The sequence below is a fragment of the Vigna umbellata genome, chromosome 1 (assembly GCF_029865625.1).
Source record: "Vigna umbellata cultivar VRB3 chromosome 1, Vumbellata_1.0, whole genome shotgun sequence".
Classification (NCBI taxonomy): domain Eukaryota; kingdom Viridiplantae; phylum Streptophyta; class Magnoliopsida; order Fabales; family Fabaceae; genus Vigna; species Vigna umbellata.
In genome coordinates this window covers 25,076,863-25,148,951 of record NC_142165.1, presented here as the reverse complement: position 1 = coordinate 25,148,951, position 72,089 = coordinate 25,076,863, and the positions used below count along the sequence as shown (strand labels likewise).

At 35.1% G+C, this 72,089-nt stretch overlaps 5 protein-coding genes and 5 pseudogenes across 7 annotated transcripts; 5 read left to right on the top strand and 5 right to left on the bottom strand.

Annotated features, from left to right (window-relative positions):
- Positions 1-2,053: 2,053 nt before the first annotated feature.
- Positions 2,054-4,410, top strand: LOC148204994 (rust resistance kinase Lr10-like). The gene is made up of 2 exons (XM_088101684.1): positions 2,054-2,892; positions 3,066-4,410. The coding sequence occupies exons 1-2, from the start codon at positions 2,079-2,081 to the stop codon at positions 4,154-4,156; spliced, it is 1,905 nt and encodes a 634-aa protein (XP_087957810.1). The 5' UTR covers positions 2,054-2,078; the 3' UTR covers positions 4,157-4,410.
- Positions 4,411-11,493: 7,083 nt separating this feature from the next.
- On the bottom strand, positions 11,494-17,636 carry LOC148204993 (uncharacterized). Its single transcript, XM_088101670.1, has 5 exons — positions 17,291-17,636; positions 14,827-15,063; positions 14,659-14,706; positions 12,851-13,290; positions 11,494-12,769 (listed from the first exon to the last, which is right to left on the bottom strand). The coding sequence occupies exons 2-5, from the start codon at positions 14,866-14,868 to the stop codon at positions 12,697-12,699; spliced, it is 603 nt and encodes a 200-aa protein (XP_087957796.1). The 5' UTR covers positions 14,869-15,063; positions 17,291-17,636; the 3' UTR covers positions 11,494-12,696.
- Positions 17,637-18,758: 1,122 nt separating this feature from the next.
- Positions 18,759-21,795, top strand: LOC148204992 (pentatricopeptide repeat-containing protein At3g02330, mitochondrial pseudogene; annotated as a pseudogene).
- Positions 21,510-24,832, top strand: LOC148204991 (pentatricopeptide repeat-containing protein GUN1, chloroplastic-like). Its single transcript, XM_088097702.1, is given in 7 exon segments — positions 21,510-21,602; positions 21,706-22,031; positions 23,672-23,794; positions 23,865-23,990; positions 23,992-24,079; positions 24,275-24,459; positions 24,545-24,832. Coding segments are annotated over 7 exon segments (1,209 nt in total). The 3' UTR covers positions 24,813-24,832.
- A 566-nt stretch (positions 24,833-25,398) lies between these two features.
- LOC148204990 (pentatricopeptide repeat-containing protein At3g29290-like) lies at positions 25,399-34,162 on the bottom strand. Its single transcript, XM_088101676.1, has 3 exons — positions 33,683-34,162; positions 26,558-28,457; positions 25,399-25,956 (listed from the first exon to the last, which is right to left on the bottom strand). Exons 1-3 carry the CDS (start codon positions 34,006-34,008, stop codon positions 25,789-25,791), a joined length of 2,394 nt encoding a protein of 797 aa, XP_087957802.1. The 5' UTR covers positions 34,009-34,162; the 3' UTR covers positions 25,399-25,788.
- Positions 34,163-35,008: 846 nt separating this feature from the next.
- LOC148204989 (putative UPF0481 protein At3g02645 pseudogene) lies at positions 35,009-36,119 on the top strand (annotated as a pseudogene).
- A 617-nt stretch (positions 36,120-36,736) lies between these two features.
- On the bottom strand, positions 36,737-38,710 carry LOC148204988 (amino acid transporter AVT6A-like; annotated as a pseudogene). Its single transcript, XR_015782891.1, has 3 exons — positions 38,288-38,710; positions 37,644-38,134; positions 36,737-37,198 (listed from the first exon to the last, which is right to left on the bottom strand). The product of XR_015782891.1 is annotated as an amino acid transporter AVT6A-like (transcript).
- An 89-nt stretch (positions 38,711-38,799) lies between these two features.
- On the bottom strand, positions 38,800-41,834 carry LOC148204987 (pentatricopeptide repeat-containing protein At3g02330, mitochondrial pseudogene; annotated as a pseudogene).
- A 4,224-nt stretch (positions 41,835-46,058) lies between these two features.
- On the top strand, positions 46,059-48,466 carry LOC148204986 (rust resistance kinase Lr10-like). The gene is made up of 2 exons (XM_088101643.1): positions 46,059-46,915; positions 47,093-48,466. Exons 1-2 carry the CDS (start codon positions 46,102-46,104, stop codon positions 48,181-48,183), a joined length of 1,905 nt encoding a protein of 634 aa, XP_087957769.1. The 5' UTR covers positions 46,059-46,101; the 3' UTR covers positions 48,184-48,466.
- A 4,873-nt stretch (positions 48,467-53,339) lies between these two features.
- On the bottom strand, positions 53,340-66,399 carry LOC124841666 (LEAF RUST 10 DISEASE-RESISTANCE LOCUS RECEPTOR-LIKE PROTEIN KINASE-like 2.4; annotated as a pseudogene). Its single transcript, XR_015782873.1, has 5 exons — positions 65,605-66,399; positions 65,487-65,516; positions 63,167-63,199; positions 55,422-55,445; positions 53,340-54,712 (listed from the first exon to the last, which is right to left on the bottom strand). The product of XR_015782873.1 is annotated as an LEAF RUST 10 DISEASE-RESISTANCE LOCUS RECEPTOR-LIKE PROTEIN KINASE-like 2.4 (transcript).
- Between the last annotated feature and the right edge of the window lie 5,690 nt (positions 66,400-72,089).

Genomic DNA, 72,089 nt, shown 5'->3' with positions numbered 1-72,089 from the left:
CTCCTGCCATCCACAATGTTAGTCCTCAACAATATGTCCAAAACCGGCACATAGACCAGAACCTCCTGCCCCTCTCACCACATAATTCATCCTTCTCAACTAGAGACTCAATGACTATTAGAGTATCAGGATAACCTCCAACTTCAGGACCCTCAACATCAACATATACACATACCATGGCATTACAGAATCTCTCTGCGAGACTCATACCATGCTCACATTCCTCAACTCATATTATACCATTACGAGATCTCCCCATAATACTCATATTATGTTCAGATGCATAAATTCAAATCCAATATAATAATTTACAATCATCACAGAAATCATACAAATTGAATATATCACAAAATAAATTAACAATACTGAAATATCACCATAAATGGTTACTAGAGAAGAATCAAATGTTTGACGAATCAAACTCACCATAAACGTCAGTACATATGACTAGTCACAACTTACTGGATTGGACCAGGGCTGCTCTATGATCAGGGATGAACCAACTCCGGTTTTTAAGATTCCTCTATCCTACCATCACAATTATAATTCATAATTCCATATCTACCATAATAACATGAATCCATCAGACATTTTCATTCCAACGAGATATATTGCATAATAATTTAACAGTACTCAATCTGTACAACAAGATTTCAGTTAAAAACATATCGAGTAGACTTCTAGGAAAGAGAGGTGTGTCACAATGGACAACTTAAGTACCAAGTCTTTCCTTAGCCAAAGTGTTCCTCAACTAGTTTTTAACAAATTTCTTATTTACAGATTCAAAACAATAACATATAATATTAACCCCGAAATTCAATATAGATAGATATACATTAAGCATTAACAATATTCATACAGAATTTCAAGACATGAATAGTAATAAAACAATACTAAATCATAATATAAAAGCTTACAAAGGTTAGCTCCCCTACCTCTATTCCAAACTTCTCTTGCTCCGAATTTGTTTTCCCGAAAAACCCTCCAGAGTCTCTACTCTTCTTGCAACTAAAAATTTCTTCCTAACTCTTTCTTCTCTATTTCTCAAGGTTTCTCACTTGATTCTTGCTCTCTTTGTGCAAAATAGCCTCCCCTCTCATGGCTATTTATAGTCTAAAAATTTTACTATTCATCAGATTTTTAATATTATTTATTATTTTAATATTATTTTATTATATTAATATCTTAATCACCACTTACATAATGGATTTCTCAATAATGCCTTCAAATCTGAATGCTTTCTCCATTATCAATATTTTAAATTTTATTTTACTTTTTTGTTTTTTTAATGTTTTTTTAATTTTTTTTAGACAAAAAGGTAGAAAAGAGTTTGAACCCATTACAAAAATTTTCTAGCAGTTAAGCTACAAAAATTTCTTATTTAACTTTCCACATTTTATAAACTTATTATATTTTCTATTCAAAAAAAATTTATTACTACTAGTAATAAAATTGTTACTATTAAGATAAATATTTTTCATTGTCTTACGAGACTTTCTACCTTTATTACTTTCCTTTATTATGTCTTGTATTTAAACTTCTTACCTTTTCCACAAATAATATTTTATAACTATATAATATATACGAATTTAAAATTTTGATTAAAAATTATTAAAATTCATATTTTATAAATCCTCAGTAAGCACAATATTAGTCATCAATTAAAGATTTGCCAGAGAGAAAAGAAATTTAAAAATGGAGGGGAAATTTTTTTAATTTAGACAACAAACATAAAAGATCAAATTTAAATTAAGAGATTATAACAATATTTAACCATGAAAAATGTATAATAGGTAATATGATAGTTATGTAGAATCAAAATTAGTTTTGAATGTTGATATTTAAAAGCAAATTTAACCTGGTTTATTACTTGTGGGGGAAGAGATAAGGCCTATTTTGCAAAAACTATCATATAAGTTTTTTTTTTGTTAGAGTCAAATTGTACTAACTCATAAGTTAAATATATGCTAATATATTTATGAGTCGCACCTAATTAAGGGACTTTATTTTTCCTTTAAAAAAACTGTTTAAAAGCGCAGACTTTGACTCGTGAGAAATCAGTCGTTTTTATCTTTTCTATGTGGTTTCTGCAACTGATTATGAAGAGGCACTCGGCTTGGTTTGTTAAAAGTAACAGGGAAGAATTAAACATGATGGCAAGTGTGTTGCTCCTCCAACGTCATTCTCTATTGATGAAGTTATCGCTAATACTTATTCTTATCAGAAGTGGCAGCGCTCATAACCACTGCGATGGAGAAAACTTGTCTTGTGGGCCGAACCAACCCCTTATCAGATTTCCCTTCCAACTCGTGAATGAGACGAAGGAGCCATGCAGTTATCCCCGTCTTTGTCTTTCTTGTACTGAAAAACATCAGACCATGCTTCTGCTTCCAACGATCAAACTCCAAGTCGATTACATAAACTACGAATATCAGGAAATTTTATTAACTGACCCGGAAAACTGCTTTTCCAACAAGTTTATGCAAATCATCAATTTTGTTCAGAGTTACCAATTTGAATCACTATATTATGAACCACACAACTTGAGCTTCTTCAACTGTACCTCAGCTGGGCATCGACAACTCCGCTACCGGGAATCATATTCCCAAGATTTGGTCTCCTGTCCGATTTTCATTTCTGATTCTTTAGACAGTGTCCTCGAATTAGATCTAACATCCTGTACCAAGATGTTCGACATCCCTTCGCCAATCCGTTTCACCTACAGGTATCCCTTGTATTGGAGATGGTTCAAATCAAATTGTTCTGAGTGCGAAGCTAAAGGCAAGAGATGTAAATGGAAGACCAACAACGACACAGAAGGAGACATCGAATGTTTTGAATGCACACGAAAAAGAATTCACGTTCCTAAATCTCTTATTTTTGCTACTACAGGTCATATCAGAGACTCTTACACTTTCGCATTTTAATATTGATTTGTTCCTATTTCCTAGAAATTTGAATGCCAACAAGTGAATGGCTTTACAAAGATTTGAAACAAAGACTAAAATAAATAAATAAAGCTTTCTCTTTTCTTTTCTAAATGAAGTCTCCAACCGCTATTGTAGGTTCGATCTTTTTGGGGCTGGTGGTCACTGCTGTCTTTAAGAGCATTGTCTATTTTAGGGAAAAACAAGAAGATCAAGCAAGAGTGGACAAGTTTTTAGAGGACTACAGGGCAGAAAAGCCTGCAAGATTCACCTACGCTGACCTTAAAAGAATCACCAATGGCTTTAAGGAAATGTTAGGAGAAGGAGCTCATGGGGCTGTGTTCAGAGGAAAACTTTCCAGTGAGATACCCGTGGCTGTGAAGATCCTCAACAATACAGAGGGAGAAGGGAACGAGTTCATCAATGAAGTGGGAATTATGGGCAAAATCCATCACATCAACGTGGTGCGTTTGCTTGGCTTCTGTGCAGAAGGACTCCATCGTGCTCTTGTCTACAATTTCTTTCCAAACGGTTCCTTACAAAGCTTCATTTTTCCTCCAGAAGACAAGGACCGTTTCCTTGGCTGGGAGAAGCTTCAACACATTGCTCTTGGTATAGCTAAAGGGATTGAGTATCTTCATCAAGGTTGCAATCATCCCATTATTCACTTTGACATCAATCCTCACAACGTGTTACTTGATGACAACTTCACTCCAAAAATATCTGATTTTGGCTTGGCCAAATTGTGTTCCAAGAATCCCAGTTTGGTGTCCATGACAGCTGCTAGGGGAACCTTGGGATACATTGCACCTGAAGTCTTCTCTAGAAACTTTGGAAACGTGTCTTACAAGTCTGATATTTACAGTTATGGAATGTTGTTGTTAGAAATGGTTGGTGGGAGGAAGAATGTGGACATGTCTTCTCCAGAAGATTTCCATGTTCTGTACCCTGATTGGATCCATAACCTGGTTGATGGAGATGTGCATATCCATGTTGAGGATGAAGATGATTTTAAGATTGCAAAGAAACTGGCAATTATTGGGCTTTGGTGCATTCAGTGGCAGCCAGGGAACCGTCCATCCATAAAATCTGTGATAAACATGCTAGAAACTCAAGAGGAAAACCAGATTGCCGTGCCTCCTAATCCCTTTCACTCGGCAACTTCCACTACAGTTAAGGGACCCATTTCGACAAGACGACCTTTGCATTTGGAAGTGATTGAAGAATGATTTACACCGGCAAATATAATCTTTCAATTTGTACAAAATTTATAGAAGATGAAAGTTTATGAGACATTGAAGCAAACAAGTTATATAACAAAATTAGTAAAATTGAACTCCAGAGCTTGTTTGTAACTTTACTAGGGGTTGCCATGATCTTTCCATTAGTGTTGGTACTTTTAGAGATTCAAGTAGTGACTTTGTTGGTGCTTTTAATATTTTTAATGTTGTTACTAATGCAATTTTTGCTGACGCTCTCACAACAATGATCCGTATTTAACTTTCCCGTTTGAATGATGTAATTCATTATGGTTGGAATGCTACTCACCTATTGTGGTTCAAGCTTTTCATTCCAACTTTAAGGTCGCTTGGAAGATTAAGTAGATGGAATAAATTCAAGTGGATAAATGGTTTTATGGATTTTAAAACTTCTTATAGTTGATAATTAGTTAATGTACCATATTTGATTTTCTTTGGTGAAATTCTTTATCCTTTTGTTTTCAGGAGGTATTTTAGGAATACATTTAGCCTTTCGGAATATGATTGGTGAGTGTTGTTGATATGCCAACGTAGTTGGAAACAACATTCATAGTGATGCAAAACATGTTTTTGTATATAAAAAAATAAAGAACAGTTTGAGAAAAATTTAAGTACTTAATGAAAGAAAATAAATACACAGAACTAAGTATGTAATTGTAACGGAATAGTACTTGAAAAATTTGAACTAAAAATGAAGTTTCTGACGAGAGACACAACAAAACAAACTTCACTAGCCACACCCATCAACATTACAAACTTCGAGAATGATATACAAATATCCTATTTGTTAATTAACCTTTATTTGATAAATATTTTTTACACTATAAATTACGCATATATAATATCTAAAACTATGTCGTTGACGACCCACTTATTACGAGTAATGATGAGTCCCTTCAGCAATTTTCTCTTCACGTAACTTTCATCACAATTTTAAGAAAAACCTCATCTTTTATTTTACTTTTATTATTTTTTGTCGGACTCAACTTTTTGTTTATGTTGGAATGACGTCGAGAAAAACTCCATATATCTTCGCTCGGTAATGTTTCGTCCACACCGATCGGTCATTCGTGTTCCTGTCTCTCCCTCCGACTCCTCCATTATCAGTGTCAAAATGGGAGTGACCTGCAGAAAACACTCCGACGCTCAAGTCAGGATTGATCTCTACAAGCCTAGTGAAAATTAGGAATCCGAGCTTTTACCTTCCTAATCATTTGTTATTTATAGGGTCTCACGGAATCCGAGGACGCTAGTTGTTTTAAACTTGTTCTTTGTCAACCGACCGAGCGGGTATGCCACGGTCAAGGAAATTACCCCACATACTTCTTTTACGTCTACGCCACTATGTTCAAGGACTTGAATGTTCTCCTTCCCTTTTCGGATTTCCAAATGGGTGTTTTGAGGGAGCTTAATGTGGCTCCTACTCAGCTGCATCAGAACGGCTGGGCGTTTACGCAGGCATTTACTGCCATCTGCACTGGTTTAGCCCTATACCCCACTCTCGGGGCCTTTCTTCACTTTTTTCATGTACAACCTCATCCGTCCAAACCTTGGGTTTCCTTCTGGACGATCGCGAATAGACACTTGTTGTCTCTTTTTAACAGTTCCTACAAGGACTTTAAAGGGAACTTTTCCAAGGTCGTTCCTCTGGAAGCTGGGTACTTGAACTTCCGTTTCCCGGACGGCGGGCTAAGTTTCCTTTTTACTGGACCAACAACCCCAAAAAGGTTATTTCCTGGCCCAAAACACGGATGACACCCGAGGAGTTGGACTTAGTAAGTCAATTGGGTCAGCTGCCCCCTAAGGCCTCTTCTCGTGTGCTAATCGATTTCCTTAACAACAAAAATCTTCCTTCTAACGTGTTCGGTAAGTTTCTTTTGACCATCTTTTATTGAGCAACCATTTGGAACTTATCTAAATTTATTTTTGATGTGCAGATTACTTGTCCACTGTGGATCCAACGAACATCAGTATTTTCGCTCTCCTGTTTGCTCAGAGGGGGGGAAGCACGAGGAAATCAGTGGAAGGGAGTTCCTCTCGTGCCCCCCTGTCGCTGCTATCCCCCTAAAATCACCTCCGGTCCGATTGGCACGACAAGCACCACTTCCTCCGCCCGCTGTTGAAGTCCAGTCGGCCAAGTCCATTCGTCCTCTTGCCGACAAGGTTCAACAGTCGGAATTGGTACCCAAGAAGAAGCGTAGTAAGAGGGCTCTACCCGATGGTCCTCCGCTCGCTGGGCCCCTGAGTGCCAACTCCTGGGTGTCAAGGCGCATCCATTTTGATCTTTTTTTCTGAAGAAAAAGATCTAATCAAAGGGATGACCGAGGAGGAAGCCTCTAATATGGCCATGGAGTTATCCGCTCGGTCCACGATGTGTTGGGCTTATGCAGCTCAGAAGAAGGCCGCTGCTTCTTCCGAACTTCAATCTCTTCAAGAGAAGTTTGATGCAGCTGTAAAGGCCAATCAAGAATTGACACTTCGTCTTGTCGGAACAGAAAGGATAGCGGACGAGGACAAGAATAAAGCCAACACTATACTGGCTGAGGCCCGCTCTGCTCAATGTCGGATGCAACAGTCTACCGGTAATCTGAAACTTGAACTTCAAAACTCAACTATCAAATACCAAGAGTTGGTGACCGAGAGGGATAGCCTCCTGACCGATCGGGATTTGCTTCGGGCCAGGATATTGAAGTTAGAGGCGGACAACAAATTTTTGGACGATGAAGTAATGAATGAGCATGTGCTTGGTTTTGATAAGGCACTCGCCCAGTGTAACGTCCTCTTTCAAGTTTCGATAGAAGACCCTCGTCTCGACGTGAGCATGATAGTGGTGGATGGAAAACTAGTTCCAATCCATGTTCCTCCACCCTCACCTCTTGTCGTCCCTGATGCTCCGACTCACGTTGAAGTGATCGAAGAGACCGACGGGGCTGATGCTTGAACTTAGGATTTGTTTAGAATTTTATCGCTTTTCTACCTCTGCTTTGTATATGAACATTTATTTTGAATGAAAACATGTCTATCGTGCATGTCTTTCGTCTATGTATGCTTTATACTTGATTTCACGCTTGACTTGTTGTATGCTTTAAACAACATATGCTCTATTGGTGAGAATTCCCGAAAGAGATCTATCCCTCCCGCTCGGTTTTAGGTCTTAGGGATTTATTAGGAGCATGCCCTAAGACCAAGAAATCTACCTCACCTGCTCGATTTTAGGTCTTAGGAGTTCACTAGGAGCATGCCCTAAGACCAAGGTGAGAGTCCACAACAAAGAGAAAATGAAGAAGTCAACACTTAACTCAGACATTCAGCTAAAAGAAAAAAAATGGTAGTGATTTACTTATTGTAAACATTGATTCATGTGTTTGACCGTGTATAAGGAAAATGTTGATTCACATTTGGAAACTGATTGTAAATGGCAATTTATTGGGTTAATAGTGTAATTGAGTAGAACAAAGTACACTACAGACTTGCAATAAGCATAAAGTACCCTCAAAAACAAGAAAAAAAAATAAAAAATCACAACAAAAGAAATGAAAAAACATGAATAAAACAGGGTAGCCCAACCCCATGGCCAATAAGAAATAATAAACCCCTTAAACAAATGACAATCACAGCCCAAGCATTACCACATAGAAGCTAAAAGCCAATCCACTAACAACTGAATGCACCAAAGGATAATATATTAAAGAGTATCATAGGCTGATCATCATCTTCATATCTTTTTTACCTTGTTTGGAGTTAGGACCACCTTCTAGCCCCAATTCATAGCATTAGTTTAAAGAAAAGGCTTTGAATTCATACCCAACTATAAGATTGAAATACAGAAAGGGAGCAAGATACCAAATAAATGCAATAGTTGTCATACCCTGTCCAGTTGACTGGTGGAACCAACATAGGCATATAAGGAATGACCATATTTTTTGCTTGTAGAAAAATGGAAAATTTCAAAAGAAATACACACACACACAAAATAAGATATTAAGATGCAATCATCAATTGAGAACTGATTGAATTAAATTGTACCTACGCTTTAGCTTTGATACCCAATAAGATAAGCTAATAAACCTCTGAAAATTGATGTCATTCAATCAAAGAGATACGGAGAGAGTCATGTGAGAGATAAAAGGAGCAATTTGTTCATTAACAACCATCTCCCCAATATAGTATGAAATTCTCCCACTGAAAAAACTCTATTCATCTACACCCAAAGACTTGACAATAAAATATGGATTCTACATAACCACTGGCCACACCATAGGCTATGGCGGGGAGAGAAGTATATTTAAAATGATGAAATAAGCTTTGATGTGCCACAAGCATGACTACAACATCAATTAACTCCAGCGTAAGCAGGTAAATTTACTATCACCCACATTGGGCAACAAAATCGATTTAGCAAACTGATAGGCCCATTTAGCAAAACACAAGAGATAATGAAAAGAACAACAGAGCACAATACTGGAGAGATGTCCTTCGATGCGATAAGCAAAGAACTGGGCTTGAAGATCCTTCATCGCGAATTTGGAATTTAGGTTAAGTTTTATATCATTAATCATCCTTTGTCTTTTTGATTGTCACTAAAATATCATTTACATACAACAATAAGTACAACCAATATCCTTTTTCGAGTATGTATATACAATTATCATTGCTACATCTCTTGAAATTCAACTTCATTAAGAAATCATCAATTTTCTTGTACCACTGCTTGGGACTCTGTTTTAAGCCATGCAAGGATTTTTGCAGGGTGCATACCCTATCATCGAGTGTAAATCCTTCCGGTTGGCTCATATAGATTGTTTCCTCCAAATCTCCATGTAGGGAAGTAGTCTTAATGTCCAACTTCTCCATATATAAATCAAACTGGTTTACAATTGACATTAAAATTCTCACTAGGCAGTGTTTTACCACAATTGTAAAAATCTCATTGTTGTCCACACCTTCGACTTGGTTAAACCCTTTTGCCACCAATCTTGACTTGAATCGAGCCTTTTGAACCCCCAAAATCCCACTCTTTTTCTTGAAGATCCATTTGCATCCAATTACCTTCTGGCCTTTAGGTAGCTTTACAAGTCTCCATGTGTTATTCTTTCTGAGTGCTCCAAGTTCTTCTTCCATGGCACACAACCAAAATTTTCTTTGTTCACTCTCAAGTGCCTCTTTGAAGTTTCTTGGTTCATCTTATTCATTTATCTCTTCAGTTGTATGCAAAGCATAGCATATTAAATCAACTTGACCAAACCTTCTCGTTGGTTTGGAGATTATTCTCTCCCTATCGTGGACAAGTTGATAGTCATTGGTGGCTTGATTTAAATCCCTTGGATTCGAAACTGGGTGCTCAATGTCATTTGATGAACTTTCTGGGTCATTATCAAGATCTTGTTGAGCTTTATCAATAAGAGTCTCCATCTCAAATTGTGTTTTCTCCTTCTCAGGTTCCTGATTTAAAGTATTCATCCACATCCTTGTTGCTTCATCAAAAATCAAATCTCTGCTAATTATGAGTTTGGATGGTTATGGATCCATCCTCCACAATTTGTATCCTTTAACTCCTTTTGCATACCCGAGAAACACACATTTCTCAGCTCTAGCTTCCAGCTTGTCTTTCTTTACAAGAGCAAAAGTCAAAGCTTCAAACACCCTTAGCTTTGAGTAGTTTGCAGGTTTACCACTCCAGACTTTCACTTGTGTTTTATTCTCTATTGCAAAAGATGGACTCCTATTTATCATATATATTGTTGTCTTAACAACTTCACCCTATAATACCTTGGGTAATCTAACACTCAAGATCACACACCTAACCTTTTCAAGAATGGTTCTATTCATTCTTTCAGCAAGACTAATTTGTTGTGGGGTTGCAACCACAATTTTATGTCTCTTAATGCCATGTTTAGCATAATAGTTATTAAAAATATCAGAGAAAAATTCAAGACCATTATCAGTCCTTAATACCTTTAACTTGGATCCATGTTGAATTTCAGTTTGAGTATGACAATCTTTAAACTTATGAAATGTTTCTATTTTGTTTCTCAAGATATAAACCCATGCCCTTCTTGAGCAATCATCAATAATACTCAAGAAATAGGATCCTCCTCCATGAGTTTGAGTCTTGGATGGGCCCCATAAATTTGCATGAAAATACTCAAAAGGTTTTGAGTAAGTGTGCTTGCTTACTCCAAATTTCACTCTATGAGCTTTGCCCAAAACACACAGGTCACAAAACTCCAATTTATGAAGTTTATCACCCATCAACACTTGTTGTTTCTCCAATTCGAGTAGCCCCTTCTCACTTATATGGCCCAACCTCAAATGCCATGATTTTGTCTTGTCTTCCATGGATTGGCTTGCAATAGCTACATGAGATATAACCGTGGATCCATCCAATATGTACAAGCCATTAATGTGACTATCTTTGGCAATTACAGAAGCTCCTATGGCCACCTTCATCAACCCATTCTAAACCTTTGTTGAATATCCCATAAGGTCAAAAGCACTTATGGAAATCAGATTCATTTCCAGTTCTGGAACATACCTCATTCCTTGCAGCAACATCTCATGATTATTGAACATTCTAAGTTTAATCACCCAAATGCCTTGCACTTTTCAGGCTTTATCGTTCCCAAGGAGTACTATTCCACACTCCTTCAAAACAAGATTCTCGAAGTAATGTTTGATTGGACACATATGGTATGTGCGTCCAGAATCCATAACCCAACTTTTTTGTGAATCATCGGATGAAGCAACCAAAACTCCAACAGATTCCTAGCACCCAAAGCCTCTGCAACATCAACAATTTCTTTCACCCGAGAGTCATGGACACCTTTCTCAGGACAATGCTTCTTAATGTGGCCTATCTTATGGCGTCTAAAGTATCGAACCTGCTTCTTGGCCTCTTGCTTCGCCTTGCTTGATTTTCCTTCTCCCTTCTTCCCCTTTACTCTCGAGGCTGCAAGTCCAAAACATACTTCTCCCATATTCTTGGAATCTTGAAGTTTCGGAAACTCCTTGGTTTGGATGGAGGTGATGACTTCTTCTAAAGTGATCACTTGATCTTTCCCATACAGTAAGGTATCTTTGAAAGGTTTTAGGCAAAGCATTTAGAAGAATCACAGTTTTATCTTCATCTTCAAGTTTTACCCAATGTTCTCAAGATTATCAATGATCTTATTGAAATCAACAAGTTGTTCCTCGATGGATCTTGACTCCGTCATCTTGAACGAATAATGTTGTTATTTCAAGCATAATCTATGGGCTAAAGATCTAGTCATGTATAATGACTCCAATCTTGTCCATATTTCGATTGCACTTCTTTCTTTTGCAACCTCTTTTACAGTGCCAAGACACAAGATAATGACACTTCTGACCTTATCTATCATGTTCTTCTTCTCCGCTTGTGATAAGACTGGTGACATACTGGTCTCACCCTTCAAGGCTTCATCACAACCTTGCTGGATTAAGATAGTTTTCATTTTGATCTTCCACAACCTAAAATCGTTTGATATATTGAACTCCTCAATATGAAATTTCGTTGCCATTGTTTCTTGGTGAAGGAATATAGAAGTCTTTGTCTCGTTTGATGTCCCCACTAACAGTGCCACTTGTTAAGTCTCACGTACAAACAAGACAAAAAAAAGAAGAGAAGAGAAAGATATTCAGAGAAACTGATTTTTATTCATTAACCAAAAAGAGAATACATCATGTGTATATGTATTAGAAAAATATGCCACTAGGTAAAAACAGAACCGTTAAACCGGTTATGAGGAGAACCCTATATGAAGAGTCAAACTGCAACAAAAAGGATGCTCTTCTTGGCTATGGTTGATTCGAAGGACTACCAATAAAACCAAGAACCGCTGCAATTTATGACGCAATAAAAAATTCAGATACAGCCAGAGAATTCAATAAAAAAAGCTTCATCATTGCCCGTTCCACCAAAGGAAGTTGGAGGAGATGCTGGCAACAATGCTGAGTTCCCCAGTTGTTGTTATGTTATGCCAATAAAGACATGGCTTTCCCCTCAAGTTAAGGTTTTCATGTCATATACATCTAATGAAACCGGTGAAATCAAGAGCATAAATTTTATAGGAAACGGGGAAAGATAATCACGTGGTCTAGGGCTAATCATCAACATTCAGTTGAAACAAAGAAAGAACAGTAATGCAGAGAAGTTGGATCCAGTCTGTTTTCGTGTAGGAAACATGTTACTGTAGCAATACAGAAGTAAATCTAACAATGCAGAACTGTAAAGTGCCTGTTTATGTGGTTACCCTGACAAATTGAACTCACTACCCTGGTTAACGTTAGCATGCTAAAATCAGGTCACATTATTAACCAAACTAGGATTTAAAACATGATCTACTATGTTAAATTACTTTTTCATCTATTACTTCAGAAATTAAACAGAACAATAACTGAACTTTTTCCTAACACCCATACTACCCATCAACCAATCAAATAATCATTAAGAATACAGCCTCAACGTGTAAGCTTTTGTCATGGAGTCATCTTTATGCATGAGTTGCCTTGGGCCTAAAACGATCAATATGGCACAAACCAACCGATCTCACCATTTCACCAAAACTGCAGCAAAAGATAGAAAAAAAGTAAGGCATAACATTAGCAGAACTGACATGAGCACATCAAACGTGATTTGTAACTGACCGGTCAATGCTATTTCTTGCTCTCTCAGGAATTTCTGCTCCGTTACATGCTTTCTCAGAGCGGTCTATACTCTTTCTTGATTTATCTTTCTTGTCAGCTCTTGACTTTTCTTTATGATCTGTGCTTATCCTTGGCTTTTCTTTGAAGTCAAAACTTCGTCTCAAAGTCTCCTTTAGATCCATACCGAGTCTAGGTTTCTCTCTAAAATCTGTGCTACTCCTAGGTCTGTCCAGTTGATCAGGAACCGGTTCAGATCCAGTTTTTTTATACGGTGGCCTCTCAATAACCACAATAAATTTCCTGAGGTGCTTTATATATTCAGGGTAAAGCTCCAGGTCACAATGACTTCCTCCTTTAATCCACAGGGGTTCGTACTTTTGTATGCAATGTTCCCAAAGTTGCTTCCCGAAGGAGCAATCAACTACATTATCAGCTGTTCCCTAAACGATACATATGTCAACACAAAAGAAAAACCATCTTATTATATATAAAATGGCTCGAAAGTTGAAAGTGATAGGTTGATTGCATTTGGCTACTGACAGAACAGTTGACCAATTAAAAAAGTCTAGCACACTATGTTCCCCAACATCAAATTTAACTGGTCAGCTAAGTGTTCATTTAAATAAGGCATATCTCCATTTGATATCCTAGTTGTACACTATGTATGCATATAAACCACGTTGATATGCTTTCTCTCTAACTTAAGGTCACACAACAAAAAAAACACGTCCTAACAGAATTTGAATTGAGCTGTTTTAAAATTGATAAAAAAGTTGAAATGAATGTAAAAACTCGAATACATGAAAAGGCTGTGTAGAATGATATCACTAATGTAGCATGGAATACCTATAATCTATCAGGTTACAAAATCTAAGCCATGGATATTTTCAGAATAATAGTTCCCACATGAAAAATTAAAAACCTTGTTTTAAGTTATTCAAATTACCAAATGTTGACAGATCACTCCAGAATACTCATAAAGATATGAAACTTCATTTTAGATAACAGCTAAGTCGGTTAATAAAAGAAAGAGTGATCTGGAAAGCCTTACAATTTCTCATTGCATTAGGAAATTCGGAAGTTAGTGGACTGTGGTGAACGGTATATAAAGAATTATAGAAACATATCATCGCAAGCACGACAAATTTGGTAGTCAGAATCCACATATCACTAAGGTCTATTATATCAATAAGAACAACCAGAGACATGTATGCGGTGGCAATTAGGGGATTGGTTTGGGAGTGTATTGTAGCAACCTTCATAACTGGCAAGGGAGGAGCGATCTGTCCAACTAGTGAAATGAAACAAGCAAAGGGAAGAGAGGAAGTAGAGGGTAAGAAACTTTCGTCAGCACAGTGACTTCAGCAGCAGTATGATAGACTTTTAGTTCCAGTGTCCTATCCAAGTACTTTGGCATGGTTGACAAACACATAAATGATGTTTAAAAATCTAAATAGAAAGCTTAGACGGACATCCACAGTGACAACTGTCAAGAATTTTTAAGGAACTGAGGGAAACTTAGAATGGCTCTAAACAATGTTAACAGATCAATACAGCTGAATAAGTTTCAGTCAATCTATTATTGATGATGATGTGATGATGAAGCCGTGAGGGTATTTGAAAAGCAAGAAAATGGAAGAGGACCATCAACTCAGATTACAAATGAGTATATTTCATAAACTATGCGAGATCCAAAACCATCAAGGTCCATTCCATGATTACTTCAAATTATTATTCCCATTCCGTTAAGTACAATGACAGATTATATTAAATACTATAACATAGTAGTTTGAACTGAGCAGACTCACATGAATTACCAGAACTGGACATCTGACCAAAGGAATTTTATCAATGTTCTGCACAAAAAATAGAAAAACATCATTAAATTGCAGCAATGGAAATCTATATGTGCGTAAGGCTCAAATTGAACTACGTAACTAACCAATTTATTTAGCAATGATAGGTACAGATAAAACCTTATAAATGTCAAACCAATATGTCCGCTTCACAGGATACATGACTCGGAGACCAGATAAGATGGGACTGTGTAGAATGACAGCCCTAAGGTTTGGTAAACGAGTAGCCAAATCTGTGGTTGGTCCACTACCGACAGATTGGCCATACAGAATAATATCTTCCTCTTACGCCCCATACATTTCTACCAGGCATTTATATGCAGCTTCTATATCTGCATACGTGTTCTGCTCACTAGGCTGTCAAAAAAATATTCTTCAACTCACTCCCATTCCAGCAAAATATTAAGCTACCTCGTGACATTCTAACTCATAAAACATTGAACAATAATAGAATGATATAAAAAGAAATAAGCAAATATAGAAACCTTCGCTCAAAATGACTTGAATGACTTTGTTCGTGTAAATTTTAAGGTAACTGATTACTGGCATATGTGACATCTCAATTATATAATAACTACAATCATATAATATAGACGTCAACATCCAAATAAAGAGAACAGTTAGAGTATGACGTGTAATTAAGTGCGGAATTACAGTCATCCAAATAAGAAGACATAATTTTAAACAAGTAATAAACATATAATATAATTAATTCATGTCATCATGCTTAGTTACGTATAAAAGAACAATTAAAGCATACTCATTAAACCACAACTCACACACTCACACGACTCATCCGGATTTGTATAACTGTCGCACTATTGGTCGTCTTTGCACTTGCATAGTTCAGCTGGCCCTCCCCAACACTAGCAAGGTAAATCTCCCAACCTGTCTTTGTCTAAATTTAAAGACTATAGACAAGGACCTCCCTCTACTCTCACCACTTACATTGTTCTTCTCTACTTGAGTATGAACAATGCTTTGAGTGTAGGGATAGACATACCAGTTCAAAGTTCCCTACAGTTATACAGAACAACAAAAATACCCCACACATCACTTTCATCCATCTCACCCTGAGATGTCCAATTCATACTCAATTTCATCATTTAAATTTGCAGTCATATTATCACAGTAATTTAACATATCTCATGCATTCACATAAATCACATCACAGTATGCATAACAAACTTTTTGCACACTTAATTCAACCCAGAACAAGAGCAAATGAACTTAGAACCGAACACTATTTGCCGAACACTATTAGGTCGAACACAATTTGCCGAACGCTATTAGGACAAACACTATTTGGATGAACACTATTTGGCCGAACACTATTTAGTTGAATACTATTTTGACGAACGCTATGAGATCAAGCACTATTGGGCCGAACGCTAAAACACCGAATACTATATTAGGACGAACACTGTTTGAACGAACGCTATGAGATCATGCTTTATTAGGCTGAACGCTAAAACACCGAACACTATATTAAACCGAACACTATTAGGTCGAACACTATTTGGACGAACGCTGAGATCGAGCACTTATTAGGCTGAACGCTACCTATGACGATCACTACCTGAGAACAAACATCATCGAGACTGAACGCTACTTATGAACGATCATTACCTGAGAACAAACATCATCGAGACTGAACGCTACTTATGAACGATCACTACCTGAGAATAAACATCATCAAGACCGAACGCTACCTATGAACGATCACTATCTGAGAATAAACATCATCAAGACCGAACGCTACCTATGAATAATCACTATCTGAGAACAAACATCATCAAGACCGAACGCTACCTATGAACTATCACTATCTGAGAATAAACATCATCAAGACCGAACGCTACCTATGAACGATCACTACCTGAGAGTAAACATCATCAAGACCGAACGCTACCTATGAACGATCACTATCTGAGAACAAACATCATCAAGACCGAACGCTACCTGTGAACGATCACTATCTGAGAACAAACATCATCAAGACCGAACGCTACCTATGAACGATCACTACCTGAGAATAAACATCATCAAGACCGAACGCTACCTATGAACGATCACTATCTGAGAACAAACATCATTGAGACCGAACACTACTTATGACGAGTACTACCTGAGAATGAACATCATCAAGACCGAACGCTACCTATGAACGATCATGGGAATATACATCATCAAGACCGAACGCTACCTATGAACGATCACTATCTGAGAATACATGACCAAGATCGAACGCTAACGATCACTAATACATGATCAAGACCGAACGCTAACGACCGAAACCTGAGAATACTTGATCAAGACCGAACGTTAACAATCACTAATACATGGCCGATCGATACTAAATCAACACTTAATCGAACGGTAACAAACTAAAACTTATCCGTACGATATCGATTTAGTCCTAACTGAACGGTAACAACTAACGACCGAATGTTATTTTTCGCGTTCTGCAGAATTATGCAGAATCGCAACCAGACTTCCAGAGCACCATTTTTATCCCCTTTTCCCCACATTTTTACAGCAGTATAGTTCTACAATCTATAGAAACAGATCCAGCTCCCCTTACCTCTTGAAGACTTCCTTTGTAAATCTTGAATCTATCTCTACAAGACTTGCAGTACCTTGGCCTCCTTGCAACTCCAAAAGCTCTCAACTTCACCTCTCTCAGATTTTGCAGCAAGGATTTCACTCCCACAACTGCAGAACCCAATTCCTCCTTTGAATCAATGGGCTCTTCCCTTTAAGAGAAAGAAGAACTGTGCACTCTACTGGATGGTGCTAGCTGGACGAACCTTAGCCGTCCCCTTCCATCCTCAGTGCCGTGTCCACTTAAAAAAATGATGATGATGATTTCCTGGTGACTGGAGCACCCAAAGTGGAGTGATAATTTCTCTCCTAATGGTTGGAACACTTTATTTTTGCTGGACATGCAGAGCCCTCACCATCTTCTTTAATATATATATATATATATATATATATATATGATCTTACAGCATAGCTTTTAAGTTGATTGTTGTAAAAGTCAATACATTTATTATACTGATTAAATGACAACATAAAAAAGGACTCTTTAAATGATTGGTGGATATAGACTATTTACTTGTAACTAAATTAAATTTCTTGTTCTATAGCCGTTCAACATAGATCATCTACTTCTTTCGACTTTACTTAAGTGAATATGTTATTCTATGATTAAAAGTTCTATTCGTAATTCTTTAATTCTATCGTTCTTAACAGCATTCCAATTTTTCTAGGATTTAAAAAAGAAAAAACTATCACATAAGGTAAACTCTTAAAACTTTTTAAAAACATGTACAGACTGACGTGATGCATCTCAGTTCAAGTGATTAACAACATTACAGCTAAATCACACGGTCACTATTTCAAGAGGCATCATACAGAGCTCAACAAACCCATATGATCTAGAGTCTGTTTGAAAAAAAAAATAGAAAAACTTTTAAGAACTTCTCTGTCAGAAATAAAAAAAAAAACTCAATATTTCTCATAAAGAAGATTTGAAAAGCAGATCCAGTATCATGTAAAATAAATAAAAAAACTATTAAGCAGAGAAAAATCCCTTACCTTACCAGAAGACTGACCGTAACCAGAATAGTCATAACTACAAGAAAAAAATGAAAAATTGGTACTGTGAATAGACAACGTGACATGACATTAGAAGTAACAACAACAACAATGGTAACATGATTTAATGTATGTGCAGGGAGTAGTTACCATAAGAGGTTGACTCGGAGGTGGTGACTCAACTCGGAGAACAACTCGTACATACAACCCAGATCGGCGGCGTTGCCGTGGGAATAGAGCAGAGTGGAGGAGGCGTAAGGGTTTGCAATTAGATGGCAATGATGGTGTTCCCTCGTCTGGTGCAGAGCTTCAAAACGTCGACGTTTTCCCTGGTGGCCACCCCCGTCATCTTCAGCTTCCCCGTCACGGCATCCACCCCGACACCGTAGGACGGCGGATTAGGGGGGAAGAACGCGAACTTCGCCGCCATCGACGACGTGACCGCCCCCATTAGTTAATAATTATCTGTGTTCCCAAGTTTGGAATCAATTTGGAAAAAGAAGAAGAGAAGGCGCTGTGTTTTGTGGCCTTGCAATGCTCAAAGCTTCTCCATCAAACTCACTCATCTAAACCCTGCCACCATATGCATTTTGTACTCTTTTCTCAACCCAAATGAACCCCGTCAAGAAATTAACATTTTCCCATATTTTCCAGAAATGTTCCAATCTTAAAGCTCAAAATCCTGGCAAGCAAGCCCATGCCCAGATGATTGTAACTGGTTTTGTGCCCAACATATATGTTGCCAACTGCTTAATTCAATTCTATTGTAAAGGTTCCAATGTGGGATATGCATTCAATGTGTTTGACAGAATGCCTGAAAGGGACGTAATCTCTTGGAATACTATGATATTTGGATATGCTGGAGTAGGGAACATGGGGTTTGCACAGTCTTTGTTTGACACAATGCCTGAAAGAGATGTGGTTTCGTGGAATTCTTTGCTCTCTTGTTATTTACAAAATGGTGCTAATCGAAAGTCAATTGAAATATTTGTCAAGATGAGATCACTGAAAATCACACATGACTATGCTTCATTTGCTGTTGTTTTAAAAGCTTGTTTAGGTATTGAAGACTATGGTTTAGGGCTTCAGGTGCACTGCCTTGCAATTCAGATGGGTTTTGTGAAAGATGTGGTGACAGGTAGTGCTCTAGTAGATATGTACTCAAAATTTAAGAAACTGGATGATGCTTTTAAGGTTTTCCTTGAAATGCCAGTGAGAAATTTGGTGTGCTGGAATGCTGTAATTGCGGGCCATGTTCAGAACGAGCGGTTTATTGAAGGACTAAAATTGTTTAAGGATTTGCTGAAAGTAGGTATGGGGGTGAGTCAATCAACCTATGCTAGTGTATTCAGATCATGTGCGGGATTATCTACATTGAAATTGGGTACACAGATGCATGGTCACGCTCTAAAGACTGATTTTGGATATGACTGTATAGTTGGAACTGCCACATTGGACATGTACGCAAAATGTGGCAGAATGTCTGATGCCTGGAAGGTATTTAACATGTTGCCTAATCCTCCTCGGCAATCTTATAATGCCATTATTGTTAGATATGCTCGGAAAGAACAAGGTTTTAAGGCTTTAGAGATTTTTCAATTTTTACGGAGGACTTACTTAGGCTTTGACGACATTAGTTTGTCTGGTGCTTTGACTGCTTGTTCAGTGATCAAAGGCCATTTGGAGGGAATCCAGCTACATGGATTAGCGGTCAAATGTGGTTTAGAGATTAATATTTGTGTTGCGAATACAATTTTAGACATGTATGGCAAGTGTGGAGCTCTGATGGAAGCTTGTTTAATATTTGATGACATGGAGAGAAGGGATGCAGTGTCTTGGAATGCAATCATTGCGGCTCATGAGCAAAATAAAGAAATAGAGAAAACACTTTCACTCTTTGTTTCAATGCAGCGATCAGCAATGGAACCTGATGATTTTACTTACGGTAGTGTTGTAAAGGCATGTGCTGGTCAGCAAGCTTTAAACAATGGTATGGAGATCCATGGAAGAATTATTAAGTCTGGTATGGGGTTAGACTGTTTTGTTGGCAGTGCTCTTGTTGATATGTATAGCAAGTGTGGAATGCTAACGGAGGCAGAAAAGATCCACGACAGACTGGAAGAGCAGACAACTGTTTCCTGGAATTCGATCATCTCAGGATTCTCATCACAAAAGCAAAGTGAAAATGCTCAGATATATTTTTCTCAGATGCTGGAAAAGGGTGTAATACCCGACAACTTTACATATGCTACAGTTCTTGATATCTGTGCTAATATGGCCACCGTAGAACTTGGAAAACAGATTCATGCTCAAATTTTAAAGTTACAGTTGCATTCAGATGTGTATATTGCCAGCACACTTGTAGATATGTATTCAAAGTGTGGAAATATGCGGGATTCCAGGCTAATGTTTGAGAAAGCACCAAAGCGGGATTTTGTCACTTGGAGTGCCATGATCTGTGCATATGCATACCATGGTCTTGGAGAAGAAGCCATTAAATTATTCGAGGAGATGCAGCTTTTGAATGTGAAACCAAATCATACAGTTTTTATTTCAGTCCTCAGAGCTTGTGCACATATGGGTTATGTGGACAGAGGGTTACACTACTTTCAGGAAATGCTAAGTCACTATGGTTTAGATCCCCATATGGAGCACTATTCGTGTATGGTAGATCTACTAGGGAGGTCAGGCCAAGTAAATGAAGCTTTAAAACTTATTGAAAGCATGCCTTTTGAGGCTGATGATGTAATATGGAGAACTTTGCTCAGTAATTGCAAGATGCAAGGGAATATAGAAGTTGCAGAAAAAGCAGCAAATTATTTATTGCAGTTAGACCCTCAAGATTCTTCAGCGTATGTTCTTTTATCTAATGTATATGCTAACGCAGGGATGTGGAGTGAAGTTGCAAAAATAAGAAGTGTAATGAAGAACTGCAAGTTAAAGAAGGAGCCGGGCTGTAGCTGGATTGAAATAAGAGATGAGGTACACACATTTCTTGTTGGAGACAAAGCACATCCAAGATCTGAAGTGATATATGAGCAAATTCATTTGCTTGTGGACGAGATGAAGTGGGCTGGTTATGTTCCAGATATTGACTTCTTACTTGATGAGGAGGTGGAAGAACAGGATCCTTATGAGGGGCCCAAAGCTACCATTTGTAGTATGAGATAATAATGTAGGAAGCATTTCAAATGATGCTTACAATGGTTTACGGGGGCCTCTTAAAGAGCATCAATAGTTTGGTGGGTTTATCTAGCAATCTGACCACCTCAAACATATATCATAGTTCTCAGCTTGTAATACTCTATATCTAAAGAAATAACATGTGATTAGAGTCGTCAGATGTTCTTCATTTGATTAATAAACCACATTCTCATACCATTGGATCATTATGAACAGATTCATGCAACCATCGATACCAATCTTGGAATCCCTTTTGGTTCTGTGCTCAATGATGCTGTTCGTTTAAGCTACGCTGCACACCTGATGCTTGTATTCCCGGTTGTCTTCTATCCATTGCGGCTCAATATAGATAGTCTCCTCTTCCCTTCATCAAGGCCTCTGGTTCTTGATAACTTCAGATTTGCATCTCTGACTATTTCCCTTATTGGTGTCATCCTTTTGGGAGCAAATTTCATACCCAGCATTTGGGATGCTTTCCAATTTACCGGAGCAATTGCCGCAGTCTGTATGGGATTCATTTTTCCAGCTGCCATCACTCTTAAGTAAGTTGGTTATTGTTATTAATACTTCCAGGATTTTGATTATGGTTGGATCCCTGACATAGCAAACTGAAAATGTACTTAAGCCTTGTTTTTATAAGAAGGTAAAGTGATTTATACTTCTCTCGTAAGTTAAAATCAACTTTTGGAGAAGTCATGTGAGAGGACTTCAAAAAAGGTTAAATGTGTTAGTTGATTTTAACTAATGGGATTTTAACTAATGGGATTACATTATAGATACTAATATCTTCTTCTGCTAGACTCAACTTAATCAACAACTCTTAACATATCCCACTGACACAAATATATATACACAGTCATAAGAAAAAGTTGAGACAGTAAAGTGATTACCTTTTCATTGCCTGGTTTTACTTGCACGTACAATAATATATCAGATTACGTACTTCTTTTATTTCTTTCCCCCACTGACACAAATATATATACACAGTCATAAGAAAAAGTTAGTGCTTCAATTTTATTTATTTTTTTCAAATGGGTGTTGTTGTATTATCTCCAATTTTCTATTGGAGATAGCATAAAATGTACCTCATCATATCAATAAGAAGTTGTTATTATGTTATTATGTTATTGATGTTATTGCTGTTGCTGTTATGTGTGTGTGGGCGTGTCAGCTGTCGTAGATTATCCAACCACAATTTCACATGCTCTTGCCATGTGTTAAGCAACAATTTCGGACTTCTGTGTGAAGACAAACTTAGTTTAGTATTATGTTATTATTAATACATGGCTGAGTGCAATTTAACATCCCACTAAACTGGTTTGATTCCCTAACACAATCATATGGTGCTGCATTGCGCTCTAATCAATTCAGCTCCAAAGTGACCAATTCAATAATTTAATCATCCAGTAGAAAACACAAGGCATGGTAGATATTTTTCAGTCTTGTAGAATTAAAAAGGATAAGAGGAGCACACAAGACAATTTGTACATAGTGCAGATCTTTCGACAAATGCATGAAATGGAAATCAAACCTAATGCAGGTAGCAGATAACTATCTGATATTTCTGTTTGTCTTTCACCCATTTTATTCTATGTATTCACTTACATGTTACCCTAGAATAGAATAGACAAATGAAAATGGAAAGGTATAAGCCATTCTTTATCCCTAGTAATGTAGCATTCATAATTCAATATTGTTCACACCCGTTAGTTCTGTAGCAGTGTTATTTTATATTCTACTTTTTTTCTTTCAGTCTCTTTTTCTCATGTTAAAGTTACTATGTATGTCTATGATTAGATGTACTCGTAGGCTTAGGGTTTTTTTAAAGCTTAATTTGCTATATAAGAGGGGTTTGTTGCTGTATTGTGTCCTTTCTTAAATTATTATTTAAAAGTATTGGCAAATTTTCTATACTAAACCTTTTGTTCTATTTCTCTAATTAATAACTTGAAAGCCAGGTATTTGGCTGTGATTTATTTCACTTTGTGAGTGAATAACACCTTTTGTCAGCTGTATTCTGTTTTTTAGATTTTTACATCTGTCATTATTGCTTGATTTCTGCCAGTTATTTACAGCTGTCACTGCTAGGTTTTACACGAGCTTCTGTAGTTTACAACTTCTCTATATTTTCCTCTCAGTTTTTCTCTTAATACACTTTGTCCTATCATTTTTATCTTCCTAGTTATACTGAGTGCTACTTCTTCAACCCCAAGGCTTTCAGACATTACCTTGTTATGGATGATGTACTCGATGTTCTTTTACTATTTGACACTGTTACTGTTTCTGCTTTCCTTTATTTGTTATAGTTTGTATTTTGATATTCTCAAATAAATACAACCAATTATTAATTGCGTAATTTGATGCGTTGGATGCAGTTGTTGTGAGACATTTCAAGATGCTTCAAAGCTATTAGACGGGCTCCGTGTGTTTGATCACCAGGTCTATGGCGTAGCTCATGGCCTACTTATGGGTCATGGGCAAGGCATATGGGATCAGGCTCAGACTTTTTGATGAACTTGAGCACATGGATTCTTCAACAGCATCTGCATTTTATAATGCTCTGACTGATATGTTGTGGCATTTTGGTCAGGTAAAATTGAGTACTTAGAATATTGCTACTTATGCATATGTTACCTTTGTAATTTTCTACGACATGTGTTGTATTGATGTCTTATCAGTGGAATGATTAATATTAGGAGTTTACGGTAGATGCACCCTTTCGTTTACATTGATCTAACTTTTCCATTTTTTTTCTGTTTTTATAATAAATTGATTTTTGCATCAGAAACTTGGGACTCAAATGGTTGTGATTGAAGGGAGAAACCGAAATGTGTGGAAAGGGGGCTGGTCTACTGAATGCTTAGACCTACATCTGACGTCTTGTGGAGCAGCCTGTGCAATGGTGCATTCATGGTTGCTCGAATTGCGAACCACTGTTTTTGGAGGACAGAAGCCACCTCCTATATTGAGGTTTTGAAGTTTTCCCTCTTAAGATTATTGTTATCCTTTAATTAGATTGGTGAGGATTGAAGTTGTAATCATAATCTTTTTGCAGCATATTAACTGGATGGGGCAAGCATAGCAAAGTAGTGGGCAACGGTGCTTTAAGAAAGGCTGTTGAGGCACCCCTGAATGGCATTGGTGCACCCTTTCAGATAGCTGAGTGTAATTTGGGGAGGTTTGTATCAGACGGAACTGAAGTAGCTGCCTGGTTGAGACAACCCAGCACCCTGAATGTGCTACTTCTCCATGATTACATTGTTTATTCTCAACCAGTTGAGAGAAACCAAACATTTAACATACCATCTCTTGGAGCTTTGTAATGATCAAGTTTTTAAATCAAGATTCAAATTATGAATTGCAAAGTTCATTTTGAAATCATGAATTGTAATTTGTATTGCACCGTGAGAGTAAGAGAAATGAAAAGTAACTTCAAATCTAAGTAAAACTTCTATTCTGGAAGAACGGAACCGAGACAAGGAAGTACTTATAAAAGTACATGAGACAGATGAAGTACCGTAATAATTAAACATGGTAAATTTTAGAACTGCTACTTGATTGAATTTCTTACATGAAAAATAGTGAAATAAAAACTGCCATTGTTGAATTGTGATCCATGTTAATAATATGAAATTACATAAATTCATTCAGGTACTGAGATAAATCATTTGATGTTCTTATTGAATAAATCAATAGCTAGAGGAGAATATAAAGTATTCTAACATTTCACCTTAGGCTAGACCATGCAAAGTGTATGTTACATCTCTAACATTTCACCTTAGGCTAGACCATCAAAGTGTATGTTACATCAAGACCCCCAACCTATACAGTAATGATATAGAGTTCAGGTCGATCATGAAAACTATCTAGCAGATAAATGGAAATTATAGACGGCATTCATCAGCAAGATAATAAACACAGCAATCACTTGTCAATTTCTAAGGGTAACCTTAAACTACACAGTACAAAGTTTCAGTTCGGTGCAGGGGTTGATCTCTTGAATAAAAGGAAAAATGTAGAAGACTTGGGCATTTTCATCATTTACATACATATCAAACAAGAAGCATCTTTACAACCCTATGCATGAAAGGAAGAACGAAAGAAAAGAGTGAAGGTGATAACTATACAGTAGCCAGAGTTACAGTAGCATTTTGGTTTGCTATTCTCTTGCAAAAGCCAAACAAAAACTATTCATTATTGGATCGGGTGCCTGATTCAGTTGACTGTGATTTCTACTCCTATTGCTCATCATTTCGAAACTGTTGTATTAGTTACGGTAACATTTTAATAGATTACAAGCTACTTGCTTTTCCTTATCATACGAAGCATGAGTACTTGTGTTTTGACATCAGGTTGAAGACCACTTTCTAGCATTTTTGTGTAGACCTTATTTGCCAAGTTAACATTACTGCGTAAGCACAACCCTTGAATGGCAGCGTTATAAAGAGTGGCATTTGGCATGTTCTGCTGCATAAAGAACAGATAACAGAAGGTCAGATACATGACAGACCAGAAAATAAGGTTAATTAATTAATACTCTAATTGAATTTATAATTAGTTATCTCAATAAAGAAAATTTGGATCCTAAATATCCATGTACACATACATAATACTCAAAATGATTTGCACATGTAGCTGTGAGGTGGCTCCTATTTTTCATAGGAAGACCAAGAAGTACTAAATTTAACCGTACGTTGCCTTTCTCAAGGCTAGGTTTTGAAAGATTACTATCTTCTCGAAATGATTTTTGAGAATGCTTCCAACAACACTTGGCTAGTACTAAATGATAGCCTTTTTCATAATTGATATAGTTTGCAGTTCAAAAATGTAACAGAAAAATCATAAATTATTATGATGTTTAAGAATGTTTGCAATAGCACTTGGTACTAAATGATACCTCTTTCCGTAATTGACATCATTTACAATTCATAAATTGGCATTGGTCAACGGGCTATCTCTTTCAAAAATGTTTTTCAACTGAGAAATATAACTATATCATCCATAATTCTTCTAACAAACTAATTCCAGACAAATATTGCTTAGAAATTTTAAAATGCCTTTTACTCACATTTAGGATTTCTTCCAAGTTTTCCCAGAGATTTCCTCGAACACAGCATCTAACTACAGACAAATAAGTAAACAAGTTTGGACTGCACTTTTGGTGAACCATGTGCTTGTAAACCTGCAGCGCAATTGATGACTTCCTTGCAAGCTCACAGGTCCTGATGACAAGATTATATGACATTGTCAAATTGGACAGTCCAGAGGCTTCCATTTGCCACAAAATTTCTATAGCTCTCTCCCACAACCTAAGCTTCGAGCAAGACACTAAAACAGTATTGTATAAATGAATAATGAATTGGGATGTTTGATCTCTTTCAATCATCTCAAAAAGCTCAAGAGCTTTGTGATGCCTATTAGCCTTGTTTAGTGAACTTAGTAGAGCATTGAATGTATATGCATCTGGTTTAAGGTCCAATGATTTCATTGTGTTGTAGATCTGAAATGCTTGCTTGAGTTCCCCTGCTCTGCCAAGTGAGTTAATTAATGCATTGCATGCAACTAAGTTTGGCTTAAGTTCACCCTTCAACATTGTCTTAAAGACACTTAATGCAGCATCCCATTTTCCCTCCTTAGCACATACACCGATGATAGCATTTAATATATTGTTGTCTGGTTCAAACCCCTTTTGAACCATTTCAAGGTAAGCATAAAAAGCAAGGTCACTTTGGTCACATCGTACAAAACTATTGATCAATAGGCGATACGTCACACAGGTTCCAGCACACCCATTTTCCTTCATACTCTTCCACAACTTCTCTATTTCATACCAATTGTCAACATTTATGCAGATAGATATCATGGTGTTGTAAACAATTGCATCAAAATCCTTCTCCACATCACATTCACTTTCCAGCTCTCTGAACAATCTAAGAACTGAATCGCAACAATGAGCTTTTGCATGTGCCATAAGAATCAAGCTATAAGTATGTCCTGTAGTTATCCCTTTTGCTATAGTAAAATTGAACACTTTCAAGCAATCATCATACCACCCATTTCTGAAAAGGCTAGAAACAAGAGAATTACAAGCATGGATATTAGGAGAAAGACCCGATAATTCCATAGACCTGAAATACTCCATTGCACTTCTAATCTTGTTAGTTCTGCTAAGCACCACAATCCTATTAGACAACACATTCTCATCCATCTCCTCAAGAAAAATTGCCCCTTGCTCCATTATTAGTCCCGTCCCCTCTGAAGCTGATAAAGTAGTTTCCACATGTCTAGAATAAAGGTGTCCACCATCGTCTGCTTCTCCCCAGGGAGCCAATTCCTTCTTCGCCCCAATATATACATCTCCATTTGCTCTTCTTTCGGCATTGTTGCTAACAACATTACCATCTTGTGCTCCTCCCCACGGAGGCAATTCCTTCTTGGCCACAAAATATGTATCCCCATTTGTTATTCTTTCAACAGCATCATCATTATTGTAGTCAAAATCATCATCACCATCATCTGCTTCTGACGAGGTAGGCAATTTCTTATTGGCCACAAAATAAGCACCACCATGTGCTCTTCTCTCAGCATTGTCATTACCATTGTTATTTCCGTAATCCTCTTCATCATCTTTGACTACTCCCCAGGGAACAAATTCCTTATTAGACACAAAATATGAATTAACACTTTCCATTCTTTTACCATTACCATTATTATCATCCAATTCGGGATGTAGTCCCTCCTTGGACACTATAGATGTACCAAACTCTTCTCTAACTTCAATAATATCATCATCAACATCATCATCATCATCATCTTTTTCTTGTTCTTCCAGTTCCACTTCTCCCCAAGGACACAATTCATCCTTGGACACTATAGTTGTATCAAATTGTCCTCTTCCTTCAATATCATCATCACCATCTTCCAGCTCTACTTCTCCCCAAGGTGGCAATTTGATAGCAATATAGGCTCTGGCCCAAATTCTGATGTGTTGAATGGGCCTAGCAATGACAACAGAGGAAATATGAGAGAGAGGCCTAGTAGGGAGCACAATATGCCAAATTATCTCCAGGACTACATCACCAAGTAGAAAGATTTCTAGTATTTTCTATTTTGTCAGTATTCACTATATTTGCTGAGCTGTACTTTCTGTTATTGATGCTTTCTGTTATTGATGCTTTCTGTTATTGATGCTTTCTGTTTCCACAATTCACGGGTAGCCAATCATTGGTAACGTGAACATTGTTAAATACCCAAACTTGAAATGAATAGAAAAAAAAAGAAGAATTTTCATCATCTTTCTCTGTTAATTCTAGGAGGCTCCTTGATCCTCGAAATCAAGGCAACTTATACCTATCAATTTGGTGCTTTCATTGCTCCTCTTCCCATGGCCGAACACAACACACGCTCTAAAACCATTGACGATGCAATTCTCCGCCTCACCCAAAATCAGTCCGCCCTCACCACCTCCCAAAATGAACTCAACACCAAGCTCGACTCCATCATTGCTCACCTCTCCCAGACCGACATCATCAACCCTCAAACCCAATCCCCATCCTCACCATCTTCAACTTCCTTCAAACCTCACATGAAGCTCGAGGTTCCCCGATTTGATGGTCATGATGCTACCGGTTGGATCTTCAAGATCACCCAATTCTTTGAGTACCACTCTACACCCGAAGAGGATCGACTCAAAGTGGCTTCCTTTTACATGGACGGCGCCGCCCTCAGCTGGTTCCAGTGGGTTCACAAAAATGGCCTGATTCCGTCTTGGCACAATTTCCTTCAAGCCTTGGAAACTCGTTTTGCTCCTTCTTACTATGAGGATCCTCGTGGCCTTCTGTTCAAGCTCACACAAAGCGGTACGGTTAATGATTACCTTACTGAATTTGAACGATTGGCTAGTAGAGTTGTGGGTCTCCCCCCTTCATTTTTGTTAAGCTGTTTTATTTCGGGTCTTTCTCCTGAGATCAAACGGGAGGTTTTGGCTTTGCAACCACTAACCTTTACACAGGCTGCTGCCTTGGCTAAGTTGCAAGAAGATAAATTTCATGACCTGAGAAAAGGTCCCCGGAATCGCTTTTCGTTTCAGCCCTCCCCGATTTCCACTTCTCTGCCACCGCCTCAGGGGCGCTCTTCCTCCCCTCTGCTACCCACTCCTTCCAAGACCAACTACAAAAAGCTCTCTCATGAGGAAATGTTAGCTCGTCGTGAGAAAGGCTTGTGTTACAACTGCGACGAAAAGTTCCACCCTGGCCACAAATGCAAGGCACGTTTCTTTCTTTTGGTTGCGGAGGAAACAGAGGTTGATAACACTACCCTTTCTGATTCTTTGGCAGCTCCTGACCCGGATCCTCTCCTTGCCCAAGATATACACAATGAGCTCTCTTCAGCCCAAATTAGCTTCAATGCACTTTCAGGTTTAACGGCACCAGAAGCCCTTCGTCTTTTGGGCCTCATTTCAAAGAAGCAAGTAACTATTCTTGTGGATGGCGGCAGCACTCACAACTTCATCCAAGACCGTGTAGCTAAGTTTCTTAACTTACCACTGCAACCCACCCCCACACTAAAGGTGATGGTTGGCAATGGTAGTGTTATTGAATGCCACCAATTTTGTTCGGCTGTTCCAATTTCCATACAGGGCCATATTTTCACTGTTGATCTTCATGTTTTACCCATCAGCGGTGCGGATGTAGTATTGGGCATCCAATGGCTTAAAACCTTGGGCCCAATAGTGACTGACTATTCTCAGTTGACCATGCGTTTCGACAGAGAGGGCCGTACAGTTGAATTAAGTGCAACCTCACCTTCTGGACCTCAACACATTTCCGCCCCTCAACTCAAACGTATTTACGAGACCAACTCTGCAGCAGCTTATTTCCATATCCAGCTTTCACCCACATATTTTCCATCTCAACCATCTACAGTTACCCTTCCTACTCACACACATCCCCACCTCTCCTCTATACTCCACAAATACCAATCACTCTTCATTTCCCCCACCTCTTTACCCCCAACACGCCCAACCGACCATCATATACATCTTTTGCCCCACTCTTCTCCTGTCACGGTGCGCCCTTACCGCTACCCTCATTTTCAAAAGTGCGAGATTGAGAAACAAATTGAGGAACTCCTACACACAGGGCTAATACAACCAAGTCACAGCCCTTTTTCCTCTCCGGTCTTACTTGTTAAAAAAAAGGATGGTAGTTGGAGATTTTGTGTGGACTTTCGAGCCCTAAATTCCATCTCTGTGAAGGATAAATTTCCTTTACCTACTATTGATGAACTTTTGGATGAATTAGGTGGTGCAAAGTGGTTCTCCAAGTTGGATCTTCGCCAGGGATTCCATCAAATCCGAATGCACGAGGCTGATATTCATAAAACTGCTTTCCGCACTCACATGGGCCATTACGAGTTTCGGGTCATGCCTTTCGGCCTTTGCAACGCCCCCTCTACTTTTCAAGCAACTATGAACGAATTGTTAAAGCCATTTCTTCGCAAATTCGTCATCGTTTTCTTCGACGATATCTTGGTTTATAGCACCACCTGGGAGGCCCACTTAGACCATCTGGAGCGCACTTTTCAAACCTTACTTCAGGGTCAATTTTTCCTCAAAGGTTCCAAGTGCCTTTTGGCTCAACAGCAACTTGAATATTTGGGCCACATTGTATCGGCACAAGGGGTGGCCGCTGATCCTTCAAAAATTCAAGCCATGGTACAATGGCCCTCCCCAACAACCTTAAAGGCTTTACGTGGCTTTCTTGGTTTGACAGGATTTTATCGTCGTTTCATCAAGGGATACGCTTCTATCGCTGCTCCATTGACAACTTTATTAAAAAAAGATAGCTTCAACTGGTGCTCTGCTGCCCAATCCGCTTTTGATCAGCTCAAGAAGGCAATGACCGAAGCCCCGGTTCTGGCCCTTCCGAATTTCAAGCTTCCTTTTCAACTTGAGACCGATGCATCGGGTTCTGCTATGGGTGCCGTCCTGATGCAACATGATCATCCTATTGCATTCTTCAGCAAGCCCTTCTGCCCTAGACTACTTCGTTCTTCCACTTATGTCCGTGAATTACATGCCATCACCTCCGCTGTGAAGAAATGGCGCCAATACTTATTAGGCCATCCCTTTGTTATTCTCACGGACCACCGTAGTCTTAAGGAGCTAATGTCCCAATTGATTCAGACTCCTGAGCAGCAAGTTTATCTTTCCAAGTTGTTGGGTTACGACTATACCATACAGTATAGAGCAGGAAAACATAATGTGGTTGCGGATGCCCTTTCTCGCCCCACTGATACTGTGCAGAGTCACTTTTTCATCCTTTCTATGCCTCGCTTCATTTTCTTGGATAGATTACGCCAATCTCTTCAAGACAGCCCTGACTTTGTTTCACTGTTGGCTAAGGTGCGACGCGACCCTGCTTCTTTCCCTCTTTACAGTATTCATAATGATCTTCTCTTGTATGATGGCAAGATATGGTTAAATCACGACAATCCTTTTATCCCTCTTCTTTTGGAAGAATACCACACTACACCCTTGGGGGGTCATATGGGCCTATCCAAAACTATGGCACGTATTCAGGGCAACTTCTTTTGGAAAGGTATGCGTTCAATTGTTCATACTTTCGTCTCTCAGTGTTCCACCTGTCAGCAGACCAAATATGAAACTCAGAAACCAGCTGGTTTATTACAGCCCCTACCACTTCCACATGACACTTGGGAGGATCTTTCTTTAGATTTCATCACTGGATTACCTCCTTCCTTGGGCCATTCTGTAATTCTTGTGGTTGTTGATCGGTTCTCTAAAGGTGCTCATTTTGGTACTCTCCCCACTCATTTCACTGCATTTAAAGTTGCCCAACTCTTCATGGACATGGTTTGCAAGCACCATGGCATCCCACGTAGTCTGGTTTCGGACCGTGATCCGATTTTTATTAGCAGATTCTGGCGTGAATTGTTTCGTTTATGTGGTACAAAGTTGCGTATGAGTACATCGTACCATCCCGAAACTGATGGGCAGACTGAAGTTCTCAATCGCATTTTGGAACAGTATCTCCGCTCTTTTGTGCACGACCATCCTTCCCACTGGGGCAAATACATTTCCCTTGCTGAATGGTCTTATAATACTTCAATCCACTCTGCTACTGGGACCTCTCCTTTCCATATTACCTTTGGCAAACCTCCTCCCTCTATTCCTTTTTATTTAACAGGATCCTCTTCGGTGGAGGCAGTTGATTCCTTACTTACATCTCGCCAAGTTCTTCTTGATCAGTTGCGTGCGAAGCTCGAGAAAGCACAACTGACCATGAAAGCAATAGCAGATCGTCAACGCAGAGATATCTCTTTCCAAGTCGACGATTGGGTTTATGTTCGTTTACGACCATATCGTCAACGATCTCTTCATTCCCCTACCACCCCGAAGTTAACCAAGCGCTACTACGGTCCCTTCCGCATCACTGCTCGCATCGGCCCTGTCGCCTATCAACTCGATCTTCCTCCGAGTTCAAAAATTCACCCTGTGTTTCACTGCTCTCTTTTAAAGCTGCACAAGGGCCCCCTTCCAACTACCCCTACCAGTTTGCCTCCTCTGGCACTAGATAACAAGCCTATTATCGAGCCACTTGCAATTATGGGCACCAAAATGGACTCTTCTACCTCACCACCTACTAAGCTTGTTTTAGTCCAATGGAAGGGACTTGCACCTGAGGATACAACTTGGGAGCCCTGGACGGATCTCATTTCTGATTATCACCTTGAGGACAAGGTGCCTTTTGCAGTGGTGGGTATTGATAGCAATATAGGCTCTGGCCCAAATTCTGATGTGTTGAATGGGCCTAGCAATGACAACAGAGGAAATATGAGAGAGAGGCCTAGTAGGGAGCACAATATGCCAAATTATCTCCAGGACTACATCACCAAGTAGAAAGATTTCTAGTATTTTCTATTTTGTCAGTATTCACTATATTTGCTGAGCTGTACTTTCTGTTATTGATGCTTTCTGTTATTGATGCTTTCTGTTATTGATGCTTTCTGTTTCCACAATTCACGGGTAGCCAATCATTGGTAACGTGAACATTGTTAAATACCCAAACTTGAAATGAATAGAAAAAAAAAGAAGAATTTTCATCATCTTTCTCTGTTAATTCTAGGAGGCTCCTTGATCCTCGAAATCAAGGCAACTTATACCTATCACAATTCCTTCTTGGACAAAAAAGAATTGGCATCAACTATTTCTCTCCTCTCATAAACAATATCAGCAACACGTTCTTCTTCTTGCTCCCACAAACCAGAGTCAACAACAGCATGAACCAAGTCCCTAGGCTTTGGAGGGGATTCATGAAACCCTGCTGACCCATTTGAGTATTTGGGTTGTGACAAGAAAACAATGCCAAGGTATCTATCACGCGTTTTCACATAAGCTTTGGTACGAATAGGAGCACTGAGAAAGGGAGAATAAGAAAGCTTGAGAAGATAAGTGTGAAACTGAAACGGGAAACTCAACAAAAGGGGCGTATCCATATACCGCTATGGAGGAACCACCGAGAATAAAACAACAAAGCATGACCCACTGCATGAAACGCTAAGAATCTAGAAAAAAAATGGAAACTTCCAGAAATTGAGAAAGAAAAAAAGCACCAGCAGCTATGTCTCTCGCAGAATCAAGAAGAAGCTTTGGATAGAGGCTTGGTTTAAGATGAATCCTTTTCATGTGAGCCGTTGATGTTTGAGAGATTAGATGAACGGCAAGAACTCACGCAATTAGCCTTGATAATGTGATGTTGGATGAAGATAATACTGAGATATTTTTTTTATTATTATTATTTTAAGATATGTTCTTCCACATTTTTACCCACAATTGATAAAATATTAAAAGTTATAAAAAAATATGAAACTCGAATTTTATTTAATTATTTTCTCTCTTAAGTTTGTAAGTTTAAATAAATTTTAACTATTACAAAAAAAAAATGCGTTTAGAAGGATGTTCTCGACATTTTCAAAATGTTATTCATAATTAAATTTCAATCACAGTGGTTTCATTATAAGTAACAATGAAACATAAAAAAGAAATTGTAAGTTTCTTGTTTATGTAAGAAAATGTTTAGAAGTTTCTTCAACTGCATAACTATAAATGTTACTTAGAAACTTAGAACTTTAAAAAAGTAATTTTAAGGATATATAAACAATAGAGTAATATATTTTAAAGAACATATAAAAGGTAAAAGTTATTTTTTATTAGAATTAATAAAATAGTCTTTTTATGTAAAGCAAAAGTGATTTTTCATGAAAAAGAAAAAACTGAAACAAAACGAATACTTAATTTTGCTGACAAGCAATAACTTACGAAATTCATTTACATTTAAGCATATGAACGCTGTTTTTACTATTGAACCAAAATCTGTTACATAATGGACATTAATTAGTGATATTCAAAGCATAATTCTTCGCAGTTTAAATTCCAATTTTCACCAAATATAGAACCAAAACAACTCATTCTTACTGAGTCTAATTTCTCCAAAACATGTCTCATGTCAGATGCACCACACCATATGAATCCAAATCCAACTTTGATGAGGTTCGGTGGGTGATTCAAATACGTGATACTCTTAATGAAGTGCTTGAAGATGATGATCAATTCCCTGTGTCCATCTTCAATGTGCCTAAGACCCTTATGGTTACTGATCCTGATTCTTATATCCCTCAGCAAGTTTCCATAGGGCCTTATCATTGTTGGCGTCAAGAACTGTATGAGATGGAGAGATAATGAAGACAGCGAAGAATCATTCTTGAACTATGCCAAGAAATTTCTCTGTGAGGTTTGGAGCTTTCTTTCCAAATTGGCCACAACTTTAGTAAACTTAATTAAGAAATTCCCAAACTGTAGAACCATCAAAGTTATCACTTGGTTGCCTTGGACTATAATTTCTAACCTTCCTGGAGTAGGACTTATAAAGCAACCTGTTGAATACTTATTTTTCTCCGAAGAAAAAGAAGCAAGAACTGCAGAAAATGGGAATTTAAGCTCAGATAATGACAGCAACAAACCACCCTTGATGGAGGAAATTGCTATTCCTTCCGTCACGGAACTCTCAAAGGCTGGGGTTTGTTTCATGGCCACCAATGGAGACATATCAACCATAGGATTTGATGTAGAAACAGTAACACTGTATCTTCCAACAATTGGTTTAGACGTAAACAGTGAAGTGATACTGAGAAACTTAGTTGCTTATGAAGCATCAACTGCATCAGGGTCACTGGTTTTCACCCGTTACACAGAATTGATGAATGGGATTATAGACTATGAGGAAGATGCGAAGATTCTTAGAGAAAAAGGGGTTATTTTGAACCATTTGAAGAGTGATGAAGAGGTGGCTACCCTGTGGAATGGGATGACCAAGTCCATTAAATTGACAAGGGTGCCATTCCTGGATAAAGTCATTGAAGATGTTAACCGGCATTATAATGGTAGAATGTGTATCAAAGTTTTGAAATTCATGAAGCATTATGTATTTGCTTCATGGCAATTTCTAATATTCCTTGCTGCCATCTTTCTCTTACTCTTGATGTCCTTACAAGTATTCTGCTCTTTCTATAAATGCAATCGCAGAAACCGTGTCACTGAGACTAAATGAATCACTTAAGGAAATTCTATTTTCCTTGCTCAATATTTTAATGTCTTCTACCTTTTACAGAAACAGCAGGAAAATTTTTAGCATTGTCAAATTAAGTCATATCAGTGGTTTATACTTAATTGAATGAGAAGCACATAGATAAATTCCTTGCTGGAATCCTTTTTGGTTAAAAGTTAGCACAAATATACCTTTTTATGTACGAATTTCCCCCAGTCTATCCATTTTTCGTACAACCTCTACAATTGTCAAGTACAACCTTAACCTTTAATTAAGGCATAACCATCCAATTAGTTCTTTGATAACATTATTACCATGTAATACAAAAATATACTCAGGAATCTTGAAATGTTCTTCCACTCTGGTATTCTCTTCTGGCTTTTTGCAAACAGAATTTGAAATATTTATAAACATATTCAAATAAAAATACAAATGTTGAGCAAATGAGTTCCTAGCAACATTTCCCAGAGATAGTCACCATCAAGTAAGTTACCACTATTTAATTTGAAAAATTTGATTTCAGGGACAATGAGTATACTAAGTAATTCTCAAATCTACAACTCAATTTCTTGAACAATAGAAAAAGAGAAGAGGGACAGGAATATAAATGGAAGCTGTAGTTTTCTCTCGTCCAATTCTTGAAATGTATACCATTTCTTTAACTAATTCATTCCTTTTCACCCAATATAATACATACAAATGCCAAAGAAGGTTTTCTATTATTACATTTGAGGAAGAACAAATCAGGGAAAGGGATAGAGAGTATTGTTCGAAAAAACTTTCAACTGCTACAACAAATGGCAAATTACAGAGGAGGTTGGACGCATGTTGCAGACTGCAACACTTCTGAAGCACTTTTGTACACGGGGTAGCTTCTCTGTTTATTCAAATCAACCCATCGGATCCTCTCAGAAAACCCAGATTTTATAATTGACAAATCAACCCATTCGCGTGAAGTTTGGTTCTGCTTGATCAAGGCATAGGCATCACTATATATAGCCACCACGTTAGAGAAGACAGCCAAAACTTTCATAACAATACATAAAATCTTGTCTGATCTAGTTGCAATGTTGTAGCGGTCCCTGCACAGTTAAAATGATGGTTGGAAATACATTAAATAGGCATCACCAAAAGCATAAATACATTATCCTCCCAAATTCCCATCATTTTTTCCCAATTATTTTGTCATGTTTTAACAAATCCACATAATTTCCTTGTATGGTACTGTACATTCCCCAACTAAGGCCTTGTTTGAATAAACTTCTCTGTAAGTATTTTTCAGACAAGAAAATAGGAAGGTAAAATGAATTGAGTTTTTCCCATTAGTTAAAATCAACTTACACATTTAACCTTTTTTGAAGTCCTCTCATATCACTTCTCCAAAAGTTGATTTTAACTTATGAGAGAAGTATAAGTCACTTACTTTACCTTCTCATAAAAACAAGGCTTAAGTGCATTTTGAGTTTGCTGTGTCAGGGATTCAACAATAATCAAAATCCTGGAAGTATTAAAAAGTAACCAACTTACTTAAGAGTGATGGCAGCTGGAAAAATGAATCCTATACAGACTGCGACAGTTGCTCCGGTAAATTGGAAAGCATCCCAAATGCTGGGTATGAAATTTGCTCCCAGAAAGATGACACCAATAAGGGAAATAGTCAGAGATGCAAATCTGATGTTATCAAGAACCATGCAAATCTGATGTTATCAAGAACCAGAGGTTTTGTGAAGGAAAGAGGAGACCATCTATATTGAGCCGCAATGGATAGAAAACAACTGGGAATACAAGCATCAGGTGTGCTGCGTAGCTTAATCGAACATCATCGTTGAGCACAGAACCAAAAGGGATTCCAAGATTGGTATCGAAATTGGCCAACACATCATCAAGAGTTCCTTCTCCAAATAGGAGGAAACCAAAGAAACTTATCATTACATACAGAGAAGAGCATAGAACGAGGGCAGTTTGCACAACCGCTCGCATCTGTGATGAGTCCTCAAGCTCATTGTCTATGCTGTGAACTGCAAAAGAAAAGGTGCACAAATATCAGAACTAATGCAGCCATCTGACTTTCAAACAAATAAAAAACTAGCATATAAAAACATCAAAAGGAACTAAACAAGTACAGCGAGGGAAAAATTAAACTTAGCACAAAGGTTTGGAAACTAGCATACCATTGTAGTGGCAGATATAGGCAGTCACAAACACAGGAACTACAGTGAATAGTTTAAAGAATGATGCCACATCTGTAGTGACTGGGAAGAGTCCGGGCATCGCAATGCCTCCACTTATTATCTTGACAACTGCAATTCCCACAGCAATGACTAGAAAAACAACTGCTAGTGCAACTGAAAGGGCAGATGTGAATCTCAATGAATCTGCAACCACAGAGTAGGCAGTAAATCCTCCAGTATTCATTTTAAAAGATGAAGCAAATAGATCAACACAAGACCAAACTCTTCACATGAATTGAACATTAAAAAGTTACTGCTCAAGGAATTCAATCTGTTCCATCCAAAATGCAAGAATTCTAATAGAATATAAGGCAACAAACAACATAAATGCTCCCAAAATTCTCTTATTTCCTACAATAAAATAGATATTTTCAAAACATAACAAACGCTCTAGTTTTAGACTTGCTGCATGTCAATAATTCTCGACGTAAATGGCAAAAGTTTTACCCACCCGAGCAAAGTTTCACTTTGATTATACAAATTTATATAGCCAGAGTATCAGTACAAAAAGTTTCCTCCACTTAAGAGAGTACCGTGTTATCCCACCAGTCTCGTACTCATTCGATGGTTGCATGAATCTGTTCATAATGATCCAATGGTATGAGAATGTATATCTGGTTTATTAATCAAGTGAAGAACATCTGAGGACTCTAATTACATGTTATTTCTTTAGATATAGAGTATCACAAGCTCAGAACTATGAATGAATGACGAATATATGTTTGAGGGGGTCAGATTGCTAGATAAACCCACCAAACTATTGATGCTCTTTAAGAGGCCCCCGTTAACCATTGTAAGCATCATTTGAAATGCTTCCTACATTATTATCTCATACTACAAATGGTAGCTTTGGGCCCCTCATAAGGATCCTGTTCTTCCACCTCCTCATCAAGTAAGAACTCAATATCTGGAACATAACCAGCCCACTTCATCTCGTCAAAAAGCAAATGAATTTGCTCATATATCACTTCAGATCTTGGATGTGCTTTGTCTCCAACAAGAAATGTGTGTACCTCATCTCTTATTTCAATCCAGCTACAGCCCGGCTCCTTCTTTAACTTGCAGTTCTTCATTACACTTCTTATTTTTGCAACTTCACTCCACATCCCTGCGTTAGCATATACATTAGGTAAAAGAACATACGCTGAAGAATCTTGAGGGTCTAACTGCAATAAATAATTTGCTGCTTTTTCTGCAACTTCTATATTCCCTTGCATCTTGCAATTACTGAGCAAAGTTCTCCATATTACATCATCAGCCTCAAAAGGCATGCTTTCAATAAGTTTTAAAGCTTCATTTACTTGGCCAGACCTCCCTAATAGATCTACCATACACGAATGGTGCTCCATATGGGGATCTAAACCATAGTGACTTAGCATTTCCTGAAAGTAGTGTAACCCTCTGTCCACATAACCCATATGTGCACAAGCTCTGAGGACTGAAATAAAAACTGTATGATTTGGTTTCACATTCAAAAGCTGCATCTCCTCGAATAATTTAATGGCTTCTTCTCCAAGACCATGGCATGCATATGCACAGATCATGGCACTCCAAGTGACAAAATCCCGCTTTGGTGCTTTCTCAAACATTAGCCTGGAATCCCGCATATTTCCACACTTTGAATACATATCTACAAGTGTGCTGGCAATATACACATCTGAATGCAACTGTAACTTTAAAATCTGAGCATGAATCTGTTTTCCAAGTTCTACGGTGGCCATATTAGCACAGATATCAAGAACTGTAGCATATGTAAAGTTGTCGGGTATTACACCCTTTTCCAGCATCTGAGAAAAATATATCTGAGCATTTTCACTTTGCTTTTGTGATGAGAATCCTGAGATGATCGAATTCCAGGAAACAGTTGTCTGCTCTTCCAGTCTGTCGTGGATCTTTTCTGCCTCCGTTAGCATTCCACACTTGCTATACATATCAACAAGAGCACTGCCAACAAAACAGTCTAACCCCATACCAGACTTAATAATTCTTCCATGGATCTCCATACCATTGTTTAAAGCTTGCTGACCAGCACATGCCTTTACAACACTACCGTAAGTAAAATCATCAGGTTCCATTGCTGATCGCTGCATTGAAACAAAGAGTGAAAGTGTTTTCTCTATTTCTTTATTTTGCTCATGAGCCGCAATGATTGCATTCCAAGACACAGCATCCCTTCTCTCCATGTCGTCAAATATTAAACAAGCTTCCATCAGAGCTCCACACTTGCCATACATGTCTAAAATTGTATTCGCAACACAAATATTAATCTCTAAACCACATTTGACCGCTAATCCATGTAGCTGGATTCCCTCCAAATGGCCTTTGATCACTGAACAAGCAGTCAAAGCACCAGACAAACTAATGTCGTCAAAGCCTAAGTAAGTCCTCCGTAAAAATTGAAAAATCTCTAAAGCCTTAAAACCTTGTTCTTTCCGAGCATATCCAACAATAATGGCATTATAAGATTGCCGAGGAGGATTAGGCAACATGTTAAATACCTTCCAGGCATCAGACATTCTGCCACATTTTGCGTACATGTCCAATGTGGCAGTTCCAACTATACAGTCATATCCAAAATCAGTCTTTAGAGCGTGACCATGCATCTGTGTACCCAATTTCAATGCAGATAATCCCGCACATGATCTGAATACACTAGCATAGGTTGATTGACTCACCCCATACCTACTTTCAGCAAATCCTTAAACAGTTTTAGTCCCTCAATAAACCGCTCGTTCTGAACATGGCCCGCAATTACAGCATTCCAACATACCAAATTTCTCACTGCCATTTCACGGAAAACCTTAAAAGCATCATCCAGTTTCTTAAATTTTGAGTACATATCTACTAGAGCACTACCTGTCACCACATCTTTCACAAAACCCATCTGAATTGCAAGGCAGTGCACCTGAAGCCCTAAACCATAGTCTTCAATACCTAAACAAGCTTTTAAAACAACAACAAATGCAGCATAGTCATGTGTGATTTTCAGTGATCTCATCTTGACAAATATTTCAATTGACTTTCGATTAGCACCATTATGTAAATAACAAGAGAGCAAAGAATTCCACGAAACCACATCTCTTTCAGGCATTGTGTCAAACAAAGACTGTGCAAACCCCATGTTCCCTACTCCAGCATATCCAAATATCATAGTATTCCAAGAGATTACGTCCCTTTCAGGCATTCTGTCAAACACATTGAATGCATATCCCACATTGGAACCTTTACAATAGAATTGAATTAAGCAGTTGGCAACATAGATGTTGGGCACAAAACCAATTACAATCATCTGGGCATGGGCTTGCTTGCCAGGATTTAGAGCTTTTAAGATTGGAACATTTCTGGAAAATATGGGAAAATGTTAATTTCTTGACGGGGTTCATTTGGGTTGAGGAAAGAGTACAAAATGCATATGGTGGCAGGGTTTAGATGGTGGCAGGGTTTAGACGAGTGTAAACTTTATTTTATATTTTTGTTCATGGGGTTGAGGTCAACTTATCTTCTTGATACGCTATTCAAACTTTAAGCACGGGTCAAGATCATTCATTTACTTTATGCTCACCACACTTTGATCAAGTTTGGGAGTTATATGTAGAAAACATTTTGACGTCAAAGTCAATAAAATCCTAATAGTACCACCAATGAATGCGTAATAAATGTAAATAACTTACTACAATACTTCAAATTAGTACTGAGATAATTATGGTCCAACTGATAATGATGTTGCTTAGATTTAATATAATTGTTTTCATCCTTAATCATTGTTTAATACGACCACTCAAATAGGCGACCGGTTCTTTTAGAGTTCTAGGTTACCAAAACTGTTTGATCGGACAATTATACTATAATTTTATAAACTAATTTTGTAAAGTTATATTAGACATAAAGTTTATTTCTTAACATAGTTAATTTTTACTTAAGAAACATAATATTGTAGTTCAATTGGTTTAGCATTGACAAAGTGAGGAAAACAATGAATGGTACAAGTACGAAGCAGTGTACAATTACCAACAATGAAACAGGTTTGTGAAAGACATAGTGATAAGTCTGCCAATGTATATACAATATAGTACAAGACACTTTTATGCTCATTCACAGAGGTTAGGGAAAAGAAAGAGAAATACTTGAATGGAGAAAAAGAGAAGGAGAGAGAGAGAGAGTGAGGAACAATGAAGAGACAAGAAAAGAAAGATGAGTCTAAATCTGTCTAATGATATTGTTGACGGATCAGTCCACTTAATCAAATTCACACGGGAAGTGCAGGGAGAAAGCGTTTTTCTAAACTGGAAATTTGGTTTCTGTTCTCAATTTATTTTAAGATTTTGTTTAGTGGAAGATGCAAAGGAAGGCCATTCTTATTCATTAATTTCTACTATACACGTGCATTATCATTTTTTCCACTCAGTTGGGTGGTTAAGTCCAAACTCATCTCTCTTTTTCCCTCAACGAGTAAAATTGTTTTCGTTTTATGGAAAATGATGTAACCAAACTCAAGAAACTACACGAACGCTTTCACTATGTCAATTATCATATTTTCTCAGAAAGGAAATGGATTTCATGCCATTGGTAACAACAGCTTGGAAGAGAAAGAAGAAGATACAATCACTATGGTCTTTTTTTTATTTCATTGATGCTGATAACGCAATCACTTTATTAAAAGCAATTGAAAAACTTTAAGGTGTTATTATCATTTCCTTACTAAACAGAAATTAGCACAGGTTGGAACTATTGCCTCTTTGTGATTGAAAATTGATCAACTTGTCAACACCTCTAAAAGGATTTTTACTCTTTGCCCTCTCTCTTTGGGCTATAAATTGTTTTCACTTTAGAAAAGTTCATGCATGTTATATACTCGTTGAAAGTATATAAGTGGATATAAACCTCAACTCACAATCTTTCACAAACCAGTTTTATAGGTTGAATTAGACTTAAAATCCACTTTTTAACATGGTATTAGGATCAGCACACATGATAGTTGCATAAGCTTACCCTCGCACACTCTTTCAGTAAGTTATTAGATAATATCGTGGTCCCTAAAGCAGCCTTTTTTGTAAAATGGTATACAACTAAATAGTAAACAACATCTAATAATACTTAACGATGTGAATACAATCAAAGACATCCTCAAAGGTTTTTCATCTTTTTATCTTAATATGAACATATGGCGTGAGGAATATTTTTCCAATGATTGTAGCTCTCCAACTAGAGGAATATCATTTAATTGTGAACATTTATGGATCATCAATGAGGTGAAAGCCCTCACGTTCGACAAAGAACGAGGCAAACATTGTTTTCACAAGATAACTCATACCGACCGCACACTTTTGGGTCTCCTTTCACTCGGAATGGATAAGATATGTTGGTGATTTTGCCACAGGAAGAAGGGGAGCAACCATCTCCTCCATCAATTCGGTGGAGTAGAACCACCAACACTATCAATGCTCTCTTTCTCCACATCGTCACGCCTAATCTCTTTTCTCTTTCAACAATTCTACAGGCTCATATTTAAAGGCTGGTTTCACAAAGTTTAAGTTAAATAATAAAAATATTGTAATAGCTAAATAAATATTCAATATTTAAAATATGGAATTGGTCAACCATGAAGAGATGCTCAGAGTGTGTATATCCATAGGGAGAAGAAATACTCATCTCTCTCTAAATATATTTTATGTAATTATAATTTTAAATTTTAAATTCTCTCTCTAAATATGTTTTATGTAAATATAATTTTAAATTTTAAAAAATAATTTTTTTGAGAAAAAGTTTAGTACTTTTACCTATTTTTAAAAATTAAATATATTTTTTAATTGGACAATTAATTTTATTCAAGCGAATTAATTAATCAAATTTATATTTATTTACTTTCAGATCAAGTTTCTTTTTTATAATTTTTATTATGTATAATTTTTATGTTTTACGTAATAAATCATTGGTTATTTTTGAATAATTTTCTTTTAATTTGAACTACATAACAAATAAAAAGGGTAACGCTAATAAATAAGAAAATTAATGTAATAATTAAAATAAATATTTAATATCTTAATAGAGATATTTAATCAACCATGAATAGATGCTCATAATGTGATACAAGAGGGAGGAGAGGGATTTTTATTTCTCTTAAATTGAAAATAGTAATGATAAACAAAAGAGTATAAGAATAAAAAAATTAAAATATAATATATGATATGAATAAAATTAAATAAGTTATAAAATACAAGCTAGTCGAATTAACTTATAGATTATAAGTTGGAGATTCATAAAATAAAGTTTTTTTTATGTATTTTATTAAATATTTTTATATCATCAAACTAATTTATAAGCTAAATTTTTTTTAACCCAACAAGATAAATTATTAATTAATTTATTGATTTTACCAAAGACATATATGAAAAAAGTAAGAAGGTATAATGTGATAAAAATAAATATTAATTTTAACAAATTTATTTATTCTATTTTAGCATACATGTATTTAAGTAAGTTAAAATTACTATTTTTTTTAAAAAAAGTTATTAAGGTATTTAAGTACGTTATAATTAGACTTAATACCTATTTTAGTTTTTATATTCGTCATTTTTATTTAAAGTGTTCTATAAGTTTTCTTGACGTTTAATGTGATTTTTTCTTTATAAATTTTGTTTAATTTAATCTTTTTTATTGATCGCGTTTAAATAGTTGACGAAACAATGTGAAAGCAAGTAGTGAGGTGACACTATGTGAGATATATTTGAAATCAAAGCTTCCATCATTTTAATATTTAGTATATATTTCAGACATATGTATAACTTGCTTAATGAAGAAATAAAAATGAATAAAAAAAATACAATTTCATATACCAAGTTCACTATTTCCTCTTCTTTTTCCTCACCCTGTTATCGACAATAGTGTCCCTACTCACTTTACTTTTTCGGGTCAACAACACGAGCACATTTATCCTAACCAGACAGCAAGAACATCATCAATCAGTTTGATTTTTAGTCTATTTGATTGGATCTGTGGAGTAAGCCAAGAAAAAGAGGAAGAAGAAATTGAAATACCTGAATGGTTTTGCCAACATTTACAGGGGTAGCTTCTGAATCCTGATTTTGTACTAATGGACTTCATCTTTCCTATAAAAGATGTTATTTGAAAACGCAGACTTTGACTCATGAGAAATCATAAGTCTTTTTTTATCTTTTGTATATGGTTTCTGCAACTGGTTGTTAAAGTAAAAAATATAAATTAAAATTGTTATCATAAAATCGTATCTAACATCCTTTACCAAGATGTTCCACATCACTTCGCCAATAGGATCCAACAACGTGATGGGTTTATTTTATTTCATATAGGTGCTTTATTACAGTGCAGTTATGAGAGAAAAGAAAATTTAAAATGGAGGGGAAAACAATTTTAATTTAGACAACAAACATAAAAAATCAAATTTAAATTAAGAGATTATAACAATATTTAACCATGATGTATAGTAGGTAATATGTATGATAGTTATGTAGAATCAAAATTAGTTTTGAATGTTGATATTTAAAAGCAAATTTAACCTGGTTATTACTTGTGGGGGAAGAGATAAGGCCTATTTTGCAAAAACTATCATATAAGTTTTTTTTTTTTTGTTAGAGTCAAATTGTACTAACTCATAAGTTAAATATATGCTAATATATTTATGACTGGCACCTAATTAAGGGACTTTATTTTTCCTTTAAAAAAACTGTTTAAAAGCGCAGACTTTGACTCGTGAGAAATCAGACGTTTTTATCTTTTCTATGTGGTTTCTGCAACTGATTATGAAGAGGCACTCGGCTTGGTTTGTTAAAAGTAACAGGGAAGAATTAAACATGATGGCAAGTGTGTTGCTCCTCCAACGTCATTCTCTATTGATGAAGTTATCGCTAATACTTATTCTTATCAGAAGTGGCAGCGCTCATAACCAGTGCCATGGAGAAAACTTGTCTTGTGGGCCGAACCAACCCCTTATCAGATTTCCCTTCCAACTCGTGAATGAGACGAAGGAGCCATGCAGTTATCCCCGTCTTTGTCTTTCTTGTACTGAAAAAAAGGAGACCATGCTTCTGCTTCCTACGATTAAACTCCAAGTCATTGACATAAATTACCAAAGAAAAGGAATTTTCTTAACTGACCCGGAAAACTGCTTTTCCAACAAGTTTATGCAAATCATCAATTTTGTTCAGAGTTACCAATTTGAATCACTATATGATGAACCACACAGTAACTTGAGCTTCTTCAACTGTACTTCAGCTGGACATCGACACCCCCAGAAAGACTCATATACCCGAGATTTGGTGTCCTGTCCGATTATCATTCCTCGTTCTTTTGATAGTGTCCTGTACCAAGATTTGGTTTCCTGTACCAAGATGTTCGACATCCATTCGCCAATCGGTTTCGCCGACGGGTATCCCTTGTATTGGAGATGGTTCAAACCAAATTGTTCTGAGTGCGAAGCTAAAGGCAAGAGATGTAAATGGAAGACCAACAACGACACAGAAGGAGACATCGAATGTTTTGAATGCACACGAAAAAGAATTCACGTTCCTAAATCTCTTATTTTTGCTACTACAGGTCATATAAGAGACTCTTACACTTTCGCTTTCTAATATTGTTTTGTTCCTTTTTTCCTAGAAATTTGAATGCCAACAAGTGAATGGCCTTACAAAGATTTGAAAAAAAAAAGACTAAAACAAAGAAATAAATCTTTATTTTCTATTTTCTTAATGAAGTCTCCAACTGCTATTGTAGGTTCGATCTTTTTGGGGCTGGTGGTCACTGCTGTCTTTAAGAGCATTGTCTATTTTAGGGAAAAACAAGAAGATCAAGCAAGAGTGGACAAGTTTTTAGAGGACTACAGGGCAGAAAAGCCTGCAAGATTCACCTACGCTGACCTTAAAAGAATCACCAATGGCTTTAAGGAAATGTTAGGAGAAGGAGCTCATGGGGCTGTGTTCAGAGGAAAACTTTCCAGTGAGATACCCGTGGCTGTGAAGATCCTCAACAATACAGAGGGAGAAGGGAACGAGTTCATCAATGAAGTGGGAATTATGGGCAAAATCCATCACATCAACGTGGTGCGTTTGCTTGGCTTCTGTGCAGAAGGACTCCATCGTGCTCTTGTCTACAATTTCTTTCCAAACGGTTCCTTACAAAGCTTCATTTTTCCTCCAGAAGACGAGGACCATTTCCTTGGCTGGGAGAAGCTTCAACACATTGCTCTTGGTATAGCTAAAGGGATTGAGTATCTTCATCAAGGTTGCAATCATCCCATTATTCACTTTGACATCAATCCTCACAACGTGTTACTTGATGACAACTTCACTCCAAAAATATCTGATTTTGGCTTGGCCAAATTGTGTTCCAAGAATCCCAGTTTGGTGTCCATGACAGCTGCTAGGGGAACCTTGGGATACATTGCACCTGAAGTCTTCTCTAGAAACTTTGGAAACGTGTCTTACAAGTCTGATATTTACAGTTATGGAATGTTGTTGTTAGAAATGGTTGGTGGGAGGAAGAATGTGGACATGTCTTCTCCAGAAGATTTCCATGTTCTGTACCCTGATTGGATCCATAACCTGGTTGATGGAGATGTGCATATCCATGTTGAGGATGAAGATGATTTTAAGATTGCAAAGAAACTGGCAATTATTGGGCTTTGGTGCATTCAGTGGCAGCCAGGGAACCGTCCATCCATAAAATCTGTGATACACATGCTAGAAACTCAAGAGGAAAACCAGATTGCCGTGCCTCCTAATCCATTTCACTCGGCAACTTCCACTACAGTTAAGGGACCCATTTCGACAAGACGACCTTTGCATTTGGAAGTGATTGAAGAATGATTTACACCGGAAAATATAATCTTTCAATTTGTACAAAATTTATATCAGATGAAAGTTTATGAGACATTGAAGCAAACAAGTTATATAACAAAATTTGTAAAATTGAACTCCAGAGCTTGTTTGTAACTTTACTAGGGGTTGCCATGATCTTTCCATTAGTGTTGGTACTTTTAGAGATTCAACTAGTGACTTTGTTGGTGCTTTTAATATTTTTAATGTTGTTGACGCTCTCACAACAATGATCCGTATTTAACTTTCCCGTTTGAATGATGTAATTCATTATGGTTGGAATGCTACTCGCCTAGTGTTAATATGCCAACGTAGTTGGGAACAACATTCATAGTGATGCAAAACATGTTTTTGTATATAAAAAAAATAAAGAACAGTTTGAGAAAAATTTAAGTACTTAATGAAAGAAAATAAATACACAGAACTAAGTATGTAATTGTAACGGAATAGTACTTGAAAAATTTGAACTAAAAATGAAGTTTCTGACGAGAGACAACAAAATAAACTTCACTAGCCACACCCATCAACGTTACAAGTCTTTATGTGTTTCGTGGAGCAAACTTATCGTATTTCTTGGAACAAACTTTTGTTATTGTCAAATGTCCTAATTAGCCTTTGGCTTGACTTTTGTGTGTTATTACGCGTAGAAGATAAAAGACAACGTGAATATGAGGAATTTAACTGACTATAGCCAAGCTTCCATTACACAGTAGGACGTTTGTGGCTGTGAATTTCGTCGAATTTGTATGAGTGTGACTCTAACTGAATTATTGCTTGGGGGAGTCAATTGCTGGAACTTAATATCCACGCACCTTGACATTGATAGAATTAAATGTATGCTAATATATTTATTACACCGACCTAATTAAGGGACTTCATTTTTTCTATAAAAGATATTTTTTGAAAACGCAGACTTTGACTCATGGGAAATCATAAGTCTTTTTTATCTTTTCTATATGGTTTCTGCAACTGGTAGTTAAAGTAAAAAAATATAAATTAAAATTGTTAGCATAATATATAGAAAAATATAGACGAACACTAGTAATTTTGCATATACCCGTGTGACACCATGACGTCAATTTTAAATTTAATAACTGAATTAAAATTTGTTGAACACGCACTTTCACATTACAAGAAAATTACTTAATAACAATTTTGAGAACAAAAATAAGTATTTATTATATTGATTAAATTAACATTATTTCATAATCTAAAAATGATGGTATCTAAAACAATATTATTATTAAGAAAATTTTATAATTAGTTTATAATTCAAATTGTATATTAGTCGCTACAAAAGTTTTATTAGTTTCTAAATTAGTCTTTTTTTAATATTAGAGACTAATAAGCTAATAATATAAGTAGTTAAAATATTGGTAATTATCAACTAATCATCAATAAAATTCGTCACTTATATCATGTTTGAGTACATCTCAATTACTCGTGTTTAGATGTATTTGGTCTTCATAGATGTATATGGTGGCTTGACTGATTACATATCAGTCAACTAGGACCATCTTCTGAAGAGTGTTGATGAAGTTGACTTGTCTTAAGACCATGATTAATGTATGATTAGCAGACAAGTTAACCAAAGGATAATCAAGATAATTTAGCTACATAGACCAGACTCATCAAGGTAAAAAGTCAATAAAAAATAATATAAATAACACAGTACACAAGGTACATGGTTTACATTCATTAATTATTACATTTACTATCATTTCACGCACTTGGCTAATTTGAGCATCACAATATTTTCTACAAGGACAACTCCCATTCAGAATGGAGAAGATGAGTACCCTTGGAGAGGATGAGTACCTTGGAGAGGACAAGTACCCTTGGAGAGGATGAGTACCCTTGGAGAAGACGAGTACCCTTGGAGAAGACGAGTACCTTACATTTACTCTATTTCAAAGGTAATTTCATGAAGGGGAGACACCTCTATATATAGGCTATCATATCTTAAAATGGGCAAAAACTTTAACCTAAAAGAGGCACCTTGGTTAGCTTGGAGAGCAAGGAGAAATCCCCTCCAATAGGAGGGAGACAAGTGGAAAAAATTCTCTCAAATGAGAGGGTGACATGTGGTCACTACCTATGGAAAAACTCTTCATTCCTAGAGTGACATGTGGACACTAACTAGAAGGAAAAATTCTCCAATAGGGAGAGGACACATGTCAAGGCCGAAACACACTCCCTTGTTCTCCAAGCTTAGCAAAAAAATGTTGACTCCTTGGTCAACCTATGAAGTGGACGTCCTACCTTGGTCAACATTGGGCCTTGGCCCTTTGTTGACTTGGGTGGTCAAAACCCTAATCTACTTGACCCAAAATGGAAGGCCTAAATTAAAATTCTACACTAATAGGCCCATAATACAAAGCCCAAAATTATTCAATGATGGCCCAAGAATAAAAGAGTATGACTTTGACATCACATTCTTTGGTTGACTCTTCTTGTATTTGTTTGGTCATGCTTCTTGTGATGATACCTTTGGCAAGAGGGTTGCCATCATCCCTTCCTTCTTTAGAAGGATTTAACCTCGAATCTAAAGGAATGGAATGAAATGAACCATTTTACTAAACCTATCCACGACCACAAAGATGGAATCACATCCCCTTTAAGTTTTGGGTAGACCAAGGATAAAATCCATACTAATGTCTTTCCATGGGGATAAAGTAATTGGGAGGGGTTGTAGAAGGCATGGGACATTGTTTTGGCCTTACCTTATAGACATGCAATGCATTTATGACAATGTCTTTGTACATTTTTCTCATGTATGGCCAAAAAAATCTCTCTTGAAGAATTCTAAGAGTCTTATCCACTCCAAAATGGCCCATAAGACCTCTCTCATGTGACTCCTTGATGAGGAGTTTCCTATGGAATCCTTAAGGCACACATAATTTTTCCTCTTTGAAAAGGTACCCTTTGGACACGTAGAACCCCCTTTGAACCCTATTTTTACAACATGGAAAAATGGATGAAAAGAAATCATCTTGTTCATACATTTGACCTATGTATTCAAATCCTAGAGTATGGGAACCAAGTTTGGAAAAGAGATTGTGCCCCCTAAAGAGGGCATCCACCACAATGTTAGACTTTCCCTTATTGTACTTGATCACATAGGGGAATTGTTCTAGATATTCCATCCATCTTGCTTGCCTTTTGTTCAATTTGTATTGTCTCCTCAAATCCTTGAGTGATTCATGATCACTATATAGTGCTCCCAACTTTGAAGGGACCTAACTAAGGCATACAACTCTTTATCATAGGTGGGGTGGTTAGAAGTAGCACCATTAAGTTTTTCACTAAAGTAGGCAATGTGGTGCCCATCTTGTAACAAAACTTCACCTATTCACTCCACTTGCATCATATTCTATCTCAAATGTTTTGGAAAAATTTGGAAGAGTTAGAAAAACTGCATTGGTGAGCTTTTTTTTTAGTTGCTTGAAAGCCAACTCTTGTCTCTCTCCCCACTCAAATTTTACATCCTTCTTCACCAACTCGTTGAGTGGTGATACTATACTTGAGAAGTTAGGTACAAATCTAATATAAAAGGAGGCTAACTCATGAAAACTCCTAACCTCTCCTACATTTTCGGGATTTGGCCACTCTTAGATGACCTTCACCTTGGTGGGATCAACACGGACTCCATGCTTATTGAGTATGAAGCCTAAGAATATAACACTATCCTCACTAAATATGCATTTCTCTCTATTGGCAAATAGGTGGTTGTCTGTTTGGTAGTTCGGCAAGTGCACCGAATTGCTTCAAGTAATAAACCATGGTAAGACCATGTATCATTTTCCCAAGAGACTCGTAATACTAGAGAATTATGCGATTAACAACTCATATAGACTCAAGAACGTAACATCCATTTACAAGCATGTGCAAGAAATATAAATTTACACATAATTACATGGTTGGACTTTAGTGTTTGAAGACACTTAGAAATGGAATAGACTAGAAATGGTATGAAATGACATTGCTAAGGTTAGGTTTCACCTAATTCACTCTTGTGCATACACAATCTCATCTCCTCTCCATCAATTTATTAAAGTCAATCCACAAAAACACTCTAGCCCTAATCCCTTAGGTGAAAGAGCCTAGGTTTTACCTATTAAACTCCAATCCCTTGGAAACTAGTGCACTAAAATACATGCTCTCCTGAAAACCATAACTCTGCAAATGTAAAAATAAAAATCAGACCCAGAACATAAGTAAACTCAATCCACATATCCCATCAACCAAATCAAGCATCAAGACAAAGGGTTATGTAGAAGTGGCTGAAGTGCTTCTAAAAAATGAAGAAATTCAATGTGAAACAAAGAATTGGTGTTGTCGACTGATAAGCAAAAGCAAATATTGCATAAAATATTAAAAGAAATGTTAACCTCGACGATTCTCTCCTTTTACTCGATCATCGTCGTCTCTATCGTCGTCACCCTAACCACTATGTATTGTTATGGAGCTCAACGAAAGACAATGGTAATTGGAAAATGTTAGGTTTCGTTTGAGCTCAGGTGACATAGGAGAATACTTTTTCGTTCATGTTTTGAAAAAAAGGAGATGAAGGGCTAACCCAGCCCTAGCCCTCCCAACCCACCTCATAAGGGGCTTTGGGACGGAGGTTTTAAAGAAGCCCCTGCTCTGTAGGTCACAAAATTGGAGCTTAACACTTAAAAAGGTCAAGGTTGATCCGTGGGTTAAAAATTAAAGTGATAGCTCTAGTAATGTGATTTGGGATGAAATGGATTTGAATGATTAATTTTATTTTCACACTCATAAAAGTTTTTCTTAAAATACGTTATTATTAGAATGAAATTAATATAAAGCTAATTAAAGTAACTAATTATTATTGATTTGATGATTCCTAAATTATTTGGTTACATTCAAATATAATCGTTCACTATTACCTACCTTACAACACAATCTCAATTATTCTAGAATTTAGTAGAAACACATACAAGAAAATATATTTGTTTAATTATTTATTTTAACTAAATTTAATTTCTCATTTGTTATTATATTTATTATTATATTCGATTAAGTTAGGTTTATATATATATATATATATATATATATATATATATATATAATAAACAGATTGAAAACTTTGAACAAATGTTTAAATTTGGTAAATCATAATATTTAAAATATGAAGTATAAAACAATAAGAAATAAGTCACACAATATTACAAAGGAAAAATGTTCAAAGTCAAATAGTTGGATGTAAATAAATAATTTACACTATCAAATACTTTCATCTAAGGTAACATTAGAGGCAATCTTTCTTCACTGGATAAACTTGAAGAACCAACAAAGTGGGACAATGTTGTTTGGTTAGAGAATATTCTTTCACCATCTTCCGATGTGTCATGTGGATACAGAGAAGGCTTTGGAGGTAATTTTAGGTTTGCAATGTGTCCTTCAAGCATTTCCACTACTTTATTCATGGAAGGGCGATCATTTGGTTTCAATTGTATACACCAAAGTGAAACTATGATCATCTTTTTTACAATTTTGTTCTCATTCTCGGTGACATCTTCCATTTCTATATTTTTTCCTTTGTCAAGTTGATCATAAATCCAAAAGGGAAAGTAAAGTTGGCTTGAATGCTCTGCATGGGGGTTTAGGTTTTTCCTCTTGTTTGCTATTTCCATCAAAAACATTCCAAAACTATAAACATCAGACTTATGTGATATTCTTCCAACATTTTTATAAAACAACTCTGGAGCCATGTATCCAATTGTTCCTCTTGTTGCTGTCATAGTCACAACACTTTTATCTGTTGAATATAGTTTTGCCAATCCAAAATCAGATATCTTTGGGGTGAATTTTTCATCAAGGAGGATGTTGTGGGGTTTAATGTCAAAATGCAAAATTTGCATCTCACATCCATGATGTAGATATGAAATTCCACGTGCTACTCCAATTGCTATATCATGTATTGTGTCATAGGTTAAATGTAGATTTCCTTCTTTAGAAAATATAAACTTGTCAAGAGATCCATTGGACATGAACTCATAAACAAGGGCACGTTTTGAGCCCTCAGCACAATATCCAATTAAATGCACTACATTTTGGTGATGTATTCTTCCAATTGTTGCAACTTCGTTGATAAAATCTTCTCCTTTACCTTTTGATTTTCGTAACACTTTTATAGCAACACATGGTCCACTACGCAACTTTCCCTTGAATACAAAACCATAACCTCCTTCACCCAATTTTTCATTGAAACCTTTGGTCATCTTTTTAATCTCCTTGTATGAGTATCGAATAGGCATCAAACTATTTTGCTGTAAATAATTTTCAATATTTTCATATGCTGAGGAATGTCTTCTTCTCCACTTGTATACCAAAAAAACAATAAACAATATCGTGCCAACAACATATCTAACTATGAAGTATGGTATAACATAGTGTCCCAACGCAAGTAATCCTGATGTATATCCAGATCCATATGTAATGAAATCATATTTTTGAATACTTTGGTTTTGTCTATGTATTGATGTAAGCAATCCTGTGAATTAAAATACCTATTGTCATCAGGTTGTAATAAAAAAAAATAAGAAAAAATATCTTAGACACCTTCATTAAGCTAAAAGATACCACTTATCAACTTTTTTATTAATCTAATAATAATAATAATAAAATCGATAAATTTTTATATTTATTTAGGTTTATTATTGTTATTATATTAATAAAAAGGTCGCTAAATCTGTTTAAAAAATATAGTTGCTCACGTAATTACTCAATAAAACAAAGAAGAAAGAGTGACTCTCTTACCACGTATACACATATTGCTATTTTTAAAAGTATGTTATTATAAGTGTTCAGGAATCAAAATCATAGATGTCATCAAAATAAAAAGCTAATAATAATGTGAAACTATTATATAACAATTTTGGCAAAAATAGTTTGTATAAATAATATTAGTTATATTTGGAAAATTTTCTTTATATGTATTCTTACAAAAGAAAAATAGAAAGATAAAAAAGAAATCATATTATCTATAAATTAGAAATAAAGTTTTAGAAAGTTATATAAAAGAAGGTCTACAATTTAGTTTATATATAAATTAGTTTTAACTTTTAAGTAATTTAATTATTTTTTTTATATATTTTTTCAAATAAATATATTATAAAGAAACTTGTTCCATTATATTTATTATTTATAACATGTAGAAATAGAGGAACGGAACCCTGTTATATAGAAATGGAGGAACTCACCATTCATGATAGCAAAAATAGTGTCTGCAAAAAAAAAAGATAATCTTTGAGTTAATAAATGGAATGACAAAATCAAAAGTAAAATATTCTTTTATATAAAGGGTCAAAATAAACGGTAATAATCCAGGGAACAATTTGGTATTTTACTCATTTTCTGAATTATGTTATATCCTACAGTAAAATCTTTGCTTAAAATTGTTACAGAGTAATCCATACACTTGTCTGGATTAAATTAATGTATACGAATACACATATATTTGCTAATAAAAAAAAATATACATATATTTAAGGAGGAACATATGCATGATGTCGCTGATGGAACAAATATTACCGTTAACCACTTATAGTAGTACTGTTTTACATGACTGTTGAAATATGAATTTACTTAATATTTTAAACTTAATAAAAACAAGTTTAAAACTTAACATCCCTCAAATCTAACTCCCTTTTTTATTCATTACATTCAAAAAAGTGATTTTGGTTTTCCAATTTACTGAAATTTTTATTTTTCTAAATCTAGTTTTTAAAGACAAATTCGACATTTTAAACTAGCTAAAACTAAAGCATGATTTTGGAAATTTGAATTTCTAGTTATTAGAATAGTTAATTTGTTGATGATTACTTTTTAGTTTCAAGGATGATTGATTTAGACATGATCTTGGGGTTTGGGAATTTAAAGTTTTAAGGAGGAGGTTAACAGGGAAGACACAAACACCAATAAGATATAAGTCCAACCACATAAGGGATTGATATCACTCTCTACCCAACACCTTAAGGCAATTGATTAATGGGTATTTCACCTTTATATATTGCTCTACTATCTCATTTCTATCCAATGTGGGACTTAGAATCACACTTGAATTTCCAACAAAATTGTTAGTTGGGCAAGAAACGCTGATTCTGATACGTTATTTTAGTTATTTATGGGTTTCTAAGATTAAGGTTTAAGTATGCATCTTTATCGTTAATTAGAGATGAACCAGATCGTTAAATTGATGCATGTAAATAGAAGTTGATCTTACCAAGATAGAGTTATATTTTTAGAATGCCTATGATTTTCTTTCATGAATTGTTACTTACCTATAACTATTATGTATGAGCATGTGTGGATATGGTTACATTAGTTGTTGTGGATTGAATGCTTTGGGCATGTTGCTTGATGAATATGTTTATTATGTTAAGTCATATTGTTGATGTTTAAGTATGTTTGAGAATGATGAGTTTCTTGTGCAGAATCTTAGTGGATTGGTATATGTGATGAATATGGGTCTTAGCCAAGTTATGAATGAGATTTATGTACGCTGGCCCAGGGAAGCTCGTTGTAAGAGTGGTGGAAAGTGACATCATGTACTTGCGTGATGAAGCTCCCTAGGACAGTGGTGAGGATAACACTTCATTTGCTCAGTAAAGCTCTTGAATAAAGTGGTGAGAGGTCCATCGTGTACTTCCTTGGAGAAGCTCCCTAGAAGAGTGGTGGGGAATGACAATATGTACTTGTCCGGTGAAGCTCTTGCAAGAATGGTGGAAAGTGACACTGTATATTGGTATGGTAATGTGTACTTGCTCGGTGAAGGTCTTGAATAGAGTGGTGGGGGTGACACTTATCATTATGTTTTTATGTGCCAAGATGTGGCTGTTGATTGGATACCCAGTTTGAGATAATGTGTTGATTTCCTTGAGTAATGTGATAGTTGATTATGGGATGATTCTGTAGATCAATGAACTAAAATTGATAGTTTGACTATTATGGGTGAATCTTATGATGGTGTCTTTATCTTATGTTTTATTTAGCTAGTTTACCCTTGCATTGTTTGACTATTATGGGTGAATCTTGATATAATTTTACTTATTTGTTTTGTAGTATACTCCCTTTTTCCCTTTAATGCAATTCGTTATGTTCCTTTATTTGTTTATGGCTTATATTAAGGGGAGTATTCTTTTAGGGGAAGTGTCTTCTTATACAACTTTTTTATAATGATGAAAAAAGGAGAAGAAATATTTTGTTTAAAAGCTTTAAAATGTTTATCTCTTTTCTGCTAATGCTTTCTTCCTTAAGTTGTGTATGAGTACAGATTATGAATACAGGTTACAAAAGACTTTAAACCAAAGGAGTATTTCATCATCATAAAAAATGGGGAGATTGTTAGCAAAAAGAGGAAGCATTGAAGTTTTGATGATGCCAAATCAAGTCTCAAGAACTCACATTACAAGAAGACCTTCATGAAGACTTATTTTATGTGTTAAAGATTTTGTAATAAGAAGTTTTTGTACAGGACTTAATGTTTTGTTTGATTCCTTATAATTTATGCTTTAATATTCGCTTTGTAGTAAAAAAGCTCTGCAATAATCGATTAACTACTTAAGATAATCGATTATCATAAATAGGTTTTTAAATTTTTCTAAAAACTTTAGTTTAGTCTCTAGAATAATCGATTACCAGAGAATGATAATCGATTATCCATAATCGATTACGACTTACCATAATTGATTATCACGACTAGCTATTGGAGTTTTTTAGCATGTTTTTTACTGTTGTAAATTCATTAAATGCATAATCGATTATCTTATTTCGATAATCGATTATCACATGAGAGAAAGCTGACAACAGATTTTTGGAGGTGTCATTGAGTGAGGTCTTTATAAAGATGTTTTAGACTCTCATTCTAACACACAACTACACTTGTTAAATTGAGTGAAATGTGACCTAGGGTTTGTGTAACCCTTGTGCTTTGACTTTGAGAACTTGGTGTTGGCATAGAGCGAGAACTTTCACCAAGATTGTGATTGAATGTTGTTGTTGTTGCTGAGTGAAGCTTGTCATCCTTTGTGAAGATTCAAAGGAAGTGTTCATTCTTCATCAAACATTCAGAGGAGGTGTTCATCCCTTATGGTTTTCAGGGGAAGAGAGTATCATCTCTTGGGGTAACAAGAGAGGTGTTTCTAAACCCTTAAACTTGTTTTTTTTTGTGATTGTAAGGGTTTATTGGTTTTATGTTAATGGATAGTTAATCTTTGTTTGGGGTTAGCAACTGGACGTAGAATCCTTGTGATATGAACCAGTATAAAATTCCTTGTGCAAATCTTTGTTTCCCTACACTCTTTATTGTTGTTTATATTATTTGTTAAGTAAATTTTATAAAGAGAGAAGAAAATTATTTTTCAAAGCACAAGAAATCAATTCACCTTGACATCTTGATTTTTGTCCAAACACGTAATCATTTCGTTGCACCACTCTGACAGGTATACAACACAATTTTTCTGCTCCTAGAACTCCTCAACAAAATGGTGTGGTTGAGAGAAATAATAGATCACTAGAAGAACTAGCTAGAACCATATTGAATGAACCTTTATTGCCAAAATACTTTTGGGTTGATGTTTTCAACACAACTAGTATGTTTTAAACAATTTGTTGATTAAGCCTATTTTAAAGAAAACCCCTTATGAGGTTTATAAAGGAAGAAGGCCTATCATAACTCCTCTAAAAGTTTTTTTGTTGTATATGTTTTATTATAAACAATGACAAAGAAAAATTTAGCAAGTTTGATGCAAAAGATGATGAAGGAATCTTTTTTGGTTATGTTTCAAATAGTCATGCGTCTAAGGTATACAATAAAAGACTCATGATTGTTGAGGAATCTATGCATATTGTATTTGATGAATCTAAAATTGCAAGATCAAGTTTTTTAGAAAAAGAGAATTGAAGTTAAAGTTGAACCATCTTGTAGCCATGAACCAATAACTGAAACTCTTGTTCACACAGCTTGCCTAAGGATTGGAAAAATCTTAAAGGACTATCATTGGTGAAATTGATAAGGGAGTTTATACTAGACTCGAGCTTAATAATTTTTGTGAACATGATGCCTTTGTATTACACGTTGAAACTAAAATTGTTAATGATGCATTGAATGATAATAGTTGGATTGTTGCTATGCAAGATGAACTTAATTAGTTTACTAGAAATTATGTGTGGTGTCTAATTCCTAGAAGTAATTATATGAATGTGATTGGCACCAAATGGGTATTTAGAAATAAAATGGACGAAGATGGTAATATTGTTAGGAACAAGGCTATACTAGTTGCAAAAGACTATAATCAAGATGAAGGAATTGATTTTGATGAAACACATGCACTTGTTGCTAGGCTAGAAGTTGTTAGATTGTTATTAGCATATGCTTATATGTGTAGTTTCAAATTGTTCCAAATGGATGTTAAAAGTGCATATTTGAAAGGTTTCTTAAAAGAAATATTTGTATCACAATCACCTGGTTTTGAAGATCATATTTAACCTAATTGTGATTTCAAATTGAAAAAGGTCTTGGATGGTTTAAAACAAGCACCACTTAGTGGTATGAGAGGCTAAGCAATTTCTATTATTAAAATGGTATATTAGAGGTGCTATTGATAAAATACTCTTCATTAGAAAACATGAAAAAGATGTTATACTTGTTTAAGTGTAGGTTAATGACATAATCTTTGGCTCCAATAACAATTCCTTGTGTGAGGATTTTGTTTCAGCTATGCAAGGTGAAATTTATATGTCCATGATGGGTGAATTGACTTACTTCTTGGTGCTAGTTAAACAACTAGAACATGAAACATTTTTGAGGCAGTTAAAATATTGTTTTTAGTATTTCAAGGAAGTTGCCACTCCAATAGCCACTAATTGCTACATGGACTTAAGCGAAGTTGGACAATCAATTAATGCAACTAAGTTCAGAGGGTTAATTGGTTCTTTACTCTATCTAACTGCAAGTGGATCTAATATACAATTCAACTTCTATTTATATGTTAGATGGGATGAATAATCCAACATCTACTATTCATTTATCTTCTAGCTTCTATTTATAGCATTCTCGCCTTTATCATGTTATTTTATCCTAGTTAAATTACTTAGTTTCCACTAGAGTTTTAGGTAAGTTACAAATTAGTGATAATTTTTAATGTTATGGTTATAAACTTGTCAAAATTATCGTTTTACCTTTTCCCAATAATGTTTCTACCTTTTACACACCTTTTGACTTGATTCATTATGATGTATATGATTCATCATCATTGGTTCCTATCAAAGGGTGTGCAATACTTATTATTATTGGATTTAATTTACGAAACATTATTATGAGTTTTTTTTGTGTGTATATCTTATATTTTATATTATGCTTAAAACTACACATAATGTTACTATTAAATGTTTTATTTATGTGATTAAATAGATGGTGAGTACATTTGTAGTCAATTTTGTTAATTATTTCATAACATTTTATACTATACTCCTTAATAGAATGAAGTTGCTGAAAGAATACATCACCACAATCTTGAATCTACTCATTCTTTTCTATTGTATGCTTGAATTCTCAATGAAATATGGAATGAAGTTATTCTTATTGTTGTTCATGTAATATGTCTCCCTTTCAAAAGTTCTATGGTTATATTCTTGATTACTCTTCCTTGACAGGTTTTGGTTCTACTTGTTTTGTTTCTCGTCCACAAGTAAAACACTATAAGTTTTCATCTCATTCTATAATATGTATTTTTCTTAGTTATTGAGATGGTCAAAAAGATTATAGTAGCTATGATCCTACCAATCACAAACTCTATGCTTCTTGTTATGTTGATTTATTTTAGTACATTCCATTCTATTCACTTCCTTCTAACTCCCACAATTTTACAAAGTTTGATCTCATTTATATTGATCCATTTTTCCAAAAGTGATGATGATGTTGTTGTAAATAATCTTAAAATTGAGAATTATGGATGATATTCTACTACTACAATTAAAGATGTTCCATGGCTTCTCAAGCACATCTTCTGATTGTTGATTGTCCTTGCCCTCGATATCTTCCATGTGTTTTTAGTCCACCAAATGTTGCTTGTTCGTTTTATTTTTTTTCCTTTTGATTCCTTTTTAACCATAATTCATAGTTTGTCCAAGCCCGTAAGAGGTTGTCCTCAATCCACTTTAGCAACAAGTTATCAAATAGGAACTTTCACTTTTATATAAGGTTGCTATTCGGAACTTGATATTTCTTCCTAGGAAAACAAGTCATTCGCTCTTGATAGGTCAACAAAATAAAATCAAAGTTGAATGGATTTGTTGAGAATTACAAAGCTCATTTAGTCACTAAATAATATATTCAAAATTATGAAAAAACCTTTTGTCTTAATGGTTATGATGGCAACCATTCATACTCTTATTATTGTTGTCTATATTCGTTAACAAGGTATTTGTTAGATGGACATAAAAAAACGTTTTTGGTGATAAGACTATTTTTCATTGTTTATTATTCTCTCTTTATATATTGATTGATGACATGAAAATAATTGCATATGATATCCCATCAAATTGTAGATAAAATAGAAGATAAAAAGAATAGTTTGAAACGAAGAATTTGAGTCATCTTCATTATTATCTTGGGATTGAAGTTTCATAAGTATCTTCTCTCTCAATTCCCTTATTGAGCTTAATATTAAATATATGTCTTCTAATGATGTCCCTCTATTTAATCACACTGTGTATCTTACTATATTGTTTTCAATCTAGTATATCTAACTATTATTGTTGGTGATATTTTTTATGCTGTACATGTTGAGTCAATATGTTGTTTCTTCCATCATAGTTCATTTTGGACAATCGTTCTCTGCATTTACATATCTTTGTATTCTAGTTTCGGAGTCTTCTCTTGCTTTCATAATCTTTCTTCGAATTGTGTGCTTGTTCTAATGTTGATCGTGTTAGTGGTTATCCTAATGTCATTCTAATCATAAGTCTACTAAATATTTTTATTTTATATTTTTACAATTTTCTAGTAGATTATCTTATCTCATTGAAGAGCAAAATACAAGCTATTGTCTATTAATAAAATTAAATTGAATATTATGTAATGATTCTAACCTTTAATGAGATAGTTTGGTTGCATTGGCTTTTTTTTTTACATTATGTTTCTCTCTTTTAGGTCATCTCTGATGTATTGAGGTCAACTCTAATGTATTGAAATAATAAGTGTTATATCAAATTACTAATAACTCAATTTTTATAAGCACACAACACATTAAAATTAATTGTTTCATTCATCGGTACCTTTACATTTGTTTGTCATCTTTTCATCTTCTCAAACTGTTGCTTTATTTACAACAATTCATTCGATTGAACACTTTTACTTTTGACTGATATTAATATTCTGTACTAATTCTTCGTGAATTTTAGGATAATGTTATATATATATATATATATATATATATATATATATATATATATATATATATATAAATTAAATAAAGATAATTTAGTTTTTACAGTATTATCATATTTTTGCATTTCTATATTTTATTATGTCTTGTATCTTTTATTGGAAATTCTATTACGTTTTTTTTTTTTGGAAATTCTTATCTTTTGAATCATTGTTCTCAATTATGACTATTATTACAAATCTCCACAAATAATATTTTATATCTAGAATAGAAATTTAAATTTTTGATTAAAAATCATTAAAATTCATATTTTATAAATCTTCAGAAAACACAGTATAAGTCACATTTGACAGAGAGGAAAATAACCTTTTCGAAATGCAGGGGGAAACAATATTAATCTAGAAGACAAACATAAACAAAATCAATATTTAAATTAAGAGATATAATTTTAAACATGAAAAAAAAAATATTAGCTAATCTGATAGTTATAAAATCAAAATTAGTTGCTAGTATTACGTACCAATTCAAATAGAGGTAATCCAAACAGGTAGAATTCTTACCTATTAAAAGTTCCACCGGCCGAACCCACCACGCTGTTTATCCAAAAAAGGAAGAGAGTATCAGTATCAGATAATCACAACGCTGAGGAAGACAGCATACATAATTTCAGAAAGGTAATGTTCAAAGATGTCTAAATGCTTATATTTCTTTTTGAACAACAAAAAAATGTTTTACATGAGGTCATGCATAATGAAGGTAAAATACAGAAGTAAAAAAAAAAACTAATAAATTAATTTTTGTTTTAAAAAAACATTTAATTAATAGAGTGACTCTTTATGGATAATGTGGAATGGAAATCTATGACTATAATTATACACTTTTGAAACTTAGTTTTAGAAAGTGTCAAAATATAGTTTTTAAAGCAGTCAAAACATGTTATAATAGATAAAAAACGGTTTTTAGTGATAATCAGTATCTAACCTATTTATATACGGAGTTAATTGAATAAATACTGGCATTTTTTTAAAGCTCATGCTAGACATTTGAGATCTCAATTAAATTGACGGTTCAAAACATGTCTATCATTTGTTGACACAGAAAAACGTATTAAAAAGAAATAAAAGAATTAATAAGCATGAAAGACCAACAAACAAATGAATTTTTTTAAAAAAACTATACAAATATGAAAGATGAAACCTATTATATGAAAAAAAAATATAAACTTATAACTCATAATTCATGGTGTATTAGGGTGTCAATTTATTTATACCGAGGCAACCCTCCCGAAAAATTTGAAATACTCAAAATTTCATATTTCTATAAAAGTATAATCATTTTCTTAATTTTCATCTCAAAAGTTTCCTTTAGTAAGTGGTTAACGAAAGAAAAATATTAATTTCTTTTAACATAAAATACCAAATTAATTATAAAGACACTTGTTGATGTAAAATTATTATAGATTGGAGAAAGATTATTGTTATAAAGTTTGAAATTTTGAATCCAAAACGAGTAAACTAACATGACTATAACTATAAAAATAAATACAATAAGATATGTCAATAAATAATTTAAATCTGGCTAAAGATCACAAGAAGTTTACAAAAACTATAGAAAGTACTTACCAACGTTATTATAATAGGGATTTTTGTGAATACCAAAATAAATTTTCTAGGGCATGTACTTTTCTTACTATAATAAACACTTACACAATTAAAAGTTTAGTTATTGTAATAATTAATAGTAAAGATCGGCTTCCAAAACATTAAGGTAAAATTGTAATAAAATTTATAAAAAAACAAGTAAAAAAGAATTATTTATTAATTATTAAAGATTATATCATTATTGTTAAAATTATAATGATAATTACAGAAATTAATTAATATTTTTTACTTTATTATGTCCAAATTTATTTTTTTAATCAAAACTATTAAATTTTGGTGGTCTACATTTTTTTTTATATTTTTTAATAGAATTTTTTGTCATTTAATATTTTTTATTAACTAATGACATGACTTTTATATTGCTCTATCATTTGGCTTAATTATCTTGTTATGTTAAAAAATGTAAAATTTTAAATAATAGTGTACTTAAAGAAAATAACAAAAATTTTATTGTTTGTGATATCTAATCGTTATACATTTTATAATTTTTTTGTCATCATTGCTAAAGACTAAGTGACTGTTATTGTCTCTACTATTAATTTAAATGATTTTAGTAAAAACAACAAAAATCACTAATCATATTTTATTAAAAGAAACTCACATATTTTCTAATAAATAGAAACAAATAAACAAAATAAGAAATTAATATAACAATTAAGTCATTTAGTTAATAGAATAATTAAACTACATCAACTCAATTAAAAGATATAATTTTTTTAAAAAAAAAAACTGTTGTTTTTAATAGGTTTAATAGGTTCGGAGGTCCTTATATTTGTGGGTTCGTTTCAATTGGGTCCTCCAATTTTGAAAGTGATCAATTTGGTCCCTAATTTAACAAAATTGAGTCAATAATACCCTTTCCGTTAAATGTAATGGACGACGTTAACTTTTTAAACATGTAGCATGTTGAGGCATCCTTTTATTTGCAGGTTGCACAGTTTTATTTGAAGGATGCTTCAACATACCACATGTTTAAAACGTTAATGTCGTCCATTGCATTTAACGGAAAGGGTATTATTGACTCAATTTTGTTAAATTAGGAACCAAATTGATCATTTTCAAAATTGGAGGACCCAATTGAAACGAACCCACAAATATAGGGACCTCCGAACCTATTAAACCTTTTTAATACAGACTGAAATAAAAAAAATTGAATATTTAAATTATGCGAAATTTGAAATTTAATTAAAACTAAAACCAGAAAGCCTTTACGTCATACCTTGATTCTGAGCATTGAACCTTGGAAGAACTGAAATAGCAGTCATCAGTGTCTGGACAACGATCATGACAAATTTGAAATTTAATTAAAAAAAAAAAAACAGTAAGTCTTTCATTACCTTCACCGTCGCATTCAAGCCTCTGGTTCATACTGAAATAGCAGTCAAAAGGAGCTGAACAATGATCATGACAGGCGAGAGGAATCCATGAAAGCTGAAATCCATAAAGTAGCGCTGTGTGGATGGTGGCATAGGAATATTCATTTGTGTCCAAACCCCACCAAGATGTGGGAGCAACCAGCTTTACATCACAACCAACTTCTAAGTCCTCTGCTGATAGGTAACCAGCAAAAGCGTACATGTAACCCTTGGACTCCCAATTCACGCATCCACCAGCACTCACATACTTAGGGTTCCCTCTCACTCCATGACTACAATTCAAAAACACTATATACTCGTACAAAAACTTATCACTATCCCAATCACGGTACCAACTAAGGTAGGGGGGACTCAAGGCGTAGTCAAAATCAGTGAAATTGGTGTGAGAATAAGTGAAATTGGTGGGAGACAAGAAATAGCGAGGAAGGGAGGAGCAGTTTGTGGGTTGAAGTCCAGGATCCGCCACTCGGATTGTGAAATTATTGTAGTTGATAGCCTCCACACGAAATGTTCCAGAGAACAGAGATAACACCGTTATATTGTTTTCACAAGATAACTCATACCGACCGCACACTTTTGGGTCTCCTTTCAATCGGAATGGATAAGATATGTTGGTGATTTTGCCACAGGAAGAGGGGGAGCAACCATCTCCTCCATCAATTTGGTGGAGTAGAAACACCAAAACTATCAATGATCTCTCTCTCCACATCCTCATGCCTAATATCTCTTCTGTTTCAACAATTCTACGGTCCGATCCAAGCTCATATTTAAAGGCCAGTTTCACAAAGTTTCAGGTTAAATAATAAAAATATTATAATACTTAAATAAATATTCAATATTTAAAATATGGAATTGGTCAACCATGAAGAGATACTCGGAGTGTGTCTATCCATAGGGAGAAGAAATACTCATCTCTCTCTAAATATATTTTATGTAATTATAATTTTAAATTTTAAATTCTCTCTCTAAGTATGTTTTATTAAATATAATTTTAAATTTTAAACAATACTTTTTTTGAGAAAAAGTTTAGTACTTTTACCTATTTTTTTAAAAATTAAATATATTTTTTAATTGGACGATTAATTTTATTCAAGCTAATTAAGTAATCAAATTTATATTTATTTACTTTCAGATCAAGTTTCTTTTTTATAATTTTTATGTTTTACGTGATAAAACATTGGTTAATGTTGAATATTTTTCTTTTAATTTGAACTACATAACAAATAAAAAAGGTAACCATAATAAATAATAAAAGAAATTTAATAACTAAAATAAATATTCAATATCTTAATAGAGATATTTAATCAACCATGAATAGATGCTTATAATGTGATACAAGAGGGAGGAGAGGGATTTTTATTTCTCTAAAATTGAAAATAGGTAATGATAAACAAAAGAGTATAAGAATAAAAAAATTAAAATATAATATATGATATCAATAAAATTAAATAAGTTATAAAATACAAGCTACTTTGAATTAACGTACAGATTATAAGTTGGAGATTCATAAAATAAAGTTTTTTTACGTATTTTATTAAATATTTTTATATTAATCAAACTAATTTATAAGCTATTTTTTTTTAACCCAACGAGATAAATTATTAATTAATTTATTGATTTTACCAAAGACACATATGAAAAAAGTAAGAAGGGACAACTAATGTGATAAAAGAGTATAAAAAATAAATATTAATTTTAACAAATTTATTTATTCTATTTTAGCATACACGTATTTAAGTAAGTTAAAATTACTATTTTTTTCTAAAAAAAATTATTAAGATATTTAAGTACGTTATAATTAGGCTTAATACATATTTTGGTCCTTATATTCGTCATTTTTGTTCAAAGTGGTTCTCAAGTTTTTTCAACGTTAAATGTGGTCTCTTTTTTGTAAATTTTGTTCAATTTGGTCCTTTTCGTTGAAGGCACTTAAATCGTTAATGACATAGTGTCAAAGTTAGTAATGAGTCACATCATTCACTGATTGTTGACTTTGACACTATGTCGTTAACGATTTAGATGTCGTCAACGAAAAGAACCAAATTGAACAAAATTTACAAAAAAATAGACCACTTTGAATGCAGGAAAAACATGAGGACCACTTTGAGAAAAAATGACGAATATAAGGACCAAAATATGTATTAAGCCTTGTAATTACTACCAATCGAATCTTCTTTTCAGGCTTGTATTTTTCTTCTTCAAGGTATCCATCTCCTCAGCATTTTTTTTCTTAAACTCAGCAAACTCTTACTACATCTTCTTTGGAGCTTCTAATGGTTATGTCAACAGAGGAGGGTCTTGTTTCTCATTCTCCAACCATCTTGCTTCTTGTGGAAACCATAAATGTTTTTCTTCACAAAATACAAGTCGACCCCACAGTGAGCGTCAACTACTCTTAAATAGCCATGTAAGTATCTATCAAAGACTTTTAAATGCTTTCAACCTTCAAACTCTAGGGTATTGATCCTCATCCTGAGTACTCATTCTCCTTAAACTAGATGGGGTGTATGCCTACAGAAGACACTATGACACTGAAGTTAGCCTCAGTAAGCAATAAATGCAACACTAATGAAAGTGTAATCAAATACATCGTAAAACGCACTACTTATACTTACAATTTATGGACTTTTTTACCTAGATGGATTTAGGGCCATTGACCTAAATACTTGTTGATTTTTAAATCATTGTAGTTAATCATGGGTTGCACTGACCAAATAGAGATTGGGCGAATACATGTCAACTTAGTAGTTCGACATGTACTCATCCAAAGATGAGACCTATACTAGTATGATCAAGGAGTACTCGGCCATATATGGTACAATTGGAATGTTACCCACTTGTTGTAGTTCAAGTTTTTATACCAGCTTTATAGTATATGCAATAAATACAAGTCTATAAATGGTTTTATGGATTTTAAAATTTCAAATAGTTGATAATTTAGCTAATCTAGCTACTAAAACAATATTTGATTTTACTTGTTAAAAAAGGGTTTTTTATATCGATTTTGGAATTGGTATAGAAATAGGGAGTATATAAAGTGTTGACTTTTTATATCAGTTCTAAAATCGGTATAGAAAGTATCACTTTTTATACCAATTAAAGGTACAACTAGGATAAAAAAATCTATCACCAACCAAAATGTCGGACCTTCTTCTTGCCTCGTCAAAAAAGGAAATTTCGAAGGTCTTCCACCACGAAACACAGTCTCCTTCTCACCCTCGAAATCTCTCATCAACCTTACTGTACTACCCCACCAACACCTTGACCACGAAGCCATAGTCCACAAACATCAATGGTAAACAATATTTTTGCAGCCATATAACCTATAGTATATAATTTTACTTCTCCTTTCTCTCAAACACTAAAAATTTTGCTACTTTCTGTTTTGGTGATGTAGGAAGGTCAATGTCTTGTTATGGAGAAGACAAACACTAGCCAAAGACTAACAACATGTGTGTCTCACCTGAAACCCAATCGACAACTGATGGCGCTACGACCCGAACTAGGCGACAAACCGATAGAAGTTGGCAAACTGCAGCGTTGTCTTCGGCAAAGACGCCATGGGTGGGAAGAGCGAGCATACTCCGACACGCCATCATCTAAGAAAAACCTCTCTAAATCATTTTTCCCGCTAATATGCCCATTAACCTAAAGCATGACCTCATCTTCAACAGTTTCAAAATCGTCAACGGTTGTGATGCTAACGTCCACGCCACAGGCCACAACTACATCACACTCCAATATGTCTCCAACATCATCATCATCCACGTCTACCACTACACGACCTTAGGGAACACAAACATACGCGCTAGTCCAACAAACATGGGTGGAAAATTAAAATTGGATGACATTTTCATCTTCGACTCCCGAAATATTTGGATTGATCACTGCTTACTCTCTTACTAGGCTAGGTTAGGCATGTCACCATCTTTCCCAAATCAAAATCAATTCTCTATCAACCACCATTCGAGCCACAAAACCATCCAGACCTTCACGAAACATACATAAATTGAACTTCGTCACGAAAGGAAGAAGAAATGTCATTTTGGATTGAAAGTAAAAAACCATAATTGGAAACCACTTTCTATAATGATTAAAATGAAAATTGGTGTAGAATTGTTTTTTGCATATACAATTATGCCACCGTGTTAACTCTGTATACAAGTTATGATTAAAATTGGTATATAAAATTTTCTTATTTATTACAAAAATATCACCGTGTTTCTATATCAAAATATTTAATAAAAAAATTAAATATTTCTGGTAGAACATGTATGTTTAAAAGCTCACCCGTGGATCAGAATTTATGATTCCATAATATAGGTCAATAAGTCCATCAAAGACTGTAGTGAGTTCTGGACAGCCCCAACAATCAAACGATCAAATTCAGGAACAAGATCCTATACCAAAAAAATTAATGAAAGAGAAGTGAGGCCAAGATGAATATTAAGAAGGTCGTAGACATTTTTAAAATAAAATATTTAGGAAAATTTGAATAACATCAGGTAATAAAGGTGAACTTGCCTGCATTTGTTGAAGCACAGACAAATCAAACATCCACAATCCAAGGCGAGAAATGGCTACACTTCCCATAAGAATATATGATGATAGAAAGCCCCTATGGATCCATATTGCACCTATACATGGAATGAGGCAAGTCCACTGCAATTATATGCACAACATACATAAACAAGGACAACAGAGATCGGTAGGAATAACCCATTTAATGAAACAACCTATATACTATTGGTATATCAATAATACATTTTGTATCAGTAGGGACCGGATAGCGTATTGACCGGACGTCCATGTGGCCAATGACCACCCAATTACGTTGTACCCATACAAACCAGACGTTCGTATGGCCATAATTATCCAATCACGTGACTTCGCCACTCGTCATCCGGGGGACCAGGCAACGTATAGACCGGACGTCCATGTGGCCAAGGACCACCCAATTACGTGACATTACCACTCGCCATTCGGCTGAACACCAACTCGTATAAGGCCGGCCGGCCATACCACCAATTAACCAGATTAGGATTAAGATTAAGGTAAGTAGTTGCTAAAAGCTATTGGGCTAAATTTGGGCCGGGATTAATTTTTCACTAATCCCAAGCCCATAGCAAAAACTATAAATACAGATCCAGGGGTGAGTGGTAGATAGGTTGCATTTACTGCACATTTATTACTGTTCTACTGAAAAACGCCACTGTTCTCAAACTGACTTTGGCATCGGAGAATCTTTCGCAGGTCTCTCACCCGCACGCAAAGGAGTGAAACGAGAAGTAAGGAGTGAGACCAGACGACCGAGTGACGGGAAGAGGAAGACGTGAAGGTGTTAGACGACTCAGCCCCTATAACCAAAAAACATTTTTTTTTCAGTTCACATAAAATTGAATAATACTTGACTAGTACTCATTTTGCATTGGAAGTAGAAAACCATAATTGGAAACCACTTTCTATATTGATTAAAATGAAAATTGGTGTAGAATTTATTTTGTTTATACAATTATGCTACCATGTTAACTTTGTATACAAGTTACGATTAAAATCGATATAGAAAATTTTCTTATTTATTATAAAAATGTCACCGTGTCAACTTTATATATTGATTATAATGATAATCAATATAGAAAGTTTTCTTCTTTATTATAAAATTGTCATCATCTCAGCTTTTTATATTGATTATAATTATCATCAATGTAAAAAGTGTTATTTTATTTATAATTATATCACTACGTCACTTTTTATATCTGATGTATAGAAAGTTATTATAAAAAAGGTTTTTTATTCTAATGTATTTTGGGAATAGATATGACTTTTCAAAATGTAATTTTCTGTAATGTGTTGCATGGTTTTGAACCGGTCCCTTCCTATTTGCATCTTTTTCCTTTTATTGGTTTAACATTATATAAATGATCGGACATGCCAACTTGGTTGGAATGACAACATTTATAGTGATGCAAGACATGTTTATATATATATATATATATATATATATATATATATATATATATATATATATATATATATATATATATATATATATATGCATATTCTCATATACTATGGATTCTAAGTTTTAAAGTCAATGGTATTTGAATAATTTTCATTCTCAAAACTACAAAAAAACAAGAAACTTGAAACCTTTACTCACCTTTCTCATTCTTCTCAACCCTTTCTCTTTCATCTCTCTCACTCTAATCTTTAAAGAAAATTTTCTCTGTCATCCTTAGTATAGTCCCAACTGAAAAAATCAGAAACACTCGCCTAACCCTAATCCACCTTCCTCACTTATCCAATTTGTTTCTCTCTCATCTCCATACTCTCTCCCACCCACATACAACAACCCTCGACACCGCCATTTGTTACTCTTGCTCTATTCGTTCATTTGTTTTCCATTTTAATAACAAAATAATTGATGATGTTGATTTTTTATTGGA

What these genes read in the sequence shown, in the direction of transcription:
- LOC148204993 (XM_088101670.1), bottom strand. Translation starts at nt 14,868, where the DNA reads ATGTATCCTGTGAAGCGGACATATTGGTTTGACATTTATAAG. An exon ending in ATTGGTTTGACATTTATAAG is followed by an intron (nt 14,707 to 14,826) that starts GTTTTATCTGTA and finishes TTTTTTGTGCAG; the next exon opens with AACATTGATAAAATTCCTTT. An exon ending in GTCCAGTTCTGGTAATTCAT is followed by an intron (nt 13,291 to 14,658) that starts GTGAGTCTGCTC and finishes TGTATCGTTTAG; the next exon opens with GGAACAGCTGATAATGTAGT.
- LOC148204994 (XM_088101684.1), top strand. Translation starts at nt 2,079, where the DNA reads ATGTGGTTTCTGCAACTGATTATGAAGAGGCACTCGGCTTGGTTTGTT. An exon ending in TCTTATTTTTGCTACTACAG is followed by an intron (nt 2,893 to 3,065) that starts GTCATATCAGAG and finishes CCGCTATTGTAG; the next exon opens with GTTCGATCTTTTTGGGGCTG.
- LOC148204986 (XM_088101643.1), top strand. Translation starts at nt 46,102, where the DNA reads ATGTGGTTTCTGCAACTGATTATGAAGAGGCACTCGGCTTGGTTTGTT. An exon ending in TCTTATTTTTGCTACTACAG is followed by an intron (nt 46,916 to 47,092) that starts GTCATATAAGAG and finishes CTGCTATTGTAG; the next exon opens with GTTCGATCTTTTTGGGGCTG.
- LOC148204990 (XM_088101676.1), bottom strand. Translation starts at nt 34,008, where the DNA reads ATGGATACGCCCCTTTTGTTGAGTTTCCCGTTTCAGTTTCACACTTAT. An exon ending in TTTTTGTCCAAGAAGGAATT is followed by an intron (nt 28,458 to 33,682) that starts GTGATAGGTATA and finishes AATTTGGGCCAG; the next exon opens with AGCCTATATTGCTATCAAAT. An exon ending in ACTTGGAAGAAATCCTAAAT is followed by an intron (nt 25,957 to 26,557) that starts GTGAGTAAAAGG and finishes TTCTTTATGCAG; the next exon opens with CAGAACATGCCAAATGCCAC.